This window comes from Ranitomeya variabilis, chromosome 1 (genome assembly GCF_051348905.1).
Source record: "Ranitomeya variabilis isolate aRanVar5 chromosome 1, aRanVar5.hap1, whole genome shotgun sequence".
NCBI classification, from domain to species: Eukaryota; Metazoa; Chordata; class Amphibia; order Anura; family Dendrobatidae; genus Ranitomeya; species Ranitomeya variabilis.
The window spans coordinates 105,262,425-105,334,513 of record NC_135232.1 but is presented as its reverse complement, the minus strand read 5'-3'; positions in this window follow the sequence as shown (position 1 = coordinate 105,334,513).

The window sequence follows — 72,089 nt, the reverse complement described above, 5'->3', positions numbered from 1 at the left end:
GAAAAACAGCCATGTCTCAATCGACACTGTTATACAGGGTGGTAGAGGAAAATGATTAGATCTAGTGCACATATTGAACTAGTTGTTAGGTCAGATAGGGGGTTAATATATTGACTGTGCCTGAACTAGTCGTACACTAAGGTAATCAGGAGCCTGTGTTCAGTATAAATATAATCTGCACTATCCGGCTCCTAATAGCTTCGTGTCATGAGTCATGACTCAATGAGTCATATATAGGTGGTGAACCAATCTGTCCGCAATACCAAGGTGAAATAGGTTTTAAGTATAAGATGATTTACCTTGAGACATGGTGACAACCCTGTACTGGAGTGTCGGTGAGACACGCAAGAGCATCGACGTGCGTTTCACCGCCTTCAGCTTCGTCAGGAGGCGTGGTTAAAAAGACAGGGTCAGGAGTATATGTATGGGAAAGTGGGATCGACCAGCGAATCGGCGCGCATCCCTGTGTGATGCCCTGCCCCACGGCGAAGCAGGCCGGCGCCCGCCATGCACGATGGGAAGGAGGACGTGCGTCATTGCTTCACATCGTCATGGCTATGCATCCAAGCCCGCAACACCACGGGGAGAGTACAGCACACACGTGGAGCGCATCTGCGCATAGATCAGTATTACCATGCTAAGCTACGGCAGGTCGGTAAGTGCTTAATATAATAGAGGGGCAGTGCATCTCTCAGGTTGTCAAAACAAATCTAACTACCCGCTATACCAGCGCAGAATAGATGGACTCATAAATGAATGCCCAAGGCTGTCATGCGAATATTAGGAGAATTGTGCAGCAGCATATGGGTCCCTAATAAATATACTTCAACAGATGATATATAAATATTAGTAATGTATCTAAGACTGAGATAATAACACCCAAAATGGGGCAATCATAATGATCAAAAATGTACAATGATTGTCAAAGTCTAAAATGATTTTATATATGATCAGATGAATCTTTCAGCAGCATGATAAGTAGGTACTTAAAAATAAATACTATGATGCTGCTATAAATATTATGACAGTCAATATCATCCATAAGACCGATATTATAATGCTGCTTCAACCAATAAACATGATAAAAACTTAAGTAACAACCCATTTATGCCTAGGATATGCCTCCCAAGCACAAATAGGAGAAAGTCTACATGCATGTATTAAATATTAAACAATTCCTAACATACAATATAAGAATAATTAAATAGATAGAACATAGTATAATGATGTTGATTATCACACAATAGTCCAAGGTACACATCGTAGTCCATCATAGGTCAGCAGAATATATGTCCCAGACCATTTTCCTGAGATTTTTTTCTTGGGTAGTAGTTAGTACTGATGATTGATCCAGAGATGCAATACGATGATGATTCATCAAAAAAGTGAATAGGAGGAGTGTATCTACAAGATTTGAAAAAAAAACAGTTAGGGTATGTTCACACGTTCCTGATTTCAATTCTTTTTTTTGAGGACTAAAACCGCAGCGTTTTTGGTGCGTTTTTGATGCGGTTTTTGATGCGGTTTTTGATGCAGTTTTCTCTGCAGATTGTCTGTGTTTGACACAAATAAAGCTTTAACTGCAGTGGGGGAAAAAAAAAAAGAAATGATGTCATTTCCTTGTCCAACCCTTTTCTTCTTCCATCCTCCATTTTGGGACTAAACACCAAAATGAGTGGACGTGTTTTGAATGACAGCGCTCCGCAGAGTGCTGAGCGTAGGCCAGATCACAGCCCGCGGATCCAGCTCTATCCAGCTATTTAAGTCTACGTTCACATTTGCGGTCTGCGCCGCAGCGTCGCCGCATGCGTCATGCGCCCCTATATTTAACATGGGGGCGCATGGACATGCGTCGCACTTGCGTTTTGCGCCGCATGCGTCACTGCAGCGCACGCATCCGGGCACAGAGGACGCAGCAAGTTGCATTTTTGCTGTGTCCAAAATCAATCAAAAAAAGGACGCATGCAGCGCAAAACGCAGCATTGTGCATGCGTTTTGCTGCGTTTTTGTTTGCGTTGTGTGTTGTGGCGCCGACGCTGCGGCGCACAACGCAAATGTGAACATAGCCTAAGTGCCACGTATTTCAGTGCCACGTATTTCAGTGCCACGTATTTAAGTGCCACGTATTTAAGTGCCACGTAATTCAGTGCCACGTATTTCAGTGCCACGTATTTAAGTGCCACGTATCACGTATTTAAGTGCCACGTATCACGTATTTCAGTGCCACGTATCACGTATGTAAGTGCCACGTATTTCAGTGCCACGTATTTAACTGCCACGTATTTCAGTGCCACGTATTTAAGTGCCACGTATTTAAGTGCCACGTATCACGTATTTAAGTGCCACGTATCACGTATTTCAGTGCCACGTATCACGTATTTAAGTGCCACGTATTTCAGTGCCACGTATCACGTATTTAAGTGCCACGTATCACGTATTTCAGTGCCACGTATCACACATATATATAACGTATAACACACTGACAGGAGCCATAGTTCCTGTCGGTGTGTCACTGCGCATGCGCGAGCGAGTTTACCGGCGGTCATTGACCCCGGCACTCTCGCTCAACGGCAGTGCTGCGTGGGAAAGTTCAACGCAGCTGTACTGCCGTTAACCGAGACGCCTGAGCCATTGAACTCCGGAACAGTACGCGATACACTGCCAGGAGCTTCGCTCCTGGCAGTGTATCGCCGGAGAGCAGCCGATCGGCGTGGGACACTCGTTTTATGGATTCTGCGGACAGGGAGTATGAATTTGATTTTTTATTTTGGGATTTTATCTAGGGGATCGAGGGCTTCGCCTACCAGTGTGCTGTTGGTGAGTATATACTCTGTGTTATATGTTGTATGTACTGTGTGTCATGTATGTGTATTGTGTGTGTTTTGTGTAACTTTACAACTGTGCTAAGTCGCCGGACACAGGGACAACTCTCCCATCCTAATACCGGATGGGAGTAGTAGTCCCATACGGCGACTTAGCACAATGGTGGCACTAGCGTCGCATGGGGACACACACACACACACACACACACACACACATACCAAATCAATCAAACGGCCTACACGACCCCCATGCGACGGTACGCCTCCATGTCTCTCCGCCCAAGCACTTCCGCCCACGCACTTCCGGCCGCTTCCCCGCACTTCCTGCTGCAGCGGTTCTGCAGCACAAACCGCAATAAAACCCGCAGATATATTTTTGATCTGCGGGTTTTACTGCGGGTTTGACCTCACAATGGAGGTCTATGGGTGCAGAACCGCTGCTGTTTCGGACAAAGAAGTGACATGCTCCTTCTTTTTTCCCGCAGCTATTCAGCGCGGCTTTTTTTTGGAAATTCAGGATCGTGTGCACAGTGGTTCCTGTTTTCCATAGGGTACATTGTACTGTACCCTGCATGGAAAAAAGCTGCGGTTCCGCGGTAAAAAAACGCACTGTGTGAACATGGCCTTAGTGTCACAAATTAACAGCTAAAAACCAAAGACCCCGATCCTTATAAAATAGCGCACATATATACAGTACAGTAAGTTAGAGAAAAGACTTAAAACTAATAGTTTCATTAGGGCCGTTAGGTGTTATAGTGTCCAGTGTAACCATCCAGTGTGTTTCCTTCTGTAAGAGTTTTTGATTGAGATTCCCACCGCGGATGACCATATAGACATGGTCTATGCCCCGAACTATGAACCCCTTTGGGTTACATTGATGGACCTCAAGGAAGTGTTTCAGGATGGTTTTTGGGAGATGTGGTTCCGAACAATCTGCTGCATTTTTGATGTCCCTAATGTGCTCCTGTATCGGAATTTTGAATGGTCTGGTTGTCATGCCAATGAATATGTAACCACAGGGGCAGCTGGCATGATAGACAACTGCCTCTGTGTTACATGTAATGTGATGTACAATTTGATATGTTTTATCTCCCCTTGAGTTCGAAAATTCTTTTGTCCTAGTGATATGGCGACAGGCCGAAAAATTTCTGCAGGGGAAACATCCCCAAGGAGGCCCTTTCCTATTTAATGAGAAAGGATTATTTCTAGGAGGTATGTAATGACTCCTACATAGTATATCACCCAAGGTCTGGGATTTGTGCTAAGTAATAGAAGGGTAAGATGTTATCTGTCCTTGTAGATCTTTGTCTGTTAATAATATAGACCAATGTTATTTGAAAATCTGATTAATCTCGGCCCAATTTGAATTACATTTTGTGATGAATCTAGGTTGTGTAGCCATAGGTGTAGTTTTCTTTTGAGTAGATTTTGACAGAAGATTAGATCTGTCTTCATGTAGGGCACGAGAGTAACCCCTGGCAATATCTTTTTTTGGGTAGCCCCTATTTTTAAATCTACAGTGTAGATCTTTAGCTTGTTTATGAAATGTCACGTCATTTGAGCAAATGTGGGCCCGCAGGAATTGCCATATGGGAATAGGACTTTTAAGCTTCGGTAGACGTGAGGTCGTAAAATCCAGTAACGCATTGGTCGCAGTAGTCTTTCTGAAAATGTCTGTACAGACAGTTCCATCTCTGGATTTTGAAATTTGAAGATCTAGAAAATCAATTACAGTTTGACTGTATTTCCAGGTCAGTTTAATATTAAATGGATTATCATTAAGGTGACTAAGAAATGAATTGAGCCCTGCCAAATGAAAAATACATCGTAGCCATGAGATGACAGAACTGTGACCACGTGTGTCAAGGATAATACTAAGAGCTGCAGCCCGCAGCTGTCAACTTTACCTGCACTTGTTATCAAGAATAGAGGAGGCAGCATGTCTTTTTTATTTTTCTCACAGAGCACCAGCCAATCAACACCTACCATGGCTCTGATGGGGCTGGAAGTGTCCACACAGGAAATGCTTGTTGATTGGCTGCTCTGCAATGACATGGACTTCCAGGAGAAGTCCATGTTCGGGGTCTGTGCACAGACACTAGTTTTGCCCATCTCTAATTACAGCAACTCTTTTTCAAAAGTTTACAGACTGATTTGATAGCAATGGTGTGAAAGATGGATTTCTATTGCCTCAATTACACTTTGTTTCAACATTAATTACTGAGAAGAGAAAGCCCATCAGTGATCACCACAGAATATCTGTATTTATCTCTATGGTTTATTTATGACATACATAAAAAAAAGTAATTTACCTTAAAGGAATGGGAAGGGAAACAGTTTAAAGCTTCTAATTGAATTTTATAATTATATTTTGTTCACTCAAAGCTATTACTAGCAGAAAGCATCCACATTACAATTTCCAGGAATATGTTGATCTTTGACATAGTAAAGTACTTCTCATTAGTCATTAGTTAATGAAGAAATGTAACATGCAATATGTAATTGAATAAGAAATGTTTGCTGATACAGAAAGCATAATTGGCTTGCACCAAAACAAAGGTTTATCCATTTCTGTCCCCAATTGGAACATCAGTGCCCGTTTCTGTCACCTCTATCCCTACTCCGTCTACTAGGCGACGCCACGTCCTTATTGCGAGTGACACGTGACACTGACAGTCTTGTTTAATTCCTGAGACTTTTGGTGCCACTAGACCATGGAGTTATAGGGTTAATGATTTGGTTGTCATTACTCATTACTTCTTTCTGGGAGGTCTTGGCAAATTTGTCTGTTATTCAAATTCGTGGATTTTTGACTTCCACTGCTCTCAATGAATTCTGATTACCTGGCATGTAGCTCTAGTCCTTTTTCTTGTGTGGAGTTCCTGATTTCTCATGTTTTCTGACTTTGACTTGAATTTTGACCATCTGCTTGCTGCCTGAATTTGTCCATGATGTGACCTCTTGGCATTGACCCAGCATGTCAACTCTTATCATGTTCAGCTTGCTCCATCGGTTAGCAGATACTTCCTAGCCCCAGCCCAGAGGTCCCTGTGTCAGACAAGATCACTGTATAGGAGTTAAAGGGCTAAGGCCAGGGCAACTCTTTGGATCTGGTAAACAGAATGGCTTGTGTTAAGCCTGTCCATGGAAGCTCTATTAATAACTGCCAGTCTTCCATGAACAGTGCAACCATGACACCAATCAGGGCTTACAATCAAATCTCCATTAGATTTAGAAACCAGGGCAATTGTTCCAGAAGTCTGTTAATCTGTCAATGTATTCATGTTGCCTGATATATACAGAAGGAAAATTTACCTTGGCAAATAACGTACTATCTCGATATTTGTAACAAATCATAGAAAGTTATGTTGGGGTCTTTCATCACATTTTTCATGTTAAAGTGGACATAATGCAATAGGGACTGAAGAGAAAAATCAAATGTTTAATTTTTTTAAATTAGTATTATTTTTTTGCCTCTACATTGCAGACATATTAAAAATGAATGCATTTGACACTTAATAAGTTAACCTTTATTATGAGCAAAAGGGATTTTTTTTTACTCTGGGTGGGGATTTTGTCATGATCTCCATGGCCAGAGAACTAGCATAAGCCTCTATAGGAACAAGCTCTTGGAAGATGTAACTATACTGACCATGAACTAAACCTACCGCATCATCTAGAAGTAGCCAGGTAGCATGTCCTACTTTTTATCCCTATATGCCCAGCGCCGGCCGGAGAACTAAATAATGCTAGCAGAGGGAAATATAAGACCTGACTCACCTCTAGAGAAATGCCCAAAAAAAAAGGAGACAGAAGCCCCCCACATATATTGGCGGTGATATGAGATGAAACAACAAACGCAGCAGGAAAATAGTTTTAGCAAATTTGAGGTCCGCTTTCTAGATAGCAGAAGACAGAAAGCATACTTTCATGGTCAGTAGAAAACCCTAACAAAACACATCCAGAAATTACTTTAGGACTCTGGCATTAACTCATAATACCAGAGTGGCAATTCCTGATCAACAAGAGCTTTCCAGACACAGTAACGAAACTGCAGCTGTGAACTGGAACCAAAATACAAAAACAAAACATGGACGAATGTCCAACTTATCTAGTAGATGTCTGGGAGCAGGAACAAGCACAGAGAGGCTTCTGATAACATTGTTGACCGGCAAGCATCTAACAGAGAAGCCAGGTTATATAGCGACACCCAGATCTAATCAGAACAGGTGAACAGGGAAGATGATGTCACAAGTTCAATTCCACCAGTAGCCACCGGGGGAGCCCAGAATCCAAATTCACAACAGTACCCCCCCCTCAAGGAGGGGGCACCGAACCCTCACCAGAACCACCAGGGCGATCAGGATGGGCCCTATGAAAGGCACGAACCAGATCAGAGGCATGAACATCAGATGCAGTGACCCAAGAATTATCCTCCTGGCCGTATCCCTTCCACTTGACCAGATACTGGAGTCTCCGTCTGGAAACACGGGAGTCTAGGATTTTTTCCACAACGTACTCCAACTCACCCTCAACCAACACCGGAGCAGGAGGCTCAACGGAAGGCACAACCGGTGCCTCATACCTGCGCAATAACGACCGATGAAAAACGTTATGAATAGAAAAGGATGCAGGGAGGTCCAAACGGAAGGAAACAGGGTTAAGAATCTCCAATATTTTATACGGACCGATGAACCGAGGCTTAAACTTAGGAGATGAGACCCTCATAGGGACAAAACGAGAAGACAACCACACCAAATCTCCAACACAAAGCCGAGGACCAACACGACGGTGACGGTTGGCAAAAAGCTGAGTCTTCTCCTGGGACAACTTTAAATTGTCCATCACCTGCCCCCAGATATGATGCAATCTCTCCACCACCGCATCCACTCCAGGACAATCCGAGGATTCCATCTGACCGGAGGAAAATCGAGGATGGAACCCCGAATTACAGAAAAACGGGGAAACCAAGGTGGCAGAGCTGGCCCGATTATTGAGGGCGAACTCCGCCAATGGCAAAAAAGCAACCCAATCATCCTGGTCAGCAGACACAAAACACCTCAGATATGTCTCCAGGGTCTGATTAGTCCGCTCGGTCTGGCCATTAGTCTGAGGGTGAAAAGCAGACGAAAAAGACAAATCTATGCCCATCCTAGCACAAAATGCCCGCCAAAATCTAGACACAAATTGGGTTCCTCTGTCAGAAACGATATTCTCAGGAATACCATGCAAACGAACAACATTTTGAAAAAACAGGGGCACCAACTCGGAAGAAGAAGGCAATTTGGGCAGGGGAACCAAATGAACCATCTTAGAAAAACGGTCACACACCACCCAGATGACAGACATCCTCTGAGAAACAGGCAGATCTGAAATAAAATCCATCGAGATGTGTGTCCAAGGCCTCTTAGGAATAGGCAAGGGCAACAATAATCCACTAGCACGAGAACAACAAGGCTTGGCCCGAGCACAAACGTCACAAGACTGCACAAAGCCTCGCACATCTCGTGACAGGGAAGGCCACCAGAAGGATCTTGCCACCAAATCCCTGGTACCAAAAATTCCAGGATGACCTGCCAACGCAGAAGAATGCACCTCAGAGATGACTTTACTGGTCCAATCATCAGGAACAAACAGCCTATCAGGCGGACAACGATCCGGTCTATCCGCCTGAAACTCCTGCAAGGCCCGCCGCAGGTCTGGAGAAACGGCTGACAAGATAACTCCCTCCTTAAGAATACCTGTGGGGTCAGAGTTGCCAGGTGAATCAGGCTCAAAACTCCTAGAAAGGGCATCCGCCTTAACATTCTTAGAACCTGGTAGGTACGATACCACAAAATTAAACCGAGAAAAAAATAATGACCAGCGCGCCTGTCTAGGATTCAGGCGCCTGGCGGTCTCAAGATAAATCAAATTTTTGTGGTCAGTCAATACCACCACCTGATGTCTGGCCCCCTCGAGCCAATGGCGCCACTCCTCAAACGCCCACTTCATGGCCAAAAGCTCCCGATTCCCAACATCATAATTCCGCTCAGCGGGCGAAAATTTACGGGAAAAGAAGGCACAAGGCCTCATCACGGCGCAGTCAGAACTTTTCTGCGACAACACTGCCCCAGCTCCGATCTCAGAAGCGTCGACCTCAACCTGAAAAGGAAGAGTCACATCAGGCTGACGCAACACAGGGGCAGAAGAAAAACGGCGCTTAAGCTCCTGAAAGGCCTCCACAGCATCAGGGGACCAATTAGCAACATCAGCACCCTGTCTAGTCAAATCGGTCAATGGCTTAACGACATCCGAAAAACCAGAAATAAATCGACGATAAAAGTTGGCAAAGCCCAAAAATTTCTGAAGACTTTTAAGAGAAGAGGGCTGCGTCCAATCACAAATAGCTTGAACCTTAACAGGATCCATCTCAATGGAAGAGGGAGAAAAAATATATCCCAAAAAGGAAATTCTCTGAACCCCAAAAACGCACTTAGAACCCTTGACACACAGAGAATTAGACCGCAAAACCTGAAAAACCCTCTTAACTTGCCGGACATGAGAGTCCCAGTCATCCGAAAAAATCAGAATATCATCCAGATACACTATCATAAATTTATCCAAAAAATCGCGGAAAATATCATGCATAAAGGACTGGAAGACTGAAGGGGCATTAGAAAGACCAAAAGGCATCACCAAATACTCAAAGTGGCCCTCGGGCGTATTAAATGCGGTTTTCCACTCATCCCCCTGCCTGATCCGCACCAAATTATACGCCCCACGGAGATCAATCTTAGAGAACCACTTGGCCCCCTTTATGCGAGCAAACAAATCAGTCAGCAACGGCAATGGGTATTGATATTTAACCGTGATTTTATTCAAAAGCCGATAATCAATACATGGTCTCAAAGAGCCGTCTTTTTTTGACACAAAGAAAAAACCGGCTCCTAAGGGAGATGACGATGGACGAATATGTCCCTTTTCCAAGGACTCCTTTATATATTCTCGCATAGCAGTATGTTCAGGCACAGACAGATTAAATAAACGACCCTTTGGGTATTTACTACCCGGAATTAAATCTATAGCACAATCGCACTCACGGTGCGGAGGTAGTGAACCCAGCTTGGGTTCTTCAAAGACGTCACGATAATCAGACAGGAACTCAGGGATTTCAGAGGGAATAGATGATGAAATGGACACCAAAGGTACGTCCCCATGAGCCCCCTTACATCCCCAGCTCAACACAGACATAGCTCTCCAGTCAAGGACTGGGTTGTGAGACTGCAGCCATGGCAATCCCAGCACCAAATCCTCATGTAGATTATACAGCACTAGAAAACGAATAGTCTCCTGGTGATCCGGATTAATACACATAGTCACTTGTGTCCAGTATTGTGGTTTATTATTAGCCAATGGGGTGGAGTCAATCCCCTTCAGAGGAATAAGAGTTTCCAAAGGCTCTAAATCATACCCACAACGATTGGCAAAGGACCAATCCATAAGACTCAAAGCGGCGCCAGAGTCGATATAGGCGTCAGTAGTAATAGATGACAAAGAGCAAATCAGGGTCACAGACAAAATAAATTTAGACTGTAAAGTGCCAATGGAAACGGATTTATCAAGCTTTTTAGTACGCTTAGAGCATGCTGATATAACATGAGTAGAATCCCCACAATAGAAACACAACCCATTTTTCCGTCTAAAATTCTGCCGCTCGCTTCTGGACAGAATTCTATCACACTGCATGCTTTCTGGCGTCTTCTCAGTGGACACAGCCAGATAGTGCACAGGTTTGCGCTCCCGCAGACGCCTATCGATCTGAATGGCCATTGTCATGGACTCATTCAGACCCGCAGGCACAGGGAACCCCACCATAACATCCTTAATGGCATCAGAGAGACCCTCTCTGAAAGTAGCCGCCAAGGCACACTCATTCCACTGAGTAAGCACAGACCATTTACGGAATCTTTGGCAGTAAATTTCAGCTTCATCTTGCCCCTGCGATAGGGACATCAAAGTTTTTTCTGCCTGAAGTTCCAAATGAGGTTCCTCATACAGCAAGCCCAAGGCCAAAAAAAACGCATCCACATTGCGCAACGCAGGATCCCCTGGTGCCAATGCAAAAGCCCAGTCTTGAGGGTCGCCGCGGAGCAAGGAAATCACAATCCCAACCTGCTGTGCAGGGTCTCCAGCAGAACGAGATTTCAGGGACAAAAATAGCTTACAATTATTTCTAAAATTCTGAAAGCTAGATCTATTCCCTGAGAAGAATTCCGGCAAAGGAATTCTCGGCTCAGATACCGGAGCATGAATAATAAAATCTTGCAAATTTTGTACTTTCGTGGTGAGATTATTCAAACCTGCAGTTACACTCTGAAGATCCATTATTAACAGGTGAACACAAAGCCATTCAAAGATTATAAGGAGAGAGAAAAAAAAAAAGACTGCAGCATAGACAGACTGGCAAGTGATCCAATTAAGAGCACAGAGAAAAAAAAAAAAAAAAAAAAAAAAACTCTCAGCAGACTTCTTATTTCTCTCCTTTCTCAGCCAAGGATTTTAACCCTTTAGTGGGCCGGTCAAACTGTCATGATCTCCATGGCCAGAGAACTAGCATAAGCCTCTATAGGAACAAGCTCTTGGAAGATGTAACTATACTGACCATGAACTAAACCTACCGCATCATCTAGAAGTAGCCAGGTAGCATGTCCTACTTTTTATCCCTATATGCCCAGCGCCGGCCGGAGAACTAAATAATGCTAGCAGAGGGAAATATAAGACCTGACTCACCTCTAGAGAAATGCCCAAAAAAAAAGGAGACAGAAGCCCCCCACATATATTGGCGGTGATATGAGATGAAACAACAAACGCAGCAGGAAAATAGTTTTAGCAAATTTGAGGTCCGCTTTCTAGATAGCAGAAGACAGAAAGCATACTTTCATGGTCAGTAGAAAACCCTAACAAAACACATCCAGAAATTACTTTAGGACTCTGGCATTAACTCATAATACCAGAGTGGCAATTCCTGATCAACAAGAGCTTTCCAGACACAGTAACGAAACTGCAGCTGTGAACTGGAACCAAAATACAAAAACAAAACATGGACGAATGTCCAACTTATCTAGTAGATGTCTGGGAGCAGGAACAAGCACAGAGAGGCTTCTGATAACATTGTTGACCGGCAAGCATCTAACAGAGAAGCCAGGTTATATAGCGACACCCAGATCTAATCAGAACAGGTGAACAGGGAAGATGATGTCACAAGTTCAATTCCACCAGTAGCCACCGGGGGAGCCCAGAATCCAAATTCACAACAGGATTTCTTATCTCTGTATGAGTTGCCCAATCATGAGCAGGCAACAACACAACTCAAAAAAAGAACACCCCCTCACACAATAGATTAGGTTTTTAACTGTGAGATGCAATGATATAGCTCTGACCTCCAGGTCTAAGGCCTCTTTCACACTTCCGTCTTTTCAGATCCGTTGCAATGCGTCGTTTTGGGAAAAAACGGATCCTGCAAATGTGCCCGCAGGATCCGTTTTTCCCCATAGACTTGTATTAGCGACGGATCATGACGAATGGCCACATGTCGCATCCGTCGTGCGACGGATCCGTCGTGTTTTGGCGGACCGTCGTGTGGAAAAAACATTCAATGTAACTTTTTTGTCTGCGTCGGGAAAACGTGTCACGACAGATCCTGCGGCATATGTCGTTGACTAGAATGTAAGCCTATGGACGCAGGATCCGTCGTGACACGTCGTATGACGGAATCCAGGGCTGGAATCCGTTTTTTTACACTGAGCATGCTCAGAATCAGGAATTTGTAGCCAATTGGCCAGACAGGCCCCAAATCTATATAAGCCTTGCCTGCGGCGTCACCCCCACATGTGCCAGCAAGACTCCTGCCAGCCTGAAGACAGCCAGCCAGTCAATATATTGGTTTCCCTATTTTCCAGTAGCCAATCACATTTGGGGGACTCCCATTTTTAGGCATGGAAAACGGATCCGTCAAAAAACGGATGAAACGGATGGTAAAAACGGACAAAACGGATGCAACGGATCCAGTTTTTTGACGGAACCAACTAGCGGATCCGTCGAAATACTTGATGCGTTGCATCAGTTTTTCACTATTTTTGATGCATTGTGACGGATTCAAAAAAACAGAAGTGTGAAAGTAGCCTAACCTACTGCATGATTAGAAAGTGCTGATAGATTAGAGCACAGACCTCTCATAACTTTCAGATAAGATTGATGTGGGAAGAGGGACAGAACAACTGAGTTTAGCTGCTTCACATTACAAACCCTTCAATCAGCTCCTGTTAGCTATGCTACACTGCACTGTCCTTTAACACCCCCCCACTGTCTGTACAGAAATCAATCACACTTATGTCTGTTGTGCTCAAAGCAACCTTTGAGCACAACAAACATACAGTTATCCAAAAGTGTCCAAAAGAAAAAAGCAAAGCAGCACAGCCTATATTAGAGACCAAATCTGTAATCAGTCCTTAGGACTGGTAGTCAGGAGGTGCTCGCATAGAAACAACAAGAAAAACCATGTGAAATCATAAACGAGACGCGGCAACACTCTCCGATCCTGTGAACAGGGCTTGTCTTTATTGAAACATGCAGTACAAAATCTTCACGGCACGGGGGAGTGAAACGGAGGATGAAGTGAGCAGAGAGGGACGACGGCTGTTTCACGCTATTACCAGCGCTTCTACAGGACCCCGTGCCGTGAAGATTTTGTACTACATGTTTCAATAAAGACAAGCCCTGTTCACAGGATCGGTGAGTGTTGCCGCATCTCATTTAGGATTAAACATACAGTTATATGCAAAAGTGTTGGAATCCTTGAAATTGTTCCAGAAAATGAAGTATTTCTCCTAGAAAATTATTGCAATTACAAGTTTTTTATACACATGTTTATTTGCTTTGTGTGTATTGGAACTACAGAACAAAAAAAAGTGAAAAAAGGCGAATTGGACACCATTTCACACAAAACCAAAAAATGGGCTGTATAAAATTGTTGCCACCATTCCAAAATTGTGGGTAAACAACTTAGTTTTAAGCTTGAGATGCTTGTGCAAACTCAACTGTGGCAAGTAACAGATGTGGGCAATATGAAAATCACACCTGTAACTAGATAAAAAGGGGAGAAGTTGACTCAAGCTTTGCATTGCGTCTACTCACAAAGGAAATAAATGTGTATAGCAAAAACCGGGGCAATTGCAATAATTATCTTGGAGGAATACTTCATTTTCTAGAACAATTTCAAGGCTGCCAACACTTTCGGACACAATTGTATGTGTCATTACTAATACATCTTGAGACAGGCAGTGTGGGGTAAAGGGCTGAACAGCATAGCTGAACATCCTATGAGAGTAGGAGAGCTGATAGAAGGATTTGAAATTAGTGATGAGCGAACCCGTGGATGTTCAAATAGACAGCAAAAAATTCAGTTTGGGCCCAAACTTGTCCCTGAACCTAATTGAAGTGAATCGGGACACGAACTTTGGTGCTTTAAATTGGTCATATTTAAGGCTAGGAAACTTCAAAATGAAGCACAATGGGGGTAAGGGCAAGACAATTGCCCTGCAAACAAATGTGGATAGGGAAATGTTATGATCTGGTGACCTAGGAGCAGCATGAGACGTACTCTGGAGAAGGTGGTACCCGTACTAACCGCAGACCCTGAACTTAACACCGAAACTAGAAGTAGCCGTGGAATGTACCTAACACTCCCTAGACATCTCGACACAGCCGGAGGACTAAATACCCCTAGAGATAGAAAAGGGAAAACTATCTTGCCTCAGAGAAAATCCCCAAAGGATAGACAGCCCCCCACAAATATTGACTGTGAGAGGAGAGGGAAATAACATATGCAGACTGAAATCAGGATTTAGCAAAGGAGGCCGCTCTAGCTAAATAGAAAGGATAGGACAGAGTACTATGCGGTCAGTATTAAAACACTAGAAAATATCCACCACAGAAAATACAAAATCTCCACATCTAACTAAAGATATGGAGGGTATATCTGCATCTCCAGAGATACCAGCTTGGCTGAACAAATCCTTATACAGACCAAGCTGGACAAGACAAAACATGGAAAAGAACTGAACAATAAGGCCCACAGCATGTGGACTGCAAAAAACAAGGCCAGAACTTATCTTTGTTGAAATGAACAGCAAAGCATGAGAGACCAGGCAGGGATGTGAATCCTCCAGGAACAATGGACAACTGGCACTGACTAAAGGGTCAAGCAAGACTAAATAGCCCAGTCAGAATTGCAATAAGTGGACACACCTGATGAATGCAGCGATCCAAAGACAGCAGCGCTACCACTTATAACCACTGGAGGGAGCCCAAGAGCAGAATTCACAACAGTACCCCCCATTGAGGAGGGGTCACCGAACCCTCACCAGAGCCCCCAGGCCGATCAGGACGAGCCAAATGAAAGGCACGAACCAAATCGTCAGCATGAACATCGGAGGCAACAACCCAAGAATTATCCTTCTGGCCATAACCCTTCCATTTGACAAGATACTGAAGATTCCGCCTCGAAAAACGAGAATCCAAAATCTTCTCAACCACATACTCCAACTCCCCATCAATCAACACCGGGGCAGGAGGATCAACGGAGGGAACAACGGGCACCACATATTTCCGCAACAAAGATCTATGAAAAACATTATGGATGGAAAAAGAGGCTGGAAGGGCCAAACGAAAAGACACTGGATTGATAATCTCAGAAATCCTATAAGGACCAATAAACCGAGGCTTGAACTTAGGGGAAGAAACCTTCATAGGAACATGACGGGAAGACAACCAGAACAAATCCCCAACCCGAAGCCGGGAACCAACACACCGACGACGGTTAGCAAAACGCTGAGCCCCCTCCTGAGACAACACCAAATTGTCCATAAAATGAGCCCAAATTTGTTGCAACCTTTCAACCACAGAGTCCACCCCAGGACAATCAGTAGGCTCAACCTGCCCTGAAGAAAAACGAGGATGAAAACCAGAATTACAAAAGAAGGGCGAAACCAAGGTAGCAGAACTAGCCCGATTATTAAGGGCAAACTCGGCCAATGGCAAGAAAGCCACCCAATCATCCTGATCAGCAGACACAAAGCATCTCAAATAAGTTGCCAAAGTCTGATTAGTTCACTCGGTTTGGCCATTTGTCTGAGGATGAAATGCGGAAGAAAAAGACAAATCATTGCCCAGCCTAGCTCAAAAGGCCCGCCAAAACCTAGAAACAAACTGGGAACCTCTATCGGACACAATATTCTCCGGAATGCCATGCAAACGAACCACATGTTGAAAAAACAATGGAACCAAATCAGAAGAGGAAGGCAATTTAGGCAAAGGTACCAAATGAACCATCTTAGAAAACCGGTCACAAACCACCCAGATAACCGACATCCTCTGGGAAACCGGAAGATCTGAAATAAAATCCATAGAAATATGCGTCCAAGGCCTCTCAGGGACCGGCAAAGGCAAAAGCAACCCACTAGCGCGGGAACAGCAAGGATTGGCCCGCGCACAAGTCCCACAGGACTGCACAAAAGAACGCACATCCCGTGACAAAGAAGGCCATCAAAAGGACCTACCAACCAAATCTCTGGTACCAAAAATCCCAGGATGGCCAGCCAACACAGAACAATGAATGTTGTGGATTCTGTTTGTGGGCTCCCTCTGGTGGTTACTGCTGGTACTGGGTGACTTTGGTGGGTTGCGGCCTTTGGTTTCCACCTGTCCATCAGAGGCTGGGTGTTTCCTATTTTACCTGGCCTTTCTGTCATTCCCTTGCCGGCTATCAATGTATTCAGATGTGCTCTGTTTGGTTCCTGCCTACCTGCTCCCAGATCTTTCAGGATAAGCTAAGTGCTGATTTTCAGTTGTTGGTTTTTTTGTCCAGCTTGCTTATTATGTCTCTATGCTAGCTGGTGGCTCTAGTGGACTGAGGTTCTCCCCATGTGCCATGAGTTGGCACATGGGTTCTTGTAATCTCAGGATGGTTTTTGATTAGGGTTTTTTGCTGACCGCTCAGACCCCTTTTGTATCGTTCTGCTTTCTAGTTTACAGCGGGCCTCAATTTGCTAAACCTATATATATCATCTCTATGTGTGTGCCTTCCTCTCATTTCACCGTCAATACATGTGGGGGGCAACTATACCTTTTGGGGTTCATTCCTCTGGAGGCAAGTGAGGTCTTTATTTTCTCTGCAGTACTAGTTAGCTCTTAGGCTGGTGCGTGGCGTCTAGAACCAACGTAGGCACGCTCCCTGGCTATCTCTAGTTGCGTTTGTCAGGCGTAGGGCAGCGGTCAGCCCAGGTTCCATCACCCTAGAGCTCGTCCGTTATTTATTTGTACCTTGCTTGTCCTGTGCTATCCCCTAGCCATTGGGATTCATGACAGTATAGCCGACCCACAAAGTGTTAATTGTTTGGGCTGAAGCAGGAGAAAAAGAAGTGTTTAAGGGGAATTTTTTTTTTTTTTTTTTTCCCTTCAGAGTTTTGCTGCCTAGCCCTTAATTGCTGTCTAGCTGCTTCTTACCTCCTCTTAACCCTTGAATGGCTCTGATCTTAGCTGTTTAACATGGATGTCCAGAGTTTGGCTTCCAGCCTGAGTAATCTCGCGGCAAAAGTTCAAAATATACAGGATTTTGTTGTTCACACTCCCATGTCTGAACCTAGAATTCCTATTCCAGAGTTCTTTTCTGGAGATAGATCTACCTTCCTGAATTTCAGGAACAATTGTAAATTGTTTCTTTCTTTAAAATCTCGCTCCTCTGGAGACCCTGCTCAACAGGTCAGGATTGTAATATCTTTCCTGCGGGGCGACCCTCAGAATTGGGCATTTGCATTGGCACCAGGGGATCCTGCATTGCTCAGTGTGGATGCGTTTTTTCTGGCATTGGGATTGGTCTATGAGGAACCTAACCTGGAGATTCAGGCTGAAAAGGCTTTGTTAGCCCTCTCTCAGGGGCATGATGAAGCGGAAATATATTGTCAAAAATTTCAGAAATGGTCGGTGCTTACTCAGTGGAATGAGTGCGCCCTGGCTGCAAACTTCAGAAATGGTCTTTCTGAGGCCATTAAGGATATTATGGTGGGGTTCCCTACGCCTACAGGTCTGAATGAGTCTATGGCTATGGCCATTCAGATTGATCGGTGTTTACGGGAGCGCAAACCCGTGCACCAGTTGGCGGTGTCTTCTGAACAGGCACCTGAGACTATGCAATGTGATAGAATTCAATCCAGAAGTGAACGGCAAAATTATAGGCGGAAAAATGGATTGTTTTTTTATTGTGGTGATTCAGCTCATGTTATATCAGCATGCTCTAAACGCACAAAAAGGGTTGATAAATCTTTTGCCATTGGTACTCTGCAGCCTAAGTTCATTTTGTCTGTGACTCTGATTTTTTCACTGTCTTCCATTTCCGTCGATGCCTATGTGGATTCGGGCGCTGCCCTGAGTCTTATGGATTGGTCATTTGCTAAACGCTGCGGTTTTAGTCTGGAGCCTCTGGAAGTTCCTATTCCTCTGAAGGGAATTGACTCTACACCATTGGCTATGAATAAACCGCAGTATTGGACACAAGTGACCATGCGCATGACTCCCGTTCATCAGGAGGTGATTCGCTTCCTTGTACTGTATAATTTACATGATGTAGTAGTGCTTGGTCTGCCATGGTTACAAACTCATAATCCTGTCCTGGACTGGAAAACAATGTCTGTGTTAAGCTGGGGATGTCAGGGGGTTCATGATGATGCACCTCCGATTTCAATCGCTTCATCTACTCCTTCTGAGATCCCTGCGTTTTTGTCTGACTATAGGGATGTTTTTGAGGAGCCTAAGCTCAATTCGCTCCCTCCTCATAGAGAGTGTGACTGTGCTATAGAATTGATTCCTGGCAGTAAGTTCCCTAAGGGTCGTTTATTTAATCTGTCACTGCCAGAGCATACTGCTATGCGGAATTATATTAAGGAGTCCTTGGAAAAGGGACATATTCGTCCATCTTCGTCCCCTCTGGGAGCAGGTTTTTTTTTCGTGGCAAAAAAGGACGGTTCCCTGAGGCCTTGTATAGATTATCGCCTTCTGAATAAGATTACAGTTAAATATCAGTATCCACTGCCATTATTGACTGATTTGTTTGCTCGCATTAAGGGGGCTAGGTGGTTCACTAAGATAGATCTTCGCGGTGCGTATAATCTGGTGCGGATAAAACAGGGTGATGAGTGGAAAACCGCATTTAATACGCCTGAGGGCCATTTTGAGTATTTGGTAATGCCTTTTGGGCTCTCCAATGCTCCGTCAGTCTTTCAGTCCTTTATGCACAATATTTTCCGTGAATATCTGGATAAGTTTATGATTGTGTATTTGGATGATATTTTGGTGTTTTCTGATGACTGGGAGTCTTATGTTCTACAGGTCAGGAAGGTGTTTCAGGTTCTGCGGGCCAATTCTCTGTTTGTGAAGGGCTCTAAGTGTCTCTTCGGAGTCCAGAAGATTTCTTTTTTGGGGTACATTTTTTCTCCTTCTACTATTGAGATGGATCCCGTCAAGGTTCAGGCGATTTGTGACTGGACACAACCTACATCTGTTAAGAGCCTTCAGAAGTTCTTGGGGTTTGCTAATTTTTATCGTCGGTTCATTGCTAATTTTTCCAGTATTGTTAAACCTTTGACTGATTTGACTAAAAAGGGTGCTGATGTTGCTAACTGGTCTCCTGCGGCCGTGGAGGCCTTTCAGGAACTTAAGCGCCGGTTTTCTTCTGCTCCTGTGTTGTGTCAACCAGATGTTTCACTTCCTTTTCAGGTTGAGGTTGATGCTTCCGAGATTGGAGCGGGGGCGGTTTTGTCACAGAGAAGTTCTAATGGCTCGGTGATGAAGCCATGTGCATTCTTCTCTAGAAAATTCTCGCCCGCCGAGCGCAATTATGATGTGGGTAATCGGGAGCTTTTGGCCATGAAGTGGGCATTTGAGGAGTGGCGTCATTGGCTTGAGGGTGCTCAACATCGTGTGGTGGTCTTGACTGATCACAAGAATCTCATTTACCTTGAGTCTGCCAGGCGTTTGAATCCTAGACAGGCTCGTTGGTCGTTGTTTTTTTCTCGTTTCAATTTCGTGGTTTCATACCTGCCAGGTTCAAAGAATGTGAAGGCAGATGCTCTTTCCAGGAGTTTTGTGCCTGACTCTCCTGGAGACTCTGGGCCTACTGGTATCCTTAGGGATGGGGTAATATTGTCCGCCGTATCCCCAGACTTGCGACGTGCATTGCAGGAGTTTCAGGTGGATAAACCGGATCGTTGTCCACCAGAAAGACTGTTTGTTCCAGATGATTGGACCAATAGAGTCATCTCCGAGGTCCATTCTTCTGTGTTGGCTGGTCATCCTGGAATATTTGGTACTAGAGACTTGGTGGCCAGGTCTTTTTGGTGGCCTTCCTTGTCTAGGGATGTGCGTACCTTTGTGCAGTCTTGTGAAGTGTGTGCTCGAGCTAAGCCTTGCTGTTCTCGGGCCAGTGGGTTGTTGTTATCCTTGCCCATCCCGAAGAGGCCATGGACGCACATTTCCATGGATTTTATTTCTGATCTCCCGGTTTCACAGAAAATGTCCGTTATCTGGGTTGTGTGTGACCGCTTTTCTAAGATGGTTCATTTGGTGCCCTTGCCTAAGTTGCCTTCCTCCTCTGAGTTGGTCCCTTTATTTTTTCAGAACGTAGTTCGTTTGCATGGGATTCCGGAGAATATCGTTTCTGACAGGGGATCCCAGTTTGTGTCTAGATTTTGGCGGACGTTTTGTGCCAAGATGGGCATTGATTTGTCTTTCTCGTCTGCATTCCATCCTCAGACGAATGGCCAGACGGAGCGAACTAATCAGACCTTGGAAACTTATTTGAGGTGTTTTGTTTCTGCTGATCAAGATGACTGGGTTGCTTTTTTGCCACTGGCCAAATTTGCTCTTAATAATCGGGCTAGTTCTGCCACGTTGGTCTCTCCTTTTTTTTGTAATTCGGGGTTTCATCCTCGTTTTTCCTCTGGTCAGGTGGAGCCTTCGGATTGTCCTGGAGTGGACTTGGTGGTGGACAGGCTACATCGGATTTGGAATCAGGTGGTGGACAGTTTGAAGTTGTCTCAGGAGAAGACTCAGCAGTTTGCTAATCGCCGTCGCCGCGTGGGTCCCCGACTTCTTGTTGGGGATTTGGTGTGGTTGTCTTCTCGTTTTGTCCCTATGAAGGTCTCTTCTCCTAAGTTCAAGCCTCGGTTCATCGGTCCTTATAGGATCTCGGAGATTCTTAACCCTGTATCTTTTCGTTTGGATCTCCCAGCATCGTTTGCTATTCATAATGTGTTCCATCGGTCGTTGTTGCGGAGGTATGAGGTGCCCGTTGTTCCTTCGGTTGAGCCTCCTGCTCCGGTGCTGGTGGAGGGAGAATTGGAGTATGTTGTTGAAAAGATCTTGGATTCTCGTGTTTCCAGACGCAAACTCCAGTATTTGGTTAAGTGGAAGGGTTATGGTCAGGAGGATAATTCTTGGGTGGTCGCCTCCGATGTTCATGCGACTGATTTCGTCCGCGCCTTCCATAGAGCTCACCCTGATCGCCCTGGGGGTTCTCGTGAGGGTTCGGTGACCCCTCCTCAAGGGGGGGGTACTGTTGTGGATTCTGTTTGTGGGCTCCCTCTGGTGGTTACTGCTGGTACTGGGTGACTTTGGTGGGTTGCGGCCTTTGGTTTCCACCTGTCCATCAGAGGCTGGGTGTTTCCTATTTTACCTGGCCTTTCTGTCATTCCCTTGCCGGCTATCAATGTATTCAGATGTGCTCTGTTTGGTTCCTGCCTACCTGCTCCCAGATCTTTCAGGATAAGCTAAGTGCTGATTTTCAGTTGTTGGTTTTTTTGTCCAGCTTGCTTATTATGTCTCTATGCTAGCTGGTGGCTCTAGTGGACTGAGGTTCTCCCCATGTGCCATGAGTTGGCACATGGGTTCTTGTAATCTCAGGATGGTTTTTGATTAGGGTTTTTTGCTGACCGCTCAGACCCCTTTTGTATCGTTCTGCTTTCTAGTTTACAGCGGGCCTCAATTTGCTAAACCTATATATATCATCTCTATGTGTGTGCCTTCCTCTCATTTCACCGTCAATACATGTGGGGGGCAACTATACCTTTTGGGGTTCATTCCTCTGGAGGCAAGTGAGGTCTTTATTTTCTCTGCAGTACTAGTTAGCTCTTAGGCTGGTGCGTGGCGTCTAGAACCAACGTAGGCACGCTCCCTGGCTATCTCTAGTTGCGTTTGTCAGGCGTAGGGCAGCGGTCAGCCCAGGTTCCATCACCCTAGAGCTCGTCCGTTATTTATTTGTACCTTGCTTGTCCTGTGCTATCCCCTAGCCATTGGGATTCATGACAGTATAGCCGACCCACAAAGTGTTAATTGTTTGGGCTGAAGCAGGAGAAAAAGAAGTGTTTAAGGGGAATTTTTTTTTTTTTTTTTTTTTCCCTTCAGAGTTTTGCTGCCTAGCCCTTAATTGCTGTCTAGCTGCTTCTTACCTCCTCTTAACCCTTGAATGGCTCTGATCTTAGCTGTTTAACATGGATGTCCAGAGTTTGGCTTCCAGCCTGAGTACTCTCGCGGCAAAAGTTCAAAATATACAGGATTTTGTTGTTCACACTCCCATGTCTGAACCTAGAATTCCTATTCCAGAGTTCTTTTCTGGAGATAGATCTACCTTCCTGAATTTCAGGAACAATTGTAAATTGTTTCTTTCTTTAAAATCTCGCTCCTCTGGAGACCCTGCTCAACAGGTCAGGATTGTAATATCTTTCCTGCGGGGCGACCCTCAGAATTGGGCATTTGCATTGGCACCAGGGGATCCTGCATTGCTCAGTGTAGATGCGTTTTTTCTGGCATTGGGATTGGTCTATGAGGAACCTAACCTGGAGATTCAGGCTGAAAAGGCTTTGTTAGCCCTCTCTCAGGGGCATGATGAAGCGGAAATATATTGTCAAAAATTTCAGAAATGGTCGGTGCTTACTCAGTGGAATGAGTGCGCCCTGGCTGCAAACTTCAGAAATGGTCTTTCTGAGGCCATTAAGGATATTATGGTGGGGTTCCCTACGCCTACAGGTCTGAATGAGTCTATGGCTATGGCCATTCAGATTGATCGGCGTTTACGGGAGCGCAAACCCGTGCACCAGTTGGCGGTGTCTTCTGAACAGGCACCTGAGACTATGCAATGTGATAGAATTCAATCCAGAAGTGAACGGCAAAATTATAGGCGGAAAAATGGATTGTTTTTTTATTGTGGTGATTCAGCTCATGTTATATCAGCATGCTCTAAACGCACAAAAAGGGTTGATAAATCTTTTGCCATTGGTACTCTGCAGCCTAAGTTCATTTTGTCTGTGACTCTGATTTTTTCACTGTCTTCCATTTCCGTCGATGCCTATGTGGATTCGGGCGCTGCCCTGAGTCTTATGGATTGGTCATTTGCTAAACGCTGCGGTTTTAGTCTGGAGCCTCTGGAAGTTCCTATTCCTCTGAAGGGAATTGACTCTACACCATTGGCTATGAATAAACCGCAGTATTGGACACAAGTGACCATGCGCATGACTCCCGTTCATCAGGAGGTGATTCGCTTCCTTGTACTGTATAATTTACATGATGTAGTAGTGCTTGGTCTGCCATGGTTACAAACTCATAATCCTGTCCTGGACTGGAAAACAATGTCTGTGTTAAGCTGGGGATGTCAGGGGGTTCATGATGATGCACCTCCGATTTCAATCGCTTCATCTACTCCTTCTGAGATCCCTGCGTTTTTGTCTGACTATAGGGATGTTTTTGAGGAGCCTAAGCTCAATTCGCTCCCTCCTCATAGAGAGTGTGACTGTGCTATAGAATTGATTCCTGGCAGTAAGTTCCCTAAGGGTCGTTTATTTAATCTGTCACTGCCAGAGCATACTGCTATGCGGAATTATATTAAGGAGTCCTTGGAAAAGGGACATATTCGTCCATCTTCGTCCCCTCTGGGAGCAGGTTTTTTTTTCGTGGCAAAAAAGGACGGTTCCCTGAGGCCTTGTATAGATTATCGCCTTCTGAATAAGATTACAGTTAAATATCAGTATCCACTGCCATTATTGACTGATTTGTTTGCTCGCATTAAGGGGGCTAGGTGGTTCACTAAGATAGATCTTCGCGGTGCGTATAATCTGGTGCGGATAAAACAGGGTGATGAGTGGAAAACCGCATTTAATACGCCTGAGGGCCATTTTGAGTATTTGGTAATGCCTTTTGGGCTCTCCAATGCTCCGTCAGTCTTTCAGTCCTTTATGCACAATATTTTCCGTGAATATCTGGATAAGTTTATGATTGTGTATTTGGATGATATTTTGGTGTTTTCTGATGACTGGGAGTCTCATGTTCTACAGGTCAGGAAGGTGTTTCAGGTTCTGCGGGCCAATTCTCTGTTTGTGAAGGGCTCTAAGTGTCTCTTCGGAGTCCAGAAGATTTCTTTTTTGGGGTACATTTTTTCTCCTTCTACTATTGAGATGGATCCCGTCAAGGTTCAGGCGATTTGTGACTGGACACAACCTACATCTGTTAAGAGCCTTCAGAAGTTCTTGGGGTTTGCTAATTTTTATCGTCGGTTCATTGCTAATTTTTCCAGTATTGTTAAACCTTTGACTGATTTGACTAAAAAGGGTGCTGATGTTGCTAACTGGTCTCCTGCGGCCGTGGAGGCCTTTCAGGAACTTAAGCGCCGGTTTTCTTCTGCTCCCGTGTTGTGTCAACCAGATGTTTCACTTCCTTTTCAGGTTGAGGTTGATGCTTCCGAGATTGGAGCGGGGGCGGTTTTGTCACAGAGAAGTTCTAATGGCTCGGTGATGAAGCCATGTGCATTCTTCTCTAGAAAATTCTCGCCCGCCGAGCGCAATTATGATGTGGGTAATCGGGAGCTTTTGGCCATGAAGTGGGCATTTGAGGAGTGGCGTCATTGGCTTGAGGGTGCTCAACATCGTGTGGTGGTCTTGACTGATCACAAGAATCTCATTTACCTTGAGTCTGCCAGGCGTTTGAATCCTAGACAGGCTCGTTGGTCGTTGTTTTTTTCTCGTTTCAATTTCGTGGTTTCATACCTGCCAGGTTCAAAGAATGTGAAGGCAGATGCTCTTTCCAGGAGTTTTGTGCCTGACTCTCCTGGAGACTCTGGGCCTACTGGTATCCTTAGGGATGGGGTAATATTGTCCGCCGTATCCCCAGACTTGCGACGTGCATTGCAGGAGTTTCAGGTGGATAAACCGGATCGTTGTCCACCAGAAAGACTGTTTGTTCCGGATGATTGGACCAATAGAGTCATCTCCGAGGTCCATTCTTCTGTGTTGGCTGGTCATCCTGGAATATTTGGTACTAGAGACTTGGTGGCCAGGTCTTTTTGGTGGCCTTCCTTGTCTAGGGATGTGCGTACCTTTGTGCAGTCTTGTGAAGTGTGTGCTCGAGCTAAGCCTTGCTGTTCTCGGGCCAGTGGGTTGTTGTTATCCTTGCCCATCCCGAAGAGGCCTTGGACGCACATTTCCATGGATTTTATTTCTGATCTCCCGGTTTCACAGAAAATGTCCGTTATCTGGGTTGTGTGTGACCGCTTTTCTAAGATGGTTCATTTGGTGCCCTTGCCTAAGTTGCCTTCCTCCTCTGAGTTGGTCCCTTTATTTTTTCAGAACGTAGTTCGTTTGCATGGGATTCCGGAGAATATCGTTTCTGACAGGGGATCCCAGTTTGTGTCTAGATTTTGGCGGACGTTTTGTGCCAAGATGGGCATTGATTTGTCTTTCTCGTCTGCATTCCATCCTCAGACGAATGGCCAGACGGAGCGAACTAATCAGACCTTGGAAACTTATTTGAGGTGTTTTGTTTCTGCTGATCAAGATGACTGGGTTGCTTTTTTGCCACTGGCCAAATTTGCTCTTAATAATCGGGCTAGTTCTGCCACGTTGGTCTCTCCTTTTTTTTGTAATTCGGGGTTTCATCCTCGTTTTTCCTCTGGTCAGGTGGAGCCTTCGGATTGTCCTGGAGTGGACTTGGTGGTGGACAGGCTACATCGGATTTGGAATCAGGTGGTGGACAGTTTGAAGTTGTCTCAGGAGAAGACTCAGCAGTTTGCTAATCGCCGTCGCCGCGTGGGTCCCCGACTTCTTGTTGGGGATTTGGTGTGGTTGTCTTCTCGTTTTGTCCCTATGAAGGTCTCTTCTCCTAAGTTCAAGCCTCGGTTCATCGGTCCTTATAGGATCTCGGAGATTCTTAACCCTGTATCTTTTCGTTTGGATCTCCCAGCATCGTTTGCTATTCATAATGTGTTCCATCGGTCGTTGTTGCGGAGGTATGAGGTGCCCGTTGTTCCTTCGGTTGAGCCTCCTGCTCCGGTGCTGGTGGAGGGAGAATTGGAGTATGTTGTTGAAAAGATCTTGGATTCTCGTGTTTCCAGACGCAAACTCCAGTATTTGGTTAAGTGGAAGGGTTATGGTCAGGAGGATAATTCTTGGGTGGTCGCCTCCGATGTTCATGCGACTGATTTGGTCCGCGCCTTCCAATAGAGCTCACCCTGATCGCCCTGGGGGTTCTCGTGAGGGTTCGGTGACCCCTCCTCAAGGGGGGGGTACTGTTGTGGATTCTGTTTGTGGGCTCCCTCTGGTGGTTACTGCTGGTACTGGGTGACTTTGGTGGGTTGCGGCCTTTGGTTTCCACCTGTCCATCAGAGGCTGGGTGTTTCCTATTTTACCTGGCCTTTCTGTCATTCCCTTGCCGGCTATCAATGTATTCAGATGTGCTCTGTTTGGTTCCTGCCTACCTGCTCCCAGATCTTTCAGGATAAGCTAAGTGCTGATTTTCAGTTGTTGGTTTTTTTGTCCAGCTTGCTTATTATGTCTCTATGCTAGCTGGTGGCTCTAGTGGACTGAGGTTCTCCCCATGTGCCATGAGTTGGCACATGGGTTCTTGTAATCTCAGGATGGTTTTTGATTAGGGTTTTTTGCTGACCGCTCAGACCCCTTTTGTATCGTTCTGCTTTCTAGTTTACAGCGGGCCTCAATTTGCTAAACCTATATATATCATCTCTATGTGTGTGCCTTCCTCTCATTTCACCGTCAATACATGTGGGGGGCAACTATACCTTTTGGGGTTCATTCCTCTGGAGGCAAGTGAGGTCTTTATTTTCTCTGCAGTACTAGTTAGCTCTTAGGCTGGTGCGTGGCGTCTAGAACCAACGTAGGCACGCTCCCTGGCTATCTCTAGTTGCGTTTGTCAGGCGTAGGGCAGCGGTCAGCCCAGGTTCCATCACCCTAGAGCTCGTCCGTTATTTATTTGTACCTTGCTTGTCCTGTGCTATCCCCTAGCCATTGGGATTCATGACAAATGAACCTCAGAAATCACTTTACTAGTCCATCTATCAGGAACAAACAGTTTCCCCACTGGACAGCGGTCAGGTTTATCAGCCTGAAATTCCTGAAGAACCCGTCGTAAATCAGGGGAGATGGCAGAAAGAATCACCCCTTCCTTAAAAATGCCGACCAGCTCAAGGACCCCAGGAGAATCAGGCAAAAAGCTCCTAGAGAGGGCATCAGTCTTAACATTCTTAGAACCCGGAAGATACGAGACCACAAAATCAAAACGTGAGAAAAACAGGGACCATCGGGCCTGTCTAGGATTCAGCCGCTTGGCAGACTCGAGGTAAATCAGATTCTTATGATCGGTCAAGACCACAATACGGTGCTTGGCCCCCTCAAGCCAATGTCGCCACTCCTCAAATGCCCACTTCATAGCCAACAACTCACGATTGCCGACATCATAATTGCGTCCCGCAGGCGAAAACTTTCGAGAAAAGAAGGCACACGGTTTCATCACGGAACCATCAGAATTCCTCTGAGACAAAACGGCCCCTGCCCCAATCTCAGAAGCGTCAACCTCAACCTGAAATGGAAGAGAAACATCTGGCTGACGCAACACAGGGGCAGAAGTAAATCGGCGTTTAAGCTCCTGAAAGGCAGAAACAGCCGCAGAGGACCAATTCGTCACATCAGCGCCTTTCTTCGTCAAATCGGTCAGGGGTTTAACCACACTGGAGAAGTTGGCAATGAAACGGCGATAAAAATTAGCAAAGCCCAAAAATTTCTGAAGGCTCTTCACGGATGTGGGCTGGATCCAATCATGAATGGCCTGAACCTTAACCGGATCCATTTCTATAGATGAGGGAGAAAAAATGAAGCCCAAAAAAGAAACCTTCTGTACTCCGAAGAGGCACTTAGACCCCTTCACAAACAAAGCATTATCACGAAGGATCTGAAATACCATCCTGACTTGCTTCACATGAGACTCCCAATCATCTGAAAAAATCAAAATATCATCCAAATATACAATCATGAATTTATCAAGATAATTCCGAAATATATCATGCATGAAGGACTGAAACACAGATGGAGCATTAGAGAGCCCGAATGGCATCACAAGGTATTCAAAATGGCCTTCGGGCGTATTAAACGCAGTTTTCCATTCATCACCCTGCTTAATACGAACAAGATTATATGCCCCTCGAAGGTCAATCTTAGTAAACCAACTAGCCCCCTTAATCCTAGCAAACAAATCAGAAAGCAAAGGCAAAGGGTATTGGAATTTGACCGTGATCTTATTCAAGAGGCGATAATCAATACAGGGTCTCAAGGAGCCATCCTTCTTGGCAACAAAAAAAAAAAACCTGCTCCCAATGGTGAAGAAGATGGCCGAATATGCCCCTTCTCCAAAGACTCCTTAACATAGCTCCGCATGGCGGCATGTTCTGGCACAGACAGGTTGAAAAGTCGGCCCTTAGGGAACTTACAGCCTGGAATCAGGTCAATAGCACAATCACAGTCCCTATGCGGTGGAAGGGAACTGGACTTGGGCTCATCGAATACATCCTGGAAATCTGACAAAAACTCAGGAATTTCAGAAGAGGGGTAGGAGGCAATTGACATCAAAGGAACGTCACCATGAACCCCCTGACAACCCCAACTAATCACAGACATAGATTTCCAATCTAATACCGGATTATGCACCTGTAACCATGGGAAACCCAGCACAATAGCATCATGCAAATTATGCAACACCAGAAAACGACAATCTTCCTGATGGGCTTGCGCCATGCACATGGTCAGCTGTGTCCAAAACTGAGGTTTATTTTTAGCCAACGGTGTAGCATCAATGCCCCTCAAAGGAATAGGACTCTGCAAAGGCTGCAAGGGGAAACCACAATGTCTGGCAAATTCTAAGTCCATTAAGTTTAAAGCGGCGCCTGAATCCACAAATGCCTTGACAGAAAATGACGATAATGAGCAGATCAGGGTCACAGATAACAGAAATTTAGGTTGTACAGTACTGATAGTAACGGAACTAGCGATTCTCTTGGTACGCTTAGGGCAATCAGAAATAACATGAGCAGAATCGCCGCAGTAAAAACACAACCTATTCTGACGTCTGAATCCTTGTCGTTCAGCTCTAGACAAAATCCTATCACACTGCATAGGCTCAGGACTCCGCTCGGAAGACAACGCTACAGTGCGCACAACTCTGCGATCGCGCAAGCGCCGATCAATCTGAATGGCCAGAGACATAGAATCACTCAGACCAGCAGGCATGGGGAACCCCACCATAACATCTTTAACGGATTCAGAAAGACCCTTTCTGAAAATTGCCCCCAAGGCATCCTCATTCCATTTAGTCAGCACAGACCATTTTCTAAATTTCTGGCAATACGATTCTGCCGCTTCTTGACCCTGACACAGGGCCAACAAGGTCTTCTCAGCATGATCCACTGAATTAGGTTCATCATACAATAACCCTAGCGCCTGGAAAAAGGTGTCTACATTAAGCAAAGCCGGATTCCCAGATTTCAGGGAAAATGCCCAATCTTGAGGATCACCGCGCAGCAGAGAGATGACTATTTTAACCTGCTGGATGGGATCACCAGAGGAACGGGGTTTCAGAGCAAAAAACAGTTTACAGTTATTTTTAAAGCTCAAAAATTTGGACCTGTCCCCAAAAAACAAATCAGGAGTTGGAATTCTAGGCTCTAAAACCGGAGTCTGAACAATATAATCGGAAATCCCCTGTACTCTAGCAGCAAGTTGATCCACACGAGAAGCCAATCCCTGAACATCCATGCCAGCGCCAAACTCCTGAGCCACCCAGAGGTAAAGAGGGAAGAAAAGACACAACAGACTACAGAAAAAAAATGGCTCAGCACTTTCCTTCCCTTCTTCTGAGATGCGATTAACTCATTGTTGGCCAGTTGTACTGTTATGATCTGGTGGCCTAGGAGCAGCATGAGATGTACTCTGGAGAAGGTGGTACCTGTACTAACCTGTCATGAATCCCCAATGGCTAGGGATAGCACAGGATAAGCAAAGTATAATAAATATCGGAAGAGCTCTAGGGTGATGGAACCTGGGCTGACCGCTGCCCTACGCCTGACAAACGCAACTAGAGATAGCCAGGGAGCGTGCCTACGTTGGTTCTAGACGCCACGCACCAGCCTAAGAGCTAACTAGTACTGCAGAGAAAACAAAGACCTCACTTGCCTCCAGAGGAATTAACCCCAAAGGTATAGTTGCCCCCCACATGTATTGACGGTGAAATGAGAGGAAGGCACACACATAGAGATGATGTATATAGCTTTAGCAAATAGAGGCCCGCTGAAAACTAGAAAGCAGAATGACACAAAAGGGGACTGAGCGGTCAGCAAAAAACCCTAATCAAAAAAACCATCCTGAGATTACAAGAACCCATGTGCCAACTCATGGCACATGGGGAAAACCTCAGTCCACTAGAGCAACCAGCTAACAAAGACATTCTAAGCAAGCTGGACAAAAAACCAAACAACTGAAAATCAGCACTTAGCTTATCCTGAAAGATCTGGGAGCAGGTAGGCAGGAACCAAACAGAGCACATCTGAACACATTGATAGCCGGCAAGGGAAATGACAGAAAGGCCAGGTAAAATAGGAAACACCCAGCCTCTGATGGACAGATGGAAACCAAAGGCCGCAACCCACCAAAGTCACCCAGTACCAGCAGTAACCACCAGAGGGAGCCCGCAAACAGAATCCACAACAGTACCCCCCCCCTTGAGGAGGGGTCACCGAACCCTCACGAGAACCCCCAGGGCGATCAGGGCGAGCCCTATGGAAGGCGCGGACCAAATCAGTCGCATGAACATCGGAGGCGACCACCCAGGAATTGTCCTCCTGACCATAACCCTTCCACTTAACCAAATACTGGAGTTTGCGTCTGGAAACACGAGAATCCAAGATCTTTTCAACAACATACTCCAATTCTCCCTCCACCAGCACCGGAGCAGGAGTTTCGACCGAAGGAACAACAGGCACCTCATACCTCCGCAACAACGACCGATGGAACACATTATGAATAGCGAACGATGCTGGGAGATCCAAACGGAAAGATACAGGGTTAAGAATCTCCGAGATCCTATAAGGACCGATGAACCGAGGCTTGAACTTAGGAGAAGAGACCTTCATAGGGACAAAACGAGAAGACAACCACACCAAGTCCCCAACAAGAAGTCGGGGACCCACGCGGCGACGGCGATTAGCAAACTGCTGAGTCTTCTCCTGAGATAACTTCAAATTGTCCACCACCTGATTCCAAATGTGATGTAGCCTGTCCACCACCACGTCCACTCCAGGACAATCCGAAGACTCCACCTGACCAGAGGAAAAACGAGGATGAAACCCCGAATTACAAAAAAAAGGAGAGACCAACGTGGCCGAACTAGCCCGATTATTAAGAGCAAATTCGGCCAGTGGCAAAAAAGCAACCCAGTCATCCTGATCAGCAGAAACAAAACACCTCAAATAAGTTTCCAAGGTCTGATTAGTTCGCTCCGTCTGGCCATTCGTCTGAGGATGGAATGCAGACGAGAAAGACAAATCAATGCCCATCTTGGCACAAAACGTCCGCCAAAATCTAGACACAAACTGGGATCCCCTGTCAGAAACGATGTTCTCCGGAATCCCATGCAAACGAACCACGTTCTGAAAAAACAAAGGAACCAACTCAGAGGAGGAGGGCAACTTAGGCAAGGGCACCAAATGAACCATCTTAGAAAAGCGGTCACACACAACCCAGATAACGGACATTTTCTGTGAAACCGGGAGATCAGAAATAAAATCCATGGAAATGTGCGTCCAAGGCCTCTTCGGGATGGGCAAGGATAACAACAACCCACTAGCCCGTGAACAGCAAGGCTTAGCTCGAGCACACACTTCACAAGACTGCACAAAGGTACGCACATCCCTAGACAAGGAAGGCCACCAAAAAGACCTGGCCACCAAGTCTCTTGTACCAAATATTCCAGGATGACAAGCCAACACAGAAGAATGGACCTCGGAGATGACTCTACTGGTCCAATCATCCGGAACAAACAGTCTTTCTGGTGGACATCGATCCGGTTTATCCACCTGAAACTCCTGCAATGCGCGTCGCAAGTCTGGGGATACGGCGGACAATATTACCCCATCCCTAAGGATACCAGCAGGCCCAGTGTCTCCAGGAGGGTCAGGCACAAAACTCCTAGAAAGAGCATCTGCCTTCACATTCTTTGAACCTGGCAGGTATGAAACCACGAAATTGAAACGAGAAAAAAACAACGACCAACGAGCCTGTCTAGGATTCAAACGCCTGGCAGACTCAAGGTAAATGAGATTCTTGTGATCAGTCAAGACCACCACGCGATGTTTAGCACCCTCAAGCCAATGACGCCACTCCACAAATGCCCATTTCATGGCCAAAAGCTCCCGATTACCCACATCATAATTGCGCTCGGCGGGCGAGAATTTTCTAGAGAAGAAAGCACATGGCTTCATCACCGAGCCATTAGAACTTCTCTGTGACAAAACCGCCCCCGCTCCAATCTCGGAAGCATCAACCTCCACCTGAAAAGGAAGTGAAACATCTGGTTGACACAACACAGGAGCAGAAGAAAACCGGCGCTTAAGTTCCCGAAAGGCCTCCACGGCCGCAGGAGACCAATCAGCAACATCAGCACCCTTTTTAGTCAAATCAGTCAAAGGTTTAACAATACTGGAAAAATTAGCAATGAACCGACGATAAAAATTAGCAAACCCCAAGAACTTCTGAAGGCTCTTAACAGATGTAGGTTGTGTCCAGTCACAAATCGCCTGAACCTTGACGGGATCCATCTCAATAGTAGAAGGAGAAAAAATGTACCCCAAAAAAGAAATCTTCTGGACTCCGAAGAGACACTTTGAGCCCTTCACAAACAGAGAATTGGCCCGCAGAACCTGAAACACCTTCCTGACCTGTAGAACATGAGACTCCCAGTCATCAGAAAACACCAAAATATCATCCAAATACACAATCATAAACTTATCCAGATATTCACGGAAAATATTGTGCATAAAGGACTGAAAGACTGACGGAGCATTGGAGAGTCCAAAAGGCATTACCAAATACTCAAAATGGCCCTCAGGCGTATTAAATGCGGTTTTCCACTCATCACCCTGTTTTATCCGCACCAGATTATACGCACCACGAAGATCTATTTTAGTGAACCACCTAGCCCCCTTAATGCGAGCAAACAAATCCGTAAATAATGGCAATGGATACTGGTATTTGACTGTAATCTTATTCAGAAGGCGATAATCTATACAAGGCCTCAGGGAACCATCTTTTTTTGCCACGAAAAAAAAACCTGCTCCCAGAGGGGACGAAGATGGACGAATATGTCCCTTTTCCAAGGACTCCTTAATATAATTCCGCATAGCAGTATGCTCTGGCAGTGACAGATTAAATAAACGACCCTTAGGGAACTTACTGCCAGGAATCAATTCTATAGCACAGTCACACTCTCTATGAGGAGTGAGCGAATTGAGCTTAGGCTCCTCAAAAACATCCCTATAATCCGACAAAAACGCAGGGATCTCCGAAGGAGTAGATGAAGCGATAGAAATCGGAGGTGCATCATCATGAACCCCCTGACATCCCCAGCTTAGCACAGACATTGTTTTCCAGTCCAGGACAGGATTATGAGTTTGTAACCATGGCAGACCAAGCACTAGTACATCATGTAAATTATACAGTACAAGGAAGCGAATCACCTCCTGATGAACGGGAGTCATGCGCATGGTCACTTGTGTCCAATACTGCGGTTTATTCATAGCCAATGGTGTAGAATCAATTCCCTTCAGAGGAATAGGAACTTCCAGAGGCTCTAGACTAAAACCGCAGCGTTTAGCAAATGACCAATCCATAAGACTCAGGGCAGCGCCTGAATCCACATAGGCATCGACGGAAATGGAAGACAGTGAAAAAATCAGAGTCACAGACAAAATGAACTTAGACTGCAGAGTATCAATGGCAAAAGATTTATCAACCCTTTTTGTGCGTTTAGAGCATGCTGATATAACATGAGCTGAATCACCACAATAAAAACACAAACCATTTTTCCGCCTATAATTTTGCCGTTCACTTCTGGACTGAATTCTATCACATTGCATAGACTCAGGTGCCTGTTCAGAAGACACCGCCAACTGGTGCACGGGTTTGCGCTCCCGTAAACGCCGATCAATCTGAATGGCCATAGCCATAGACTCATTCAGACCTGTAGGCGCAGGGAACCCCACCATAATATCCTTAATGGCCTCAGAAAGACCATTTCTGAAGTTTGCAGCCAGGGCGCACTCATTCCACTGAGTAAGCACCGACCATTTCCAAAATTTCTGACAATATATTTCCGCTTCATCATGCCCCTGAGAGAGGGCTAATAAAGCCTTTTCAGCCTGAATCTCTAGGTTAGGTTCCTCATAGAGCAATCCCAATGCCAGAAAAAACGCATCCACACTGAGCAATGCAGGATCCCCTGGTGCCAATGCAAATGCCCAATTCTGAGGGTCGCCCCGTAGGAATGATATAACAATCTTGACCTGTTGAGCAGGGTCTCCAGAGGAGTGAGATTTCAAAGAGAGAAACAATTTACAATTGTTCCTGAAATTCAGGAAGGTAGATCTATCTCCAGAAAAGAACTCTGGAATAGGAATTCTAGGTTCAGACATGGGAGTGTGAACCACGAAATCCTGTATGTTTTGAACCTTTGCCGCGAGATTACTCAGGCTGGAAGCCAAACTCTGGACATCCATGATAAACGGCTAAGATCAGAGCCATTCAAGGGTTAAGAGGAGGTAAGAAGCAGCTAGACAGCAATTAAGGGCTAGGCAGCAAAACTCTGAAGGAAAAAAAAAAAAAAAAAAAAATTTCCCTTGAACACTTCTTTATCTCCTGCTTCAGCCCAAACAATTAACACTTTGCGGGCCGGCTATACTGTCATGAATCCCCAATGGCTAGGGATAGCACAGGATAAGCAAAGTATAATAAATATCGGATGAGCTCTAGGGTGATGGAACCTGGGCTGACCGCTGCCCTACGCCTGACAAACGCAACTAGAGATAGCCAGGGAGCGTGCCTACATTGGTTCTAGACGCCACGCACCAGCCTAAGAGCTAACTAGTACTGCAGAGAAAACAAAGACCTCACTTGCCTCCAGAGGAATTAACCCCAAAGGTATAGTTGCCCCCCACATGTATTGACGGTGAAATGAGAGGAAGGCACACACATAGAGATGATGTATATAGCTTTAGCAAATAGAGGCCCGCTGAAAACTAGAAAGCAGAATGACACAAAAGGGGACTGAGCGGTCAGCAAAAAACCCTAATCAAAAAAACCATCCTGAGATTACAAGAACCCATGTGCCAACTCATGGCACATGGGGAAAACCTCAGTCCACTAGAGCAACCAGCTAACAAAGAGACATTCTAAGCAAGCTGGACAAAAAACCAAACAACTGAAAATCAGCACTTAGCTTATCCTGAAAGATCTGGGAGCAGGTAGGCAGGAACCAAACAGAGCACATCTGAACACATTGATAGCCGGCAAGGGAAATGACAGAAAGGCCAGGTAAAATAGGAAACACCCAGCCTCTGATGGACAGATGGAAACCAAAGGCCGCAACCCACCAAAGTCACCCAGTACCAGCAGTAACCACCAGAGGGAGCCCGCAAACAGAATCAACAACACTAACCGCAGACCCTGAACTTAACACCGCAACTAGAAGTAGCCGTGGAATGTACCTAACACTCCCTAGACATCTCGACACAGCCGGAGGACTAAATACCCCTAGAGATAGAAAAGGGAAAACTATCTTGCCTCAGAGAAAATCCCCAAAGGATAGACAGCCCCCCACAAATATTGACTGTGAGAGGAGAGGGAAATAACATACGCAGACTGAAATCAGGATTTAGCAAAGGAGGCCGCTCTAGCTAAATAGAAAGGATAGGACAGAGTACTATGCGGTCAGTATTAAAACACTAGAAAATATCCACCACAGAAAATACAAAATCTCCACATCTAACTAAAGATATGGAGGGTATATCTGCATCTCCAGAGATACCAGCTTGGCTGAACAAATCCTTATACAGACCAAGCTGGACAAGACAAAACATGGAAAAGAACTGAACAATAAGGCCCACAGCATGTGGACTGCAAAAAACAAGGCCAGAACTTATCTTTGTTGAAATGAACAGCAAAGCATGAGAGACCAGGCAGGGATGTGAATCCTCCAGGAACAATGGACAACTGGCACTGACTAAAGGGTCAAGCAAGACTAAATAGCCCAGTCAGAATTGCAATAAGTGGACACACCTGATGAATGCAGCGATCCAAAGACAGCAGCGCTACCACTTATAACCACCGGAGGGAGCCCAAGAGCAGAATTCACAACATGGAAATTACTTAAAATAACAATGTAAAAAAAAAGGACCTCTTGCAGCAGAGGCAGGTCTAAGCCTGACAGAGGCATCGCATAGGCCCCCATGCCCTTGCCCCTCTCCCGAGCGACCCTGTGCATTGCCTGACTTCAGTGAGTGACGAGGCAGAGCAGCCATGGTGTGTTCAGGAGACCATACCTCAACCTCGCTGTGCAAGGGGTGTTTTCTCTCTGCCTGCTGCTTCTAGACCTGACACACAGCGAACTTCTCTCCCTTCCAACCAACCCTCCGTGCCGTACAGGTTCTGTTACTGGCTGTTTTCCTAGGAGTTAAGTGAAATACTTCTTGATAATAGCTATAATTTAATTATATTGAGAACTGTTATCTGTGACAAATGTAACATTAGGTTATAGTTATTTGATTTATTTTTAATAACATTGTCATGTAGCAGTTTATGCCTAGCAATTTTAGAGAATATCCTGTATTTTACCCTAGAATACTGTATATTGTCAGCCTTCATTACAAATTTTTATTGTTCTGTACAGTTGCATTTCATTCTGATTAAAAAAAAATACCAGTTGGTGAATTAATGATGTGAGGAGAATTACAAAACTAGCATATAAAACAGAATTTCTAAAGGTTTACAATAGGGACATATTTTAATTTTATCTGTATCATTATCACTAATTAGTGTAATATCTAAAAAAAAAAATGTATATTTTTGTAATGGAAATGACTTGTAAATTTTAAGTTCAATTAATTATCATCAATATAATCCAAAAATGGTTATGCTTGGGTTTCCATACCGCCACACATCAGGAGCAGGTCATCCATATAATAACCATACCATCTATGGGGAGTAAATGGGTGGCCATAAATATTGCTCTTCCCCATGGTCCTAACTAAATTTGCGAGAGGTGTATAAAATGTAACTCCATAAAATCTTCCTGCTTTTAAAAAAAATCTATTGTCAATGATAAAGTGCTTATGATTTAGTAGAAAAGTATCTACCTTGTATGCGCTATATGTGTCAAGACAATGCATAAGAGAACCAATAGCAATGTCAAATGGAACAGATGATACAGTGGAAACACATCATAACTTAACAATTTTACATCATTAGACCATTTTATATCGTCCAAAACTGGATAATCGACTTGGTATCTCCAATATAGCTAGTGGATTCTTGCACAAGTATAGTAGTGGTCAACCCAGACCTTCAGTCTCTCACCCAGGGTACCTATGCCAGCCACTTGTTATGATAGTATAGTAATTCACTCGGAAAAATAGGTAACACAATAAAATATGCAGCTGACCCTACCCGTTCCTGTACAGGCTAGAGATCCTGACCCCGCAGTCCCTAGTGGTTTCGGTGTAAGCTAAGGTAGCCCTAACTATAGGCTAGACAATGGCAACTTGAAGCTATGCTGCCTGAAATGCCGTTGAGTGAAACACATTCCTCCTAAAGAACCGGAGGGCAGGGTAGAGTGTAAATTACCAACAGAAGAGAAAGTGTGCTGAAATAGAAATAGATCCAAGAGTGAGTAGAACAAAACACAAAATAAAAAATAGAGAATTAACTCGTACTTTTAGAAAATATGCTGCCTACTTCCTAAAAAGAAAGAAAAGAGAGGTGCAGGGAAAAGAACATTCAAACAACAAAACTGCAACATTAATTTAAGCTACTGCAGTAAGGCTGTACCAAGATCCATCTGAAAACCTTTAGCAGAAATCAAATGACCCAAAATGACACTTCTCTAGCTTGTCACAGAGAACCTGAAGCATCTGTCAAACATGCTCCCGATGCTCCTCATAAGAACTTGAGTAAATCAAGATATCATGAAAGGATATAACCACAAATCTACCCACTAAAGAAGAAAAAATATAATTGATGAAGTTCTGAATGGCATCACCAAATTTTCAAAGTGATCCTTGGGTGTATTGAAGGCAGTCTTCCACTCATCTCCTTGGCAAACACGTATAGGGTTATGTGTCCCAGATCCAGTTTGGAAAACTACTTGGCCCCCGCTTATTGCTTAAACATATCAAGAATAACAGGTAACGGGTATGGATTATGTACAGAAATCTTATTAATCTCTCTAAAATTCAAACAATGACGCAAACCTCCATCTTTTTTCTTAACAAAGAAAAAAACCCCGGCAACTGAGGTTGAAGGCCTTATATGACCCCTGGAGAGACTCTTTCAATGTACTCTTTAAAAGCATCTCTTTCCGGAAAAGAGAGGTTAAACATTCAACATTTATGCAATTTGGCCCCTTAAATAAATTCAATAGGACAACTGTTATGATCTGGTGATTAAGGAGCGACATGCGACTAGCTCTGAGCAGGTGGTAACTATACCGACCGCAGTTCCTAATCTTAACACAGACACTAGCAGTAGCCGTGGGATGTTCCTGTCACTCCCTGGACACCTCGTCACAGCCGGAGAACTAGCTACCCCTAAAGGTAGAAACAGGAAAGCTATCTTGCCTCAGAGAAAATCCCCAAAGGATAGGACAGCCCCCCACAAATAATGACTGTGAGAGGAGAAGGAAATGACATACGTAGTATGAAACAAGATTTAGCAAAGGAGGCCACTACTAGCTAGACAGAATTAGTACAGAACAGAAAACTGTGCGGTCAGTAATAAAAACTAGAAAAAGTCCACCGCAGAGAAATGCAAAAATCTCCACACCTGACTAAAGGTGTGGACGGCAAACTCTGCTGCCCAGAGCTTCCAGCTTAGCTAAATAGATCCATACTGATAAGCTGGACAAATGAGCAAAACATAGAAAATGCCAAAGTCTACAACAAGTGAACTGCAAAAAGACAAGCAAGGACTTAGCTTTGCTGAAATGGTCAGAGTGGCAGGGAAATCCTCAGAGAGCCATGACTCCAAGCTCAACAATTGACAACTGGCATTGAATTAGGGATAAGGCCAGACTAATATAGCCGAGCCAGAAAGACGATCAGTGAGAACAGCTGCTGATGCTAAATCCAAGAAGCAGCCATAACACTCAAAACCACAGGAGGGAGCCCAAGAGCAGAATTCACAAAAATGCTACTTATAACCACCGGAGGGAGCCCAAGAGCGGAATTCACAACAGTACCCCCCCCCCCCTTGAGGAGGGGTCACCGAACCCTCACCAGAGCCCCCAGGCCGATCAGGACGAGCCAAATGGAAAGCAAGAACCAAATCGGCGGCATGGACATCGGAGGCAACCACCCAAGAATTATCCTCCTGGCCATAACCCTTCCACTTGACAAGATACTGAAGCCTCCGCCTCGAAAAATGAGAATCCAAAACTTTCTCAACCACATATTCCAACTCCCCCTCAACCAACACCGGGGCAGGAGGATCAACAGATGGAACAACGGGTACCACATATCTCCGCAACAAAGATCTATGGAAAACATTGTGGATGGCAAAAGAGGCTGGAAGGGCCAAACAAAAAGACACTGGATTGATAATCTCAGAAATCTTATAAGGACCAATAAACCGAGGCTTGAACTTAGGGGAAGAAACCTTCATAGGAACATGACGAGAGGATAACCAGACCAAATCCCCCACACGAAGCCTAGGACCAACACACCGACAGCGGTTAGCAAAACGCTGAGCCTTTTCCTGGGACAATGTCAAATTGTCTACCACATGAGTCCAAATCTGCTGCAACCTGTCCATCACAGAATCCACACCAGGACAATCAGAAGGCTCAACCTGCCCTGAAGAAAAACGAGGATGGAAACCAAAATTACAAAAGAAAGGCGAAACCAAAGTAGCCGAACTGGCCCGATTATTAAGGGCAAACTCGGCCAACGGCAAGAAAGCCACCCAATCATCCTGATCAGCAGACACAAAGCATCTCAAATAGGTTTCCAAGGTTTGATTAGTTTGCTCAGTTTGGCCATTTGTCTGAGGATGGAACGCCGAAGAAAAAGACAAATTAATGCCCATCTTAGCACAAAAGGCCCGCCAAAACCTGGAAACAAACTGGGAACCTCTGTCAGACACAATATTCTCTGGAATGCCATGCAAACGACCCACATGCTGAAAAAATAATGGAACCAAATCAGAGGAGGAAGGCAATTTAGGCAAAGGTACCAAATGGACCATTTTAGAGAACCGGTCACAAACCACCCAGATAACAGACATCCTCTGGGACACAGGAAGATCCGAAATAAAATCCATGGAAATATGCGTCCAAGGCCTCTCCGGGACAGGCAAAGGCAAAAGCAACCCACTAGCGCGGGAACAGCAAGGCTTAGCCCGGGCACAAGTCCCACAGGACTGCACAAAAGAACGCACATCCCGCGACAAGGAAGGCCACCAAAAGGACCTAGCAACCAAATCTCTGGTACCAAAAATCCCAGGATGACCGGCCAACACAGAACAATGGACCTCAGAAATTACCTTACTTGTCCATCTATCAGGAACAAACAGCTTCCCCACAGGACAGCGGTCAGGTTTATCAGCCTGAAATTCCTGAAGCTCCCACCGCAAATCAGGGGAGATGGCAGACAGAATCACCCCTTCCCTAAGAATGCCAACCGGCTCAAGGACTCCAGGAGAATCAGGCAAAAAACTCCTAGAGAGGGCATCCGCCTTAACATTCTTAGATCCTGGAAGATATGAGACCACAAAATCAAAACGGGAGAAAAACAGGGACCACCGAGCCTGTCTAGGGTTCAGCCGCTTGGCCGACTCGAGGTAAATCAGATTCTTATGATCGGTCAAGACCACAATGCGGTGCTTGGCTCCCTCAAGCCAATGTCGCCATTCCTCAAATGCCCACTTCATAGCCAACAACTCCCGATTGCCGACATCATAATTGCGTTCCGCAGGCAAAAACTTTCGGGAAAAGAAGGCACATGGCTTCATCAAGGAATCATCAGAATTCCTCTGTGACAAAACGGCCCCTGCCCCAATCTCAGAAGCGTCAACCTCAACCTGAAATGGAAGAGAAACATCCGGCTGACGCAAGACAGGGGCAGAAGTAAATCGGCGTTTAAGCTCCTGAAAGGCAGAAACGGCCTCAGAGGACCAATTAGTCACATCAGCGCCTTTCTTCGTCAAATCGGTCAGGGTTTAACCACACTAGAGAAGTTGGCAATGAAACGGCGATAAAAATTAGCAAAGCCCAAAAATTTCTGAAGGCTCTTCACAGATGTGGGTTGAATCCAGTTATGAATGGCTTGGACCTTAACAGGATCCATTTCTATAGACGAAGGAGAAAAAATAAACCCCAAAAAAGAGACCTTCTGAACTCCAAATAGGCACTTAGACCCCTTCACAAATAGAGCATTATCATGAAGGATCTGGAATACCATCCTGACCTGCTTCACATGAGACTCCCAATCATTGGAAAAAAATCAAAATATAATCCAAATACACAATCAAGAATTTGTCAAGATAATTGCGGAAAATATCATGCATAAAGGACTGAAATACAGAAGGAGCATTAGAAAGCCCGAAAGGCATCACCAGGTATTCAAAATGGCCTTCGGGCGTATTAAATGCAGTTTTCCATTCGTCACCCTGTTTAATATGAACAAGATTATATGCCCCTCGAAGGTCAATCTTGGTAAACCAACTAGCCCCCTTAATCCGAGCAAACAAATCAGAGAGCAAAGGTAAAGGGTATTGGAATTTGACTGTGATCTTACTAAGAAGACGATAATCAATACAGGGTCTCAAGGAGCCATCCTTCTTGGCAACAAAAAAGAATCCTGCTCCCAATGGTGACGAAGATGGCCGAATATGCCCCTTCTCTAAAGACTCCTTTACACAGCTCTGCATGGCTGCATGCTCTGGCACAGACAGATTGAAAAGTCGGCCCTTAGGGAACTTACAGCCAGGAATCAAGTCAATAGCACAATCACAGTCCCTATGTGGAGGAAGGGAACTGGACTTGGGCTCATCAAATACATCCTGGAAATCTGACAAAAATTCAGGAACATCAGAAGAGGGGGAAGAGGAAATTGACATTAAACCCTGCTGTTCTGTTTAGATTTCACATAAAATTGTACTGTTCCCGGTCATTTTTGACCGTCCTTATAAAATAATCATTTTTAGCTAATCTAAGTGGTTTTTTTAAACAGTTTTTGCACTATTATATTGCTTGTGAAGATGGTTGTTCAAATACCAGAAAAAAAAATAAATACAAAGCTTGTTTTATATTTTTTTTATATCCAAAAGGGAACATGGTATTTTTTCGATTTTTGTAAAAATTGATTATTTTTGCAGATAAAAAAAAAATCTTGATCTAAATGTTAACTATAAGTAATAATATCAAACATTATGTAGATATACTTTTTTCAAAGGCAAAAAAAAAAAAAAAAAAAGCTTTTTTCTCTATAAAATGGCAAAAAACGTTGTTTTTTATACACTTATACTGTTCCCGGTCATTTTTGACCGGACCTAACAAAGTTGTGATTTGTACCTAATTCAAGTGTTATTTGATTACCTGTTGCATTGTTTTACTGTATGTGAACATGGTTTTCAATAATCAGATGAAAAATTAAATCAAAAACTTTTATTTTTTGAATCAAATAAATTAACATTTATGTACAGTGTAATACTGTACAACCAGCAAACACATGGAAAATCAGAAAATCATGATTTACAATATGAAATGTTGACAACTGAATGGAACTAGATCTATATGAACAGCAGGGTAAATAAAAACCAGTGAAATAAATTGCGCATAGCTATACTGGAAGCGAATCCGTCGGCTGTATCGCAACTTGAAAATGTTGGTATGTGTAAATCTGTTCTGACCAAAAGTAGTCAGATACATTGATAAATAGTAGTAGATGCAATATATAGTTCAAAATGAGGTGATAGCACCTTTATTTTTGTCAAAAATTGTCTGGAGAGCTGAATAAAGGCCTATCGGTCATTTTTGACCGAACAGTACAAGTGTAAAAAAAAATTGTACCAAATAAAGTAAACAAAAATTAAAAAAAAAAAAAATTCCCACAGAGAGTACCCCCCTAATGACGAAAAGTCAGGGAGCCTCAAGTCTCAGAATCACACGCTGAATTTTTATAACATAGAATTTCAAAAACGGTCATTTTTGACCTAACAGAACAGCAGGGTTAAGGAACGTCACTATGTACCCCTTGACAACCCCAACTAGTCACAGACATTGATTTCCAATCCAGCACTGGATTATGTACTTGTAACCATGGAAAACCCAGTAGAACAACATCATGTAAATTATACAACACCAGAAAACGTCAATCTTCCTGATGTGCTGGAGCCATGCACATAGTCAGCTGAGTCCAATACTGAGGTTTATTCTTGGCCAATGGTGTAGCATCAATACCCCTTAAGAGTATGGGACTCTGCAAAGGCTGCAAAGAAAAACCACAGCGCCTAGCGAATTCTAAGTCTATTAAGTTCAGAGCAGCGCCCAAATCCACAAATGCCATGACAGAAAAAGATGACAATGAGCAAATCAGGGTCACAGACAGGAGAAACTTAGGCTGCACAGTACTAATGGTAACGGATCTAGCGACCCTCTTAATACGCTTAGGGCAATCAGAAATAGCATGAGCAGAATCACCACAGTAAAAACACAGCCCATTCTGACGTCTGTATCCCCTCTGTTCCGCTCTAGTCAAAATCCTATCACATTGCATAGGCTCAGGACTCTGCTCAGAGGATGCTGCCATATGGTGCACCACTTTGCGTTCGTGTAGGCACCGATCAATCTGAATGGCCAGAGACATAGACTCGCTCAAACCAACAGGCGTGGGGAACCCCACCATAACATCCTTAAGGGCTTCAGAAAGACCCTTTCTGAAAATTGCTGCCAGAGCATCCTCATTCCATCTAGTGAGCACAGACCATTTTCTAAATTTCTGGCAGTATAATTCTGCCGCTTCCTGACCCTGACACAGGGCCAACAGTGTTTTCTCAGCATGCTCTACAGAGTTAGGTTCGTCATACAATAATCCGAGCGATTGAAAAAATGCATCTACATTAAGCAATGCCAGATCCCCTGACTCAAGGGAGAATGCCCAGTCCTGAGGGTCACCACGCAGCAGAGAAATAACTATTTTTACTTGTATAAAAACAATCAAAGATATGGCGCTACAAGTGGCTATGAACTGACCGTATCAGCGGTCCGGTTAAAAATATGTGTAGAAATATATGCACACAACTCCCTTACAGGCGTATATCACCTATTACTGGCTGCGTCAGCCCAGCCTCAGTACTAGCGCAGTATTAAAACAATAGCTGATACTAATGGCATAAAATCACCTACTATATGTAGAACCTTGACCGGCTAGGCTGCTTGCTTTGAGATTTAGGTGTCCGGTACTCACGCATAGATGTGCGTTCTGATTCGAGGCAATTCCCGTCCACACGGGAGGTAGGTGTATAGATGTCAACGTTAGCCGAGGTCAGTGGCTACGGGTGCTAACGGTGAAGATCGCAAGTGCTACGTGTAGTGCCAGAGACGTCCCGGCCGGTGGCGTCCCTGGATACACGTGGAAAAAAGGCCGGCACTGCAGAACAGTGAGTGACGTCACTGGCCTATGGAGGCCTGTTTGGGCCAATTCTAACCTACGCGTTTCAAAGTGACACGCACTTCTTCATCAGGGTTACCGCTCGCTGTCTTCACTCGCATATATAGGCACCTTGCACCCCGCTGTGTGTTTCCACTCCCATGGGACTAAATGCCTCTGACTATTACCTGTCATCCATATAGATACAGCGATCATGGGTTACCCCTCAGCATATGGACACCCAATTTCTGGCTATGTGTCAGGTATTCCCAGGCAATTATTCGCTGCAATATTGGATTAACCTATTCCTGTGTACATATTATGTATTACCAGTTGCAGTTATTTATAAAGAACAGTTCTAAAAAGGCTTATCCTACCAAAATTAAAACATGACTTTTATTAAGACCATAAACATATAAAAACATATAAAAATATTCAAAATAAAACCATAAGAAATTTATTATAGTTAAAAACCAATAGAAATATGAATGTGTGTTTATACCATTATAGTGCCTTACACTTTAGGTTAATAATATACAGGGAAAAAAAAATTTTTGTCACCAGAGAGAAGGCTATAAAACTGTACCCACACTGCAGGCTACCCCTGTCACTAAAGTGCGACAATATAGCAATAAAATCAGGTGGGCTAAAAATGCAGGATAATTGTCCCTGCATATCCAATATACTTGGGGATTACATAACATATAAAGGGTCATAAACCTCCCACTGTAGGTCGGTTCCTATTCCCAAAGTGTAACAATATAGTAATAAAATCGGATGGGCTATATATCTGATAATTGATCCAAAATATCCAATACACTTTAGGATTAAAAGGCAAATATTTCTAATTCAGAATTTAAGCCCTTCGGTCTTAGACTGTCCAGTGTGTAAATCCACTGGGATTCTATTCTGGACATGGTTTTTATAAAATCGCCCCCTCTTTTATTTGGGCGTACAACCTGGATGCCGTAAAATATAATGCCTTTCACGGATTGCCCATGTTTCTCCTTAAAATGTTGTGATAGGGGATGCCCTAGGAAACCTTTCTTAATATTTTTAAAATGTTCCTGTATATGTATCTTTAATTGCCTTTTAGTGCGCCCCACGTACATCTTATTACAAGGGCATTGGATTACATAAATCACCCCAGTAGTATGGCAGGACATATTATCTTTAATGGAGAATTCTTTCATATCATCCATATCTTTAAATGTTAATTTTTTAACCTTCCTAAAGGTAGTCTGTGTGCATCCATAACATCCACCACATGGTGCGAAACCCCCTTGGGGGATATTCCCAGTGGGGTTCCCACTCGTTCCCCCTGTAAGTGTCATTTTTGTTGTAGGGGCTATCAGATGCCCCAAACATTGAGCTTTTTTATACACGAATCTAGGATTCTTTGGAAGTAATTCCCCTATCACCTTGTCATTTTGCAGGACTGGCCAGTGTTTGTGTATAATGTTGACAAATTTTTGATGCCCTGTGTGGAATTGTGTAATAAAGGGTAAATTCCGAATTTGCTCGGCTATGGGCAGGGGCTGGCTGGCACTTTTCAGCCTGGGGGGCAATCACAAGGCGGTGGCCCTCCTTTTCCCTGCTTATATCTGGCCACTGCATTAAAGTAGCAGAGATAATAGGCTTTAAAAACAGGCTGGTACACAGATATGGGAACAGAACGGAGCTTGCTGCATAGATATGGTAGCACAACCGAGCTTACTACAGAGATATGGGAGCAGAATCGAGCTTACTCCAGAGATATGGGAACAGAACGGAGCTTACTACAGAGATATGGGAGCAGAATCGAGCTTACTCCAGAGATATGGGAACAGAACGGAGCTTACTACAGAGATATGTGAGCAGAACAGAGCTTACTCCAGAGATATGGTAGCAGAATCGAGCTTACTCCAGAGATATGGGAACAGAACGGAGCTTACTACAGAGATATGTGAGCAGAACAGAGCTTACTACAGAGATATGGGAGCAGAACCGAGCTTACTCCGGAGATATGGGAGCAGAACCAAGCTTACTACAGAGATATGGGAACAGAGCAGAGCTTACTACAGAGATATGTGAGCAGAACAGAGCTTACTACAGAGAAATGGGAGCAGAACAGAGCTTACTATAGAGATATGGGAGCAGAACCAAGCTTACTACAGAGATATGGGAGCAGAACCGAGCTTACTACAGACATAAGGGAGCAGAACCGAGCTTAATAAGTCTACTACATGGAACCAAGCCTGCTACATAGAAACTGGAGCAGAACCGAGATTACGACATACATACTGTACCATAATCTAGATTACTACATTGATACAGTACCAGAACCAAGCTTACTGCTTAGATATGGTGCCATAACGGAGCATACTTACAAACATACATACAACAATACGTCTACACAGTGCCTAGTACTATCACCACTACACAGTGAACACATATTATAATATCACCATTACCTCTACATGAAACTACACTCTATACAAAGACCAATGATGCCACCATACACTCCCTGACAGGAGTTATGTCGCTTATCCATGTTATGTAAATAAAAGCTTATAACCTGACGTTAAATTCATCCATTGGTTGTATAAATTATTCTTTTGAAAGCTGAAACCCTCCGAAATGTGGTTTAGGTTAAGAAAACAAATTGTCATCAATGCAGAAATATTGATCAGTTAATGGACACAGAATGGTCAGATTTTGGCAAGACAAAAGTTTTGACGCCCACAGAAAGTAATGTGATATTCAAACAAATAATTAACTTAAAGTACAAATATATGTTGCTTAACATTGGTGAATGAAGTTGTGGTGCTATTAGAGTCATATTTAATATTTTGTGGGACTTCCATGAGCTTGAAGGACTGCATCCATGCGGTTCAACAATGATTCATACAATTTATTAATGAAGTCATCAGGAATAGCAAAGAATGCAGTCTTACATGCCTCCCAGAGTTCACCCAGATTCTTTGGTTTTGTCTTCCAAGCTTCCTCTTTCATCCTACCCTAAACATGCTCAATGGTGTTCATGTCTGGTGACTGGGCTGGCCAGTCCTTGAGCACCTTGATCTTTTTTGCCTGGAGGAACTTTGTTGTAGAGATGGATGTATGAGATGGAGCACCATCCTGCTGCAGAATTTGACCCCTTTTATTATTTGGAATATAAGAGGTAGCTAATACTTCTTTATATTTTAGGCTATTGATATTGCTTTCCACCTTGCAAACGTTTTGCACATCCCCATACTGAATGTAACCCCAGACCATGATCTTTCCACCACCAAATTTAACTGTTTTCTGGGTGTATTTTGGAGCCATACCGGCTCCAGTAGGTCTCCTGCAGTATTTGCGGCTGCTGTGCTGTAATTCTACTGAAGATTCATCAGAGAAATCCACCTTCTGACACTTTTCCAGCGTCCAGCTGTTTAGCAGGCTGTGGGGCTTTGCAAATGTCACACGGTTTTTTATTTGCCTTTTGTTTAGTGCTGGCTTCTGGGCACTGATACGACCATGGAGGCCATTTCGAGACAGAATCATACAAACTGTTCTAGTTGACACAGGGACTTGAAGTGACCAGGCCTGTTGGAGCTCTGCTGCATTGGAAGAGGGGCTTGCTTTGGATTTTCTAACCAAAAAACATTCCTCCTGAGCAGTTGTCTTGCGGGGTCTGCCGGACCTGGGCTTATCAAACACATCTCCAGTCTCTTCAAATCTTTTTTTAATTCTTTGTACTTTACGCTGAGAAACATTAAAGGTGCCCGCCACCTCTGCAGTGGATCTGGTCTCTTGATAATCCAGGCTTTGGTCGCAGGGTGGATTTTTGGCATGTTGTCAGAGCCTAAGTTGCAGTTCAAGTGAAGGTCTGGGGTGCTGGGTTTCTTTTTATACACACACACTAATTAACCGATCATTTACTGAGCACATGTGAGGATGTAAAACTAGGATTGGGTGCATTATATGACCAGGCGACAAAACTTTTGTCTTGCTAAAATCTGACCATTCTGTGTCCATTAACTGATCAATATTTCTGCATTGATGCCAATTTTTTTTCGTAACCTAAACCACATTTTGGAGGGTTTCAACTTTCAAAAGAATAATTTATACAACCAAAGGATGAATTTAACGTCAGGTTATAAGCTTTTATTTACATAACATGGATAAGCGACATAACTTCTGTCAGGGAGTGTACACCTTTTGCTACTTGTATACTACAATACTGATCATTAATTTAAAAAAATCACAATGCTAAGTGCCATTGTATACAGGAACTCTGTATTTACTGTCAGTGTAAAGATAATACAGTGATCACTCATGACATTATACACAGGAGATCTGTATAAGGTGTCGGTGTACAGGTAATACAGTGATCACCACTGCCAGTGACATTATACACAGGAGCTTTGTATATAATATACAGTGTATAGTGTCAGTGTATAGGTAATACACTGACTCACTAGTGACGTTTCTAGCTGAAGTCCTTCATCTTTGCTTTTCATTTTCATCCAGCACAGACCGCCGTCACTTCTTCCAGCCAGGACTCATCTCTGCACAAAATAACACAGTTACCTAGAGCACGGATTCCAGAGCACATTCCCCACTTTTTCCCTTTCTTCTACACTACACATCTGAATATAGAGGTGCACCCACAATCAATATATAATTGGTTATTATGCAACCTCATAGATTGTAAGCTTGCGAGAAGGGCCCTCATTCCTTTTGGTATCTGTTGATCTATGTGTTTATTGTTATGCTTAATGTCCATTGTCTGTATAAGTCCCCTCTAAAATGTAAAGTGTTGCGGAATATGTTGGCACTATAGAAATAAATTATAATTATTATTTATTATTATTAACCCACCATTCCAAATATAAATTATAATCCACCACTGTGCAACCACTAACTATAAATAGCCACTTTCCCCATTTAATATATAAATTAATTAGCACCTGTACTCTTTCCCCCAATTCATTACCAGTCACTTCATCCTCAACGCCCCCACTATGTACCTACCACTCTAAACCTAACCCCGATTCATTATAGTTACATGCCCCTCCCGCCCCAATTCAGAGTCATGTCTTTCTCTCCCACCCTCTATTCATTATCAACTGCTCTACCCCACATTCAATACATCATTTACTCCCCCACCCTTAAAATTATTTATTTGTTCTTCCCCTAGATCATCATTTGCTCTCCCCACCCCCTTTTCAATGATCATTTGCACTCCCCACCCCTCTTCAATGATCATTTGCTCTCCCCACCCCCACCTTCAATTAAATTGCTGTCCCCTGTCCCTCACACTGAATTCATCATTTGCAGTCCCCCCCACTTTAATTTGAAGTCCCCTTACTTCATTCATTGCAGTCCCCCTCGCTTCACCTGCAGTGCCCCTTCATCATTTGCAGCCCCCTATCCCCCTTCCATTTAATCATGAGCAGTCCCACCTCAGGCACACTTCATCATGTGCAGTCTTGCAGTCCCCTTCCCCCCACTTCATCATGTGCAGTGCCCATTACCCACCCACTTCATCATGTGCAGTCCATCTTACCCCTCACTTTATCATGTGCAGTCCCCATTACCCCCCACTTCATGTGTAGTTCACCTTACCCCCCACTTCATCATGTGCAGTCCCCCTTAACCCCCAATTCATCATATGCAGTCCCCCTTACTCCCTCCCACTTCATCATGTGCAGTCCCCCTTACCCCCACTTCATGTGCAGCCCCACTCTCCCTTCATCATGCGCAATCCCAATTTTCCCCACATCATCATGTGCAGCCCCATTCCACCATGTACAGCCCCACTCTCCCCACTTCATCATGTGCAGTCTCCTTTATCCACTAAACTCCATCATGTCCAGCCTCACTCCCCCTTATCATGTGCAGCCCCACTCCCCCTTCATCATGTGCAGGCCCACTTACCCCCTCACTCCATTATGTGCAGTCTCCTTTAACCCCCAAATTCCATCATGTGCAGTCTCCTTACACCCCCCCCCACTTAATCACTTGCAGTTACCCACCATTAAATTTATTTTATAAAGAAAACAAAAAAGTTTTTCATACCTCACCAGTCGCTCCCCTGCAGCACCTCTCTGCTTCTAGCTTTCGGGACATGTCGGCGCGTGCGTGATGATGCCATCGCGCATGTTTGACACCTAACCTGGAAGTATAGAGAATATGAAGGGAGCAGAAGCTGTGCAGCCATCAAGGTGACAGCCAAGCATAGCTCCCGGCCCCAGCGCAGACGTGTGCGCTAACTGTGATGCGGCTGTGTCTGCTGCCGACCGCATCACAGTACAGCGGACATGGCTGCGCACAATTTGCTGTGTGGCTGTAGCCACCACCAGGCAGCCGGCCCTGAACAGCTGCTTGGGGAGCGGCCCGGGGGGCATTTGCCTCTTTGCCACCTGGGCCAGTCATCCCCTGGCTATGGGATCCTCTCTTGGATTAGAAAATTTAATCTTGTTTTGTAATAGAGAGTCTCTTGATACTCTCATTATTTCGTTTCGGGCTTTCATTAATAGTGGTTCAGGATATCCTTTTTCCAGGAATTGCTCCGTCAGGTACTCAGCTTCCTCATTAAAATCAGCCAGATTGGAGCAATTACGGCGTATTCTGGTGTACTGGCTTTTCGGGATATTTGTTAACCAGACTGGTAGATGGCAACTGGTTATGTTAATAAAACTATTTGAGTCAACCTCTTTATGGTAGCATTTAGTATATAGTTGATCCTGCTCTACAAAAATATTCAAATCCAAAAAATTTACATTACTAGTGCTGGTATTGGCGGTGAATTCCAAGCCATAGCAATTGGAGCATAACCAGTTGCCATCTACCAGTCTGGTTAACAAATATCCCGAAAAGCCAGTACACCAGAATACGCCGTAATTGCTCCAATCTGGCTGATTTTAATGAGGAAGCTGAGTACCTGACGGAGCAATTCCTGGAAAAAGGATATCCTGAACCACTATTAATGAAAGCCCGAAACGAAATAATGAGAGTATCAAGAGACTATCTATTACAAAACAAGATTAAATTTTCTAATCCAAGAGAGGATCCCATAGCCGAGCAAATTCGGAATTTACCCTTTATTACACAATTCCACACAGGGCATCAAAAATTTGTCAACATTATACACAAACACTGGCCAGTCCTGCAAAATGACAAGGTGATAGGGGAATTACTTCCAAAGAATCCTAGATTCGTGTATAAAAAAGCTCAATCTTTGGGGCATCTAATAGCCCCTACAACAAAAATGACACTTACAGGGGGAACGAGTGGGAACCCCACTGGGAATATCCCCCAAGGGGGTTTCGCACCATGTGGTGGATGTTATGGATGCACACAGACTACCTTTAGGAAGGTTAAAAAATTAACATTTAAAGATATGGATGATATGAAAGAATTCTCCATTAAAGATAATATGTCCTGCCATACTACTGGGGTGATTTATGTAATCCAATGCCCTTGTAATAAGATGTACGTGGGGTGCACTAAAAGGCAATTAAAGATACATATACAGGAACATTTTAAAAATATTAAGAAAGGTTTCCTAGGGCATCCCCTATCACGACATTTTAAGGAGAAACATGGGCAATCCGTGAAAGGCATTATATTTTACGGCATCCAGGTTGTACGCCCAAATAAAAGAGGGGGCGATTTTATAAAAACCATGTCCAGAATAGAATCCCAGTGGATTTACACACTGGACAGTCTAAGACCGAAGGGCTTAAATTCTGAATTAGAAATATTTGCCTTTTAATCCTAAAGTGTATTGGATATTTTGGGTCAATTATCAGATATATAGCCCATCCGATTTTATTACTATATTGTTACACTTTGGGAATAGGAATCGACCTAGAGTGGGAGGTTTATGACCCTTTATATGTTATGTAATCCCCAAGTATATTGGATATGCAGGGACAATTATCCTGCATTTTTAGCCCACCTGATTTTATTGCTATATTGTCGCACTTTAGTGACAGGGGTAGCCTGCAGTGTGGGTACAGTTTTATAGCCTTCTCTCTGGTGACAAAAAATTTTTTTTCCCTGTATATTATTAACCTAAAGTGTAAGGCACTATAATGGTATAAACACACATTCATATTTCTATTGGTTTTTAACTATAATAAATTTCTTATGGTTTTATTTCGAATATTTTTATATGTTTTTATATGTTTATGGTCTTAATAAAAGTCATGTTTTAATTTTGGTAGGATAAGCCTTTTTAGAACTGTTCTTTATAAATAACTGCAACTGGTAATACATAATATGTACACAGGAATAGGTTAATCCAATATTGCAGCGAATAATTGCCTGGGAATACCTGACACATAGCCAGAAATTGGGTGTCCATATGCTGAGGGGTAACCCATGATCGCTGTATCTATATGGATGACAGGTAATAGTCAGAGGCATTTAGTCCCACGGGAGTGGAAACACACAGCGGGGTGCAAGGTGCCTATATATGCGAGTGAAGACAGCGAGCGGTAACCCTGATGAAGAAGTGCGTGTCACTTTGAAACGCGTAGGTTAGAATTGGCCCAAACAGGCCTCCATAGGCCAGTGACGTCACTCACTGTTCTGCAGTGCCGGCCTTTTTTCCACGTGTATCCAGGGACGCCACCGGCCGGGACGTCTCTGGCACTACACGTAGCACTTGCGATCTTCACCGTTAGCACCCGTAGCCACTGACCTCGGCTAACGTTGACATCTATACACCTACCTCCCGTGTGGACGGGAATTGCCTCGAATCGGAACGCACATCTATGCGTGAGTACCGGACACCTAAATCTCAAAGCAAGCAGCCTAGCCCGTCAAGGTTCTACATATAGTAGGTGATTTTATGCCATTAGTATCAGCTATTGTTTTAATACTGCGCTAGTACTGAGGCTGGGCTGACGCAGCCAGTAATAGGTGATATACGCCTGTAAGGGAGTTGTGTGCATATATTTCTACACATATTTTTAACCGGACCGCTGATACGGTCAGTTCATAGCCACTTGTAGCGCCATATCTTTGATTGTTTTTATACTGGTTTCTCCTATTATCGGATTGGGCACATAATCCGTTTGTGATATTGGCAGCACTTGTGCAGCGTACAATTGTGGTTATAGCGCCAGTGTATATTTTTTAACTATTTTTACTTGCTGAATGGGGTCACCAGAGGAACGGGGTTTCAAAGCAAAAAACAATTTGCAGTTATTTTTAAAGTTCAAAAACTTAGTTCTATCCCCGTAAAACAAATCCGGAGTAGGAATTCTAGGCTCTAAGGCCAGAGTCTGAACAACATAATCTTGAATACTCTGTACTCTTGCAGCAAGCTGATCCACACGAGAAAACAACCCCTGAACATCCATGCCCGCATCCAAATCCTGAATCACCCAGAGATTAAGAGGAAGGAAAAAGACAAAACAGATCAAAGAAAAAAAATGGCTCAGAACTCTTTTTCTTTTCCTTCTTTTGAGATGCATTCAGCTCATTTTGGCCAGTTGTACTGTTATGATCTGGTGATTAAGGAGCGACATGCGACTAGCTCTGAGCAGGTGGTAACTATACCGACCGCAGTTCCTAATCTTAACACAGACACTAGCAGTAGCCGTGGGATGTTCCTGTCACTCCCTGGACACCTCGTCACAGCCGGAGAACTAGCTACCCCTAAAGGTAGAAACAGGAAAGCTATCTTGCCTCAGAGAAAATCCCCAAAGGATAGGACAGCCCCCCACAAATAATGACTGTGAGAGGAGAAGGAAAAGACATACGTAGTATGAAACAAGATTTAGCAAAGGAGGCCACTACTAGCTAGACAGAATTAGTACAGAACAGAAAACTGTGCGGTCAGTAATAAAAACTAGAAAAAGTCCACCGCAGAGAAATGCAAAAATCTCCACACCTGACTAAAGGTGTGGACGGCAAACTCTGCTGCCCAGAGCTTCCAGCTTAGCTAAATAGATCCATACTGATAAGCTGGACAAATGAGCAAAACATAGAAAATGCCAAACAACAAAGTCCACAACAAGTGAACTGCAAAAAGACAAGCAAGGACTTAGCTTTGCTGAAATGGTCAGAGTGGCAGGGAAATCCTCAGAGAGCCATGACTCCAAGCTCAACAATTGACAACTGGCATTGAATTAGGGATAAGGCCAGACTAATATAGCCGAGCCAGAAAGACGATCAGTGAGAACAGCTGCTGATGCTAAATCCAAGAAGCAGCCATACCACTCAAAACCACAGGAGGGAGCCCAAGAGCAGAATTCACAAAAATGCTACTTATAACCACCGGAGGGAGCCCAAGAGCGGAATTCACAACAGACAACCATATGACCTATGTGGGAGAAGAACTTCACATTCAGTCTCAGAAAAAACATCCTCAAAATCCTGAATAAAATCTGGAAAAAGAGATCTCATAGATGCAAGGGATTTAGATAAACAACTGGAAAAACAAAAATTCCCCCAAAACGTAACCCAAAGAATCTCCAATTGATGATAGGATTGCGTTTCACCAATCAGGGCATATCCAACACAACTTTAGCTGGTAAAGAAGGAAACACCATGAATGAAATAGATTCTGTGTGTAAAACTCCCACTCTCATGCTCACATTCTCAATGCTTAGAAGTAACAGGACTTTGGGTAAGGGGAAATTATCAATTGCGGATACTTGAATAGTATGACCAAGAGTTGAAATTGTGTACCTACTGTCACGCACAGTGTATGACAGACTGAATGTAACACAAAGGGATAAGGGATGGGAAAACAAACACTAGGGAAGGGGGAAGTGGAGACCCCTAGACTGATCTAACGTCACCCTGTCTGTTCTACCATCCCTATATATGTTCCACACCTATCGCCGAGCAGGATACCTACTGTATGTGTGACCCTGGCTATAAGCCCTACAGCCGGAAGGACAGGATGAATGCTAGTCAATCCCACCAACACTAATGACAGTAAGGATTAATGAAACCAGAGGGACACTTAGCTTGAGTAGACTCAGAGAGAAATGCTGATACCCTCCAAACTCCAAGAGGACTCTAGCAGACTGCTACAGCTCCAAGCTTCAACAGAGAAGTGCAAATAGGAAATATCACCCGCAACTCCCAACAGGAAGTTTGGAGTTATAAACACCCAGGTCCAGATGTGGCCATTAGCATCGGGGGAGGTGGCCACTAGTCTGCAAAGCAACCAACTGTGACCTTCTGTAGACAGATGCAGTGCAATGGTCTGCACCCTCTGACACATTCGTGACACCTACATTCGATAGTAAAATCACTGTCAATGAGATCTAAGACGGAATCTGAGTATACAAATGCAGAGGAAACTATAACTTCAAATTTGGTAACCAAAGACAATTCGGCAGTAAGGGCTTCCACAGAGTCCATGATGACTTTTCAACACACATAAAATGGAGTGATCTGGTGATATTGTTATGATAGTGCAGCGCCCCAGAGTCCTGGTCGTTGCAGTACTGTGGCTCCGCCACTATGGGGAGCTATGGTGCGTCTGATGGCACTGAAGGAGTTCATCTGATCAGGTATCACAGACACCAATACATTTCACAGCTGGGCCTCCGGGGGGAGCTAAGGGTGCTATTCATTAGGCCACTCCCCACCATAGTGGGTAAACTGGGGGTCAGGCAGGAAGTTAGATCAGAAAGCTGACTGGGTTGGAACCAGGCAACACCTTGTGGCAGAGGGTGTTGTGGGGGAAGATACCGTAGGGTCTCTGTCAGGGGTGGGATCCTGACAGAGGCTTGGCAACAAGAAAGAACGTAATGGGACCGTGCCTGCTCCGGGTAGCGGCAGTCCCCAAGAAAGGATTAGAAGCGAGATAGATTGTGCTGAGTGAGAAACGAGATCACGCAAAGGAGAAATACCAGTAGGAGTCGTGCTGTAAGACCGAAGCAACATCCTACTGAGGCGCACTACCGGTGGCCGGAACGCCGAGGGAGTAGAATAATATTCAGCTTCAAGCAATACTCCAAACCGCGGCAGGACAGTCAGTCTAAGGCGGGCTGTCTAACACATATCACCTATGCAGTCTTGGGGGGCAACTTGTGGAGAGGGGCGACTCTAGGGTCCCGGAAGAGCTCCGAGCCTACCCGTCAAACGGGTGCCGTCCCAACCAGAACATCAGGGAGGGACGGAGGATTAGCAGAACATCATCTAATCGAGTTGTGAGGGAACTTAAGAAACAGACACAACAGTTGTGGGGTACTTTCCGTAAGCACAGCAGGGAAGGACCACAACACATAGCGCTAGTAGGAAGGCACCGATTTCCACCTGTGAAGAGAACTCTGGAGGTGCCATTGGACCGGCCGGACTTGCGCAGCCTGGTGAACCGTGTTCCGGACTGAGGACCCAGAGATCTTCAGTAAAGAGGTAAAGAGACTGCAACCTGGTGTCCTCGTTATTTACTGCACCGCACCACCACAGCATCACCACCATCATCCACACCTATTATTCACCGTGCGCCCCACGGCAGGGTCACGGACCGGGGCCTAGCCGCCGTGACAACCCCAGAGCAGAGACTCAGAGGCCCGGTACCGGGTACCCCTCGGCCCTGTGGCAGTGGGGGCGCTACAAACTTGGCGTCACGAACAGGATCTACTTAAGCCTGAAGAATCAGGTCATGTGTGGCTTGGAACTGTGATTTGTTGTGCTTGGACTGTACTTTATTACAAGGACTGTGGATTGTCACTTGCCGCCAAAAGTTCACGCCAAAACCGTCGCCATTGCTGCGCCAGAGAAGCAGAAGGAGGGCGTGCCATGGGAGGAGACTACCAAAGTGGCGCCAGAAACGGCGACCGCCCCCTGCGTCTCTTGTTGTAAAGCGATGACTTGCCTCAAGAAAGAGGAGGACCGCCCCCTGACTTGCAATGGCGGGAACGAGGTGAAAGAGGAACTCGACTTCGGAGAAATGGCGGAGCCAGGTGCATGCGTTGCCGCCGAATGCCAGACAGCGACGATGAACAGCAAGTGCCCGAGCAACGGCGAGGTGATCCCGGCTTGCCCTCACCCATCAGAAGCGGACTCGTGTCCACCGCCGGTGAAGGACCTGAACCCCTTGGAGCTGCCAGTGGAGGAGCCGAGCCTGCCTATCCCAGCCACGGAACCATGGAGAGCGGAGCTACATCAAGAGGAGACGCCGGAGGAGCCGCGGTTCGGGCTGCAGCCGATTCCAGTGTCCTTGTCAACGGACCGGAGCGACACCGGTGGAACCACATCAGGCGCAGGTATGGACGGCATCCCTATTCCCCGGGTCGATTCTGCTCTCCCGACCGATCCGGCTCCCCTGACCGATCCCGCTCCAGTGACCGTTCCTCACCCCAGCAATGATCGTTCCTTCTTGGTGGAGCGGGTCATCCTCACCTCTAACGCGATGGGAAAGCTGGTGCCCCCGCTACCAACCAAGATGGGAGAACCCATAGATGTGGGCCCAGACGGAGTGATCCTTCGGTGGGACACCCCCTGGACCGGGCTGGATGGGACCCGGGAAGATGGCCTCACCCTTGCGGTGCTTACCTGGGAACAGTATAAGCAATGTCTAATACAACACTGGAAAGATCGAGACGAGACCGCACCGCCAGACACACAACGTAGGAAGTCTACTCCCGGCAAGAAAGACGTGGTAAAACGGGGAACCGTGCTGGCCTACCACCCGAAGAGGGGATGGGGCTCCATACAGGAACTGGGGCTACCAACTGATGTCTTTGTTACTGGCTATAACGTGAAGACCCCCTGCTGCAGCCGAAATGGTGATCCATTACAAAGGGGGGATCAGGTGACCTACACCCGCCATCGCAGTGCGCAAGGATGGTGTGCCCGGAACGTTCGACGGTGTGAGCCTGAGAGAGCGCCCCCTGTTGCCCCGATCATGAATGATCCCGATTTGCCAGATCTTATTCCTATCACCACCGTACGCCTCGTAGCGGCTCCAGAACTTGCAAGCAGGATTAGCCTTCAAATTCAGGCACCGGCTGATCTGAGGGCACCTGAGAGACCAACTACCAGCTCAGGAGCTGCCTCCACCGGGGGGGGGGGAAACCACCCCCAGACTTAGAAGAATAAACCTCGGAAACCTGAAACTGTATATAGTTACTGTTCTCTTATGTTGCTGTTGAACCCGTCCAGGGTTAACTCTTAAGGGGATCCTTCTGTGGACCTGGGATCCCTATTGTTTTGCTTTTGTTTGTTTTTCTAAAGTTTTGCACAAAGTTTACAGAACTGCTGAAATCATGAACAGTGCATGATCCGAACTTCTTGTATATAGTTTGCACCTTATTAAAGGCGCTCCCTACTGGTTTTACTTAAAGAAGGACTCTTTGTGAAGATACCACACTGGAACCTTTACTGAGTAAGGACTGGTAGCTTGAGAAGGCGTGCTACCTCACAGAGACTTGGTCCCCTCTTAAAGGGGATGTTCATTTGTTACGCTTAACCTGTGATATTGCTTAAGATAGGAAGCAATAATGTCTTGACCAAAGAAAGAGATGATAATGTTTACATGAGAAAGTTATATGTATTAAATTAGTTAATTGTGAAGAAATACTGATGATGTTCTTTGAGAAGAAAAAGGTGAAAGATAGAAGAAGGATGCAGTGGGCCCGTAGGGATAGACGTGGTGTCCAGCATGCATGATAGAAAGATAATGAGAAGGCTTAATGTTCAATAGAAAATGTTTTAATAATGCTGATAGATAGTTAGGATAGAAGGTAAACCCTGAGTCCTCATAGGAGTCATGTAGAGATGGCTCAGTGCTCTTAAACTGAAAGTAATGTTATGTTCTATACTGTGTATAGTAGTTGAAAAGGCAGTAGGCCCTGGCTGAACGGGGCGGTCCTGTAACTGAAAGGAGAGGCAGTAGGTCTGGTGCCGATAGGACAGGCGGTCCTGCAGATCTAAAGAAGGAGAATGAAAAAGTTAAGTTACCTTATAATGTGATTATAGGAAGGTCTTTAGTGGATACAGAGTGTATGTCCTTAAAGGCAATGTAAAATTATTGTTCGACAATTTTGCACTTAGTAGAATACCCGGTTGGGTAACAGGAGTTATTTATAGCCTGTAATTTATAATGTTAACCATGTTCGTAACGTTCAAGTGTCCTTACCTCCCATAAAGGGAAGCCTGTTCAAGTATACTTATTGTTATTGCACTCAACAAAACTGTATGTCTTTTTGCTAACTTGTATTGTTGTTTTCTTCCCAGTCCCGGAGAACTGTGTTTAACCAGGGGGGAGTGCAGCGCCCCAGAGTCCTGGTCGTTGCAGTACTGTGGCTCCGCCACTATGGGGAGCTATGGTGCATCTAATGGCACTGAAGGAGTTCATCTGATCAGGTATCACAGACACCAATACATTTCACAGCTGGGCCTCCAGGGGGAGCTAAGGGTGCTATTCATTAGGCCACTCCCCACCATAGTGGGTAAACTGGGGGTCAGGCAGGAAGTTAGATCAGAAAGCTGACTGGGTTGGAACCAGGCAACACCTTGTGGCAGAGGGTGTTGTGGGGGAAGATACAGTAGGGTCTCTGTCAGGGGTGGGATCCTGACAGAGGCTTGGCAACAAGAAAGAACGTAACGGGACCGTGCCTGCTCCGGGTAGCGGCAGTCCCCAAGAAAGGATTAGAAGCGAGATAGATTGTGCTGAGTGAGAAACGAGATCACGCAAAGGAGAAATACCAGTAGGAGTCGTGCTGTAAGACCGAAGCAACATCCTACTGAGGTGCACTACCGGTGGCCGGAACGCCGAGGGAGTAGAATAATATTCAGCTTCAAGCAATACTCCAAACCGCGGCAGGACAGTCAGTCTAAGGCGGGCTGTCTAACACATATCACCTATGCAGTCTTGGGGGGAAACTTGTGGAGAGGGGCGACTCTAGGGTCCCGGAAGAGCTCCGATCCTACCCGTCAAACGGGTGCCGTCCCAACCAGAACATCAGGGAGGGACGGAGGATTAGCAGAACATCATCTAATCGAGTTGTGAGGGAACTTAAGAAACAGACACAACAGTTGTGGGGTACTTTCCGTAAGCACAGCAGGGAAGGACCACAACACATAGCGCTAGTAGGAAGGCACCGATTTCCACCTGTGACGAGAACTCTGGAGGTGCCATTGGACCGGCCGGACTTGCGCAGCCTGGTGAACCGTGTTCCGGACTGAGGACCCAGAGATCTTCAGTAAAGAGGTAAAGAGACTGCAACCTGGTGTCCTCGTTATTTACTGCACCGCACCACCACAGCATCACCACCATCATCCACACCTATTATTCACCGTGCGCCCCACGGCAGGGTCACGGACCGGGGCCTAGCCGCCGTGACAACCCCAGAGCAGAGACTCAGAGGCCCGGTACCGGGTACCCCTCAGCCCTGTGGCAGTGGGGGCGCTACAATAGTGTAGCAACTCATTCAGGAAAATAGGTAATACACTAAAAACTACAACTGAGCCTGCCCGTTCCTGTACAGACTAGAGATCTTGATCCCACAGTCTCTAGTGGTTACTGCGGGGGCTGAGATAGCCCTAACCACAGACTGGTTGATGATAACTCAGACCTATGTCACCTTGAAAGGCCATCAAGCACTACACATTCCTCCTAAAGAACCGGAGGGATGAGCAGAGTGTAAGTTACCGACAGAAGGGAAAGCATACTGAAATGGAAAGAGATCCCAGAGTGAGTAGAACAAACCACAAATTACAAAATAAAGGATTAAATATGTACTGTAAGAAAATATGCTGCCTACTTCCTAAAAAGAAAGAAAAGATAGGTGCAGGGAAAAGAACATAAACAGCAAAACTACAGCAGTATGGCTGGAAAAGATTTCATTGCATTCTCCCTTTCTGTGGATGAGAGCAGTGACACATCTGATACTGCCCAGCTGTCAGTTTTCATCTGTGAGGTGGACTCAAATCTATGCATTACAGAGGAACTTTTGGGATTAAAATGAATGCATGACACTGCGGCGCCCCAGTGTCCTGGTCGTCGCAGTGATGTCAGTATCCTTTCAGGGGAGAAGTGATGTCATGTCTGAAGGCAATGAAAGACAACCACATTCAGTTATTACACACATGCAACATGTTCACACTCCAGACCAGAAGGGGGAGCTCTAAGCCTGTTTAGGGTGAACTCCCCTATTTACATCCTGATCTAGAGAGAAAGGAGTTCAGTTCCTGTCAGGCAGCCAGGACGAGAGGAGCTCTGCTAGCCTGAAGTGCTGCAACTTCTGGGAAAAGGCACTAAAAGGTAGACATACAGCAGAGAGTGTGCAGGAAAGCAGAGCACAGGAGAGGAATATCAGAGGGAGATCAGCCAGGAACAAGCTGCTCCTTTCTGAGGCGCAGAAGCCGGTAGCCAGAAACACCGAGGGAGCAACTGTCTCTAAGCCTTGCTCCAGAGACCGGCAGGACAGTCAATTCTAAGTTGGCTGTCTGACCTTAATACCTAAGAAGACTCAGTGGCGACTGTGGGGGCCGGGGCGTCTCTAGGGTCCCTATAAACAAGCCTCAGGCCATTAGTCATACGGGTTCGTCCTATCCACACCATCTGGGGGACAGAGAGAGGAAGACATAACACCAAGAACATCTACAAGAGTTGTGAGGACCTTACCGAGAAGCTCAGCAGGGAGGTACTACAACACCCAGGCGCTAGTAGGAATGCTACTGATTTCCACCTGGATAAGGGGACTCTGGAATTGCCTTCAGACCGACCGGACTCTGCCTGCCCTGTCATCTGGCACTCCGGGCTGAGGATACCATCTGAAGTCTTCAGTAAACAAGGTAAAAGACTGCAAACCTGTCTCCTCGTTCTTTATTGCACCTTGCCCATATATAAACTCTTTTACTGGACGCCCCTGAGGGCCATGGACCGGGTCAGCCACCGTGATATCCCCCGGACCGCAGGACCCGGTACCGAGTACCCCATTGCCCTACTCTGGGGGCGATCCAACACAACCACAACAAAAAAAGTATTTGAACAAATGTGTAATGAAAATGAGGCTACCTTGGGATGAACTTGTGGGACCAACAAAAGATGGTGCGCTCGTGATGTATGATCAAATGCTTGGATTGGTGGCGAGTAGTGATGATCAAACATCTTTGGATAAGGTGTTATCCGAGCAGGCTCGTGTCCTAACCGACTGTCTTTGGCGTGATCAAAAAATAGGTTTAAATCTCTGGCTGCATGTTTCATGGCTGTCAAACAGCCGCAACACATTCAGGGATTGCCTGTTTGTTTGGTAATGCCTGCTTGTGTTGTGACTGTGTAACAGCCACAAGGCATGCAGCCACGGGGACTCAAACATATTTTTCAAGCAAGCAGACGACACTCAGTTAGCACATGAACATATTCAGATAACACCTTATTCAAACACGTTCGCTCATCACTAGTGGCCAGTATACGGGAGAGAATGCGGGATGAGAGCTGTGCAGGTGAGCTGTTTATTACTGCATCATACATCAGGAATTGTTGCGTGGAAGAGCCCTGAAGATGGAACATGCTATGTGTACCATAATATGAGTAGTTAACTTTATAAGAGCTAAAGGTTTGAATCATTGCTAGTTCTTTATTGGCTGAGGGTAGTGTGGAGTCGTAAGACATGCCATATCACACAGAGGTGAGATTGTTAAGCAGAGGAAAAGTACTAAACAGATGTTTTGGGTTGCGTAAGGAAATTTGTTAGTTCCTAGAAAGCAAAGGGAAAGAAACAGCAGAGCTTTGGGACAAAGAGTTTCTATCTGAGCTGGCATTTCTCTTTGACATCACAAGCCATCTCAATATGCTGAACCTGCAGCTGCAGGGGCGGGCCCAGGTCATCACAGACATGTGCGCTACAGTGAGGGCTTTTAAAACAAAAGTGTGCCTGTGGGAGACTCAGACGATTCAAGGAAATCTGGATCATTTTCCTTGCTGCCAAACCATAAAATCGCAGATTTGTACCGCTGTGTTCTCAAGTGAATAGTTTGCTGAAAAAATCAGCTTACATAGCGCCTAGTTTACCGAGTGATTTGTCGACTTTGATGCCCAGAAATGTAGGTTTGAATTGCTTATTAATTTGTTTGCAGTTCACATGGAAAGCTCACCAACTAACCTCCAGCTGATTCAAATGCAGTGTAGAGACACGCTGAAGTCAAAGTATGATGCTGTGGGCTCCATACAGTTTCCACGTTACATCGCTGACACAATGCCCCCCCAGCTCCGTACCCAAGCTACTCAAATGCTCTCTATGTTGGGCAGCACATATCAGTGTGAGCAACTACTCTCCTTCATGGAAATGAACAAAACATCACACATGAGTCGTAACACTGGCAAATACCTTCACTCAATCCTGCGGATTTCCACAACATAGAGCCTGAACCTAAACTGATGAACTAGCATCCAAGAAGAGATGCCAGGTATCTGGCAAGTACCAGTGGGCATCAGAGTAGATCAGTAGATAAGTTACTTGTGGGGTGTAGTTTCCAAATTGGGTTCACTTGTGGGGGATGTCCATTGTTTAGGCAAATCAGAGGCTCTCCAAATGCAACATGGCATCTGCTAATGATTCCAGCCAATTTTGTGCTCCAAAAGCCAAATGGCCCTGCTTCCCGTCTGAGCCCTGCCCCGAACAGTAGTTTTCCACTACATTTTAAAATGCGCGCGTGTCCAGCCTCCCGTGACGTCACGGCTTGTGATTGGTCGCGTCGCCCATGTGACCGTGACGCGACCAATCACAACGCCGGAACGTAATTTTAAAATCCTGAAGGACCTGAAATTACGTCACGGCTTGCTGTGATTGGTTGCGTCGCGGCCACATGGGCGACGCGACCAATCACAAGCCGGGACTTCACGTAAGGAAGTTAAAGCGCGAATTTTAAGCAAACAACGCTGCCGGTTCCCTCGGTAAGGTGCAGGCTGCGTCGGAGAGGTGAGTATAGCAATATTTTTTATTTTAATTCTTTATTTTACACATTAATATGGTTCCCAGGGCCTGAAGGAGAGTTTCCTCTCCTTCAGACCCTGGGAACCATCAGGAATACCGTCCGATACATGAGTCCCATTGACTTGTATCGGTATCGGGTATCGGTATCGGATTAGATCCGATACTTTGCCGGTATCGGCCGATACTTTCCGATACCGATACTTTCAAGTATCGGACGGTATCGCTCAACACTAGTGATGGATGTAACACCTCATGGCATAAGGGTCAGTACCCTGTCAGTATCATGACCCCCCATACCCTGGACATCTTACTCATAATGTGGTATCGTTTGGCTCCCGACCGGGCAGCCCCAACGCGCGTTTTGCATTATGGGTAAGATGTCCAGGGTGTGGGGGGTCATGATACTGACAGGGCACTGACCCTTATGCCATGAGGTGTTACATCCATCACCCTTCTTCATGTTCATCTTTTCCCTCTTTACAATACAGCACTTTGCACTTTATTTTATAAGATATGTGGTAAATCTCCCACCGTTTCTTTTCCACCTGTTCTATCCGCTGAAACCTGTATGACTATCAGTAATTGTAATTATATTATCATGGACTTTGTGTGTACAAAATCTTTATTGCTGTAATAAATGTATACCTTTTTAAATTCATGTACTTGAACTCCATTTTCTCTATTGGGTATTAAGGAAATTGCACAACAAGTTTAATGGTGTATTCTCTCCTGCTATCCTTGTGAAAAGTAAAATATTGGGGCTAAAGTAACATTTTTGTGGGAAAAAGTGCAATTTTCATTTATTCCTTCCACATTGCTTTACTTTAGTGAAGCACCTGAAGGGTTTTTATTAACCTTCTTAGATGTGGTTTTAAACAATTTTAGGGGTGCAGTTTTTAGAATAGGGTCACTTTTGTCATATAGACCTCTCAATGTCACTTCAAATGTGATGTGATCCCTAAAAAAATCGATTTTGTTAATTTTGTTAGAAAAATTAGAAATTGTTCATTATCATTAACCATTAACTCTTCAAACTTCCTAACAAAAAAATTATGCTTCAAAAATTGTGCTGTGTAAAGTAGATATGTGGTAAAGGTTATTTATTAACTAATTTGTGCTACATAACTCTCTGGTTTAAGGGTATAAGAATTTAACATTTGAAAATTGCCAAATTTTCAAAATTTTTGCCAAATCTCTGATATTTTCACAAATAAACGCAAGTCGTACTGAATAAATTTGATCACCATCATGAAGTTCAATATGTCCCGGAAAAAGAATCTCAGGATCACTGGGATACATTAAAGCGTTTCTGAATTATTATGTCATAATATGACACTGATCAGAATTGAAAAGACTGACCTGGTCAGGAAGGTGAAAACAGGCTTTGGTGAAGCATTGCTCTTTGATTGGAGAGGAGTTGTCAGGAGTTTGTCAAACTCAATGTGGACAAATTTGAACTCATGATCTTTCCTCCATCTCATAGATTTTCCATACCTGACCTATCTATCGCAATTAACGACATCACGCTTTCCCCCCTACCGGAAGTTCGCTGCCTCTGAGTAACCCTTGATTCTGCCCTGTCCTTCAAACCGCACATCCAAGCTCTTTCCACCTCCTGTTGCCTCCAGCTCAAAAATATCTCCAGAATCCGTCCTTTCCTCAACCGTCAATCTACTAAAATGCTTGTGCATGCTCTCATCATCTCCCGCCTTGACTACTGCAACATCCTTTTCTGTGGCCTCCCTGCTAACACCCTTGCGCCTCTCCAGTCCATCCTTAAACACTTTACTGAGCGGGCACCATCTAATTATAATGTATGAGGGGGATCACCATCTGCATACTATATATCAATTCCAACACCAAAAGCAAAGTGTATGCATAAAAATTAGGATCACCACATCAATTGTAGATTACAAAAGTATATATAGTCTTTATTTGAGAACAACACACAAAAAAAACATTTAAAAACACTTAAAAACCCACAACATGAATAAGGGTAATGGGTCCACATTAATTACAGGTGAATACCAACAAAGAACACTACACAGCCGATATACAATAGAATATATATCACCATAGATATGTCACAGTTGCCAATCATTATCTAATATGCACATGCTGAATTGCGGAATATGTACGTATATATCAATAACCATCACAATCTCATTAACAAAAATCCCTGGTGCCGATGCCAAAGACAGGTATGTCAAATTAAAGGAGAAAACCAATCTAAACGGGTATAGTGAAAGTGTGACAGGCACTGCCTATTTCACAGGGTTTTGGCCCTTCAGCCCTATATTCTTACCCAATCTAATAGATAGTTATTCCCTCAGGTTTTGGCATTATTGGCTTGGTGGATATAGTCGGCCGTGTGGGTGTTCAGACCCACGGGTATCGACGCTTAGAGCGTCTTCCTCAAGGTCAGTAGTCAGTAGACTGACCTTGAGGAAGACGCTCTAAGCGTCGATACGCGTGGGTCTGAACACCCACACGGCCGACTATATCCACCAAGCCAATAATGCCAAAACCTGAGGGAATAACTATCTATTAGGTTGGGTAAGAATATAGGGCTGAAGGGCCAAGACCCTGTGAAAAAGGCAGTGCCTGTCACACTTTCACTATACCCGTTTAGATTGGTTTTCTCCTTTAATTTGACATACCTGTCTTTGGCATCGGCACCAGGGATTTTTGTTAATGAAATTGTGATGGTTATTGATATATACGTATATATTCCGCAATTCAGCATGTGCATATTAGCTAATGATTGGCAACTGTGACATATCTATGGTGATATATATTCTATTGTATATCGGCTGTATAGTGTTCTTTGTTGGTATTCACCTGTAATTAATGTGGACCCATTACCCCTATTCATGTTGTGGGTTTTTAAGTGTTTTTAAATGTTTTTTGTGTGTTGTTCTCAAATAAAGACTATATATACTTTTGTAATCTACAATTGATGTGGTGATCCTAATTTTTATGCATACACTTTGCTTTTTGTGGTTGTCTCCAGTCCATCCTTAATTCTGCTGCCCGACTAAGTCATCTCTCTCCTCGCTACTCCTCCGCTTCCTCCCTCTGCAAATCTCTTCACTGGCTCCCATTCCCTCAGCGTATCCAGTTCAAATTATTAATACTGACCTACAAAGCCATCCATAACCTGTCTCCTCCATATATCTCTGAACTAATCTCCCGATATCTTCCCTCACGTAATCTCCGGTCCTCCCAACACCTTCTCTCCTCCACACTTATCCGCTCCTCACCCAACCACCTCCAAGACTTTTCCAGAATATCCCCCATCCTCTGGAATTCTTTGCCCCAACACATCCGACTATCAACCACATTCAAATCCTTCAGAAGGAACCTAAAAACCCACCTCTTCAGGAAAGCCTACAGCCTGCACTGACCCCGCTGCCTCCTCACCACTACCGGAGCTACCGCCTCACCAACACCGGAGCTCCTGCAACCCTCAACCTATTGTCTCGTTCCCCACCATCCTGCAGAATGTAAGCCCGCAAGGGCAGGGTCGTCGCCCCTCTGTATCAGTCTCTAATTGTTAGTTTGCTTACTGTAAGTGATATCTGTAATTTGTATGTAGCCCCTTCTCATGTACAGCACCATGGAATCAATGGTGCCATATAAATAAATAATAATAATAATGTGCAGTAGGCGGCAATGGACGCCGAGAATGGCGCAATATTATAGTCTAGGATGGGGTGAGTCATTATACTAAATAATCCGCATATGTGTACTCTTAGATAAGTAACTGGTTTTGTTATATTTCATACACTGTTTACACTATCAATGGCACTATATGCACTTTATCTGTATTCTATGTAGATGGTTTATCACACATTGTCACTAATGTCCGAATATCATGTAAACTTTGGGATAATGTTCCTTAATTATTGCATATTTAATATATTAATTATGTAAATATATACATCTATAAAAGGTGGAAACTGTCATTGGTTTATTGCTTGAAAAGTGTCGCCACTTTGGGACATTAAATAGCATTTTTTTCACCTTTAACTGGTGTTCTGCCACCATTTTTGTCTTGTAGATAGGTAGATAGATAAATTCAGCTCATAGATTTAAACTCTTACAAAAATGTTTTTGTGGATTCTGCATGGATTGTATTTCCAATATTATTAGCCTTGCTGGATTCTGTTCTTGCTGTATCAATTTTAACATATTTATTTTAAACGAAAACACTTTTGAATTTTTTGCAGTAATTACATTTTTTTTACATTTTCTAAATACTTCTCGTAATTACGTTATTTTTCTCCATTTCCACTTACAATTGGTTCTAAGAAGGATATTGTGGTTAAATCAGATTGAAAGTTACTAGTAATTATGATGTCTTACATCACAGATACAAGCTTACATGCATTAGTGGTTCTATATACTTTACAAGTCCAGGTTCTTGCTGAAAAATCTTCAGTTAAATGTCCTACATTTTGTGCATACATTATTCATTGATTTACAGAAACATTTTATGAAAGTAAACAGTAAGGAAATAAAGGGTCAGACTTTTAGGTGACCTGTGGAGAGCTACAGAAAGACCTGGAATCAGTAGGTACAAGTGTTTAAAAAAAACCTATAAGTAATGCACTCAGCCCACATGACCTGTATGTATACCTACCACACAAGGCTCCATTGCTGAACAGAAAGTATGTTCAAGCACGTTTAAAGTTTGCTTAACCACATTTAGACAACATTGTGAAGTACTGGAAGAATATGGTCTGGTCAGATGAGACCAAAATTGAACTCACTCTATGGATGCCATAATACACACCATGTTTGGAGGTCCAAAGGCACTGCATATCACTCCAGAAACACCATAAAACAGAGAAGTTTGGAGTGTGAACATGATGGTGTGGGGATGTTTTTCAGCATACTGCACGGGCAAACTTCATTTAATTGAAGGATGAATGGACAAATGTAACGAGACATTCTTGATATAAATCTGCTGCCATCTACCAGGATGATGAACATGAAACGAGGGTGGACATTTCAGCAATACCATAATCCCAATCACACAGCCAAGGAAACTCTCAACTGATTTCAGAGAAAGAAAATAAAGCTAGAATGGCCCAGCCAATCACCTTACCTGAACCCACCAGAAAATGTATGGACAGAACTGAAGCTCAGAGTTCTTAGGAGCCAACGGAATCTTCAGGATTTGAAGTGTTTGTGTGGAGGAATAATAACAATAATAATTTTATTTATATAGCGAATAACATATTCCACAGCACTTTACAATTAAGTGGGACATGAAATGACAACAGGAACATCACAAAGTAACACATAGTTCAACAGTTAGAGGTGGAGTGAGGGCCCTGCTCGCAAACTTACAATCTATAAGGAAATAAAGGGGGACACAATAGGTAGAATGTACTTGAATTGTTTCATTGCTTTTGTATATGTGCATTTTGTGTTCCCCTGTTCTTCCGGCACACTATGATTATATGTGTCCCTTACACAATTTGGACACACTTAAATCGTAAAAAAACAAACAAAAAACAATAGTGGAACTGCACTTTTTTTGCAATTTCACCGCACATTGATTTTTTTTTACCGTTTTCCAGTACATTTTATGGCAAAACCAATGGTGTAGTTCAAAAGTACAACTCGTTCAGCAAAAAATAAGCCCTTACATGGCCATCTTGACAAAAAAAATTAAAAAGTTATGGCTCTGGGAACAAGGGGAGCAAAAAATGGAAATTCTAAAATGGAAAAACTCAAGGTGGTGAAAGGGTTAATCGGCTGCATCAGCTGGTCCTGATGCTCACACTGAGAGTGGACCTCATCATACAAAACTGGTACTGTTGACTTGGGATTCCTGGATCTGAACATAATATTATGCTGAATGGGTAAACGTAACACTGGTGGATGTGGACCCACTGCGCCATGGGCCAGGCATGACTAAGCAACTACTTGGTGTTCACTAGTCCCTGTGGTTGTGAGGCTAGGATTGACCTCAGGTAGTCACCAGGTACAACACTAGGGCATTCCCCGGGACTGCAGCAGCTGACCGGAAGGTCAGAGACACAGGAACACGGTACAGGAGAACAAAGACAAAAACATGGTTAGACGGTCCGAGGTTAGAACAGGCAGCACAGGTTCAGGATACAAAGCTGAGGTCAGGAGATGAGAGGTCAGAAAGGACGGGTATACGAGCCAGGTCACTAACGTGAAAAACAAACAGGAAATTCACAAGCATTACTGTTGCTGAGCTAACAGGCTAGGAACCAACGTTGGGGCCAATGAGTGTTGGGTGAAGATGCTTGATATAGGTTCTGCTTTCATGGGGTAGACTGGGGAAGCTAATCTCTGCAGGACACAGCAGGGTTATATTCCTGCAGCGACCGACCATGCCTCCTAAGGATAGATGGAAGCCACATGCAGATGCAGCTGTGCTGCATGAAGCAGCTTAAGTGGGATGGCCAGACACCAGGAAAAACCGGATGGTGAGCAAAGAGGGACTGGGAAGACCTATAAGTCACCGCCGTGACAGTTACATCCGCTTATTGGCTGCAGGGCTCACGTGACATAATAATTATATGGGTAAACATACACACTGACACACAACAAAATACATTTTTTTGCATTTTATTACGGTACTTTGTTCATTACATTTACAGTTGTTTAACACTGTTTAATCTTGTCAGTGCTTGAAATGTCTTCCATCAACAATGCAACATATACTTACTTTTAGGCCACCCTGTACATTCACTACACAAATTTACACATGAAACACCCATAAATGTATGTTCCAGAAATACATATAAAAATAATACACATAGATTACATAACACATATATAAAAATGGTAAAAATTGAAAATCCTCAGCAGTTGATACCTTTTAATGTCTAATAACTGAAAAGAGGGTAAAAAATGGCTTTAGAAACTACTCTGGTAGCTTCATCATGTTTAGAAGGCAGAAGCAGTCTTGAAAGCTTGCTATTTGTTACAATCTTTTCAACCACCTTAATTTTGACTATTTTTCTATGTACTGGCTAATAAGGTGCAAAGATATACTGTATTTTT